General features: G+C 43.3%; 1 protein-coding gene across 3 annotated transcripts; it reads left to right on the forward strand.

Moving 5' to 3' along the window:
- The first annotated feature begins 2,531 nt into the window (after nucleotides 1–2,531).
- On the forward strand, nucleotides 2,532–37,669 carry TMOD2 (tropomodulin 2). 3 transcript variants are annotated; one of them, XM_039557700.1, is made up of 10 exons: nucleotides 2,532–2,640; nucleotides 12,898–13,115; nucleotides 14,852–15,008; nucleotides 26,430–26,552; nucleotides 27,631–27,717; nucleotides 30,388–30,518; nucleotides 31,108–31,215; nucleotides 31,487–31,630; nucleotides 31,950–32,094; nucleotides 34,212–37,669. In XM_039557700.1, the coding sequence occupies exons 2-10, from the start codon at nucleotides 12,990–12,992 to the stop codon at nucleotides 34,244–34,246; spliced, it is 1,056 nt and encodes a 351-aa protein (XP_039413634.1). In that variant the 5' UTR covers nucleotides 2,532–2,640; nucleotides 12,898–12,989; the 3' UTR covers nucleotides 34,247–37,669. The 3 variants fall into 3 exon arrangements, with proteins under 3 accessions (XP_039413634.1, XP_039413633.1, XP_010389481.1); XM_039557699.1 differs by lacking the exon at nucleotides 2,532–2,640 and adding an exon at nucleotides 2,992–3,032; XM_010391179.3 differs by lacking the exon at nucleotides 2,532–2,640 and adding an exon at nucleotides 8,930–9,152.
- The last annotated feature ends 13,749 nt before the right edge of the window (nucleotides 37,670–51,418 follow it).

Below are 51,418 nucleotides of genomic sequence, written 5' to 3' on the forward strand. Positions count from 1 at the left end.
AAAAATGCCAAACCTCTATACTGCATTTACCATAGAGCCTCTGAAACAAACTGTCACTGGGTATAGGGAAGGCTGAGCCAGGAAATACATTGTTCTGGGATCCACAGGACCCCAGCTCTCAAAGGCATCCCACAGAGTGGAGTGAATTTTTTTCTAGAGTAGCTGTCCCTTTATATGTTGTATCCTTAGGGTGTTTACTCTGCCACTGTGCTTCTTTCAACAGGTCAAATACGTAAATAAAAATAAAATTAAAAGCCTAGCTGGGCAAAATGTTATGCAAAGGTTCTGCCAGGGAAAAAAAAGGACTGCTTGGGAGCCTTAGCCTGCCCTCTCAGATGTGCCTTCAGGGTGCTAGCCTGGGAATCCCACACATGGGAAGTATGGTCAGTGCAGGTGGCCACAGACATTTGATGTAAATGTATCACAGCAGGCATAGCCCATAAATGGGATCGCGTGTAGCCCAGAGACGGGATATAGCTCAGATTCGTGAATTGAATACATTTGTGGTTTTATGTTGCAGTTTAGGAAGAATGGAAGATTATCCAGTACATCTGCATTTAATCTATTTACCATGTATGTTTTTGTCAGTATGTCTCATGAATACAGGCGACCTGCACCTTTTCTTAAACAGAGATGGATCGCATTTCTAATTTTTTGATTGCAAATTCCATGCATGAGGCATAAAGAAGAAAGAAACATGAAACCACAGCCAAAGAAGAGCAGAATCCTGCCTTCAGCTGAACTCCACACTCCTTGCACAGGATAGTTACATTTTTAACAGAAAGTAATATGAAGCGAATTTGTATCAGATATAAGGCATGCAGATGGGAAAGTCAGCATGGGAGGATTTCTTTCCTTTCATATCAGCTGAGAAAGAGTTTCAATTTTATAAATACATTTTAAGGCGTGACCAGAAAATTGGAGTGAAAAAACTTGCAGGGGTTTATCAAAAAACAAACGCCCAAAGCTAACTTTCACTCTGTGTAGATAGCATACATTTCCCTTTCCCAGTATTTGTAGAATTACGAGTGACTCATTCAAGCCCTGATCCTACAGACCAAGATTAAATCCCAAAAGAGGGTTTAATTCATGTCAATAATTAAATCCACATTTCTGTCTCATGGCTGAATGAGACCTGTTTGCAGGGAAGCTTCAACCCCACCACCAAACCAACAAATTGCTCTTCAGCCTGAGCCACCAAGTTACAAAGCAAGAAGATTTCCAAGCAGTTTGGTTCAGCTTCCCTGATGCTTCTGGGACCAAACAAATAAAACCACAGATGCAAACCCTGTTTTCTTTGAATGCTTCAAGGCAGAGAAGGAAAGGGAAAGGGATCTGATTATTTTCCAGTTTTGTTGATCTGAAAACATTTTAGATGTTTGGCAAAAGCATTGTTAACTTAAGGCTGGATATCCCATTTTATAAGAAGTTTGAGGCAAGGAGGTTCCAAGCAGGTAACTGCAGCTTTGGAGCAGTGGCCAAACAGCCATGGTACCCTGTCGCTGTTGTACCAAGAACAGCCAAAGACAACGTGTACCCGGTTTCAGGGTAAGTGGCTAAAAGGCCCATATGCAACTATAGAAATCAGTTTATATAGCTTTGTTCACAAGGGTGGCATGGCCCCATTGGTCGCTTGACCATCCACCTCTCAGGGTGATTGGTGGAGGCTCTGACACCCATTTCAAAATATCTTCTTCAGTGTACCAAAACAAGACCAGCATAACAAGTTTGCACCTGTGAGATAAAGCCTTGGTTTACAAAAACCTCAAACTGTTTCTCAGTTAGCTTGCATGAGAAAGAAAAACTTCACAGGATGCTGCAGCAGCTGGAAAATTCCTCTGCTCCTAGCTTTTTAGTATCCACAGTAACCCTTCAGCCCCTCGTAGTAGTCTGACATTTCTGCTGTAAGTCTTGCTACAGAGGCCTGAGGTGTTTGGCAGGGTAAGGCGTTTCCTAGTTGTGTTTTTTTTTCCATAGGAAAATTCAACTCTAGTGCAGCATCTGCTTCTTAACAAGGCAATGTCGTCTTTTCCTGCCAACGTGAAATGAAACTTAAAGATGTTCCAATCATTGGAACAGCTTTTCTGCTGCTCGTGACTCATCACTTAGTGCTCAGAATCAAGGGCCTCTGTTCAACTAAATCACAGCACCCGGTGAAAGCATTCAGATAAATTAAATTGCAGGTATGCTTAATTACAAGGGGTGCACTCAAATAATATTACATGTAATTTCAACCAGTGGTTAACCTTACTACGGAATAATGGAACAAATATAAATTGAATTGCCAACATTACTTAACAGAAGAAAGGAAAAACATCGAAATGGTCTCAGAGGCCAGCACTCTCCACTCCAAATTTGGCTCCCTGGGGTGACACATCTTAGTTCAGGGTGAGGGCCGGCAGGTTTCTGCTGCAGGACCTGTTTGGCTGGCTCAGCTTGCAGCGGGTGTTGAGAGGAGCAAACCATGTTCCTTGGGATCAGCCGCCGACACGTGTGCCCAGAGCTGAGCAGCACGGCTGCCGAGGAGCCCGTGCCCCACATGCGAGGAGTGCGGGCAGAGCTGTGCGTGGGGCCGGGGCGGTGGCGGCGGCTGGCAGAGCACCCAAACCACGGCGCAGTCTGTTCTCATGAGCCACACAGGTGAGGGGGAGGCTGAGGCTGCATCACGGCAAGCCAAGGGCGCCGGCGGTGTGTGGGTCAGGCGGGACCTCACCTGCCGGCTTGGGGCAGGCAGAAGCAGAGGGGGCTGAGGGGCAGGGGCAGCGGGCGGGTGGCGCGGCCGGGGGCGGGAGGGCCGCTGCAGTCGGACCGGAGCCGGTGCCGGTGCCCGCGGCGAACGCTGGCGGCTGCCGGACTACGAGTCCCAGCGTGCCCGGCAGGGCCGGGGCCGCGCTGCGCAGCCGCCGCGCCGGGCACCCACCTGCAGCCGCCGGGCTCGGGGCGCGGAGGGGCGCGCAGGCGGCGGGCGGCGCCGGGCTCGGGGCGCGGAGCGGCGCGCAGGCGGCGGCGGCCAGGCCCGGCCCCGCGGCGGGGTAAGGGGCGGCCGGGCCGGGCGGGACGCGGGGCAGCATCGCCCGGGGGGCTCCGCGGGGCTGCGCGCACCGCGGCGGGGGCGGTGCGGGGGCGCGGCGGGTGCGGCGGAGCATCCCCGCGCGGGGCGCGGATGCGGGGCGGGCCCGATCCCACCGCAGCCGCGCCCCGGGCTCGCCGGCAGGGACCGTGCGGGGCACGGCGGGCTCGGCCCCGCCACGCCCGGGCTCGGCGGAGAGCGCAGCGCCCGCCCCGGCCCCTCCGCGGCTTGGACGGGCGAGTGCGCGCGCGTTTATTGCGGAGCGCCCGCACCCTCCGGGTCACGCGTGGGAGGACAGAAATTAGATGGGGCAGTCTAATCAAATACGAAAAGAAGGTGTTCGTGTCAATGAAGATGAGCTGCCCCTGCTTGGAGATCTCCTGCCTTTTGTATGTCACAGATAGGGCAGGACCGGCGGAGGGTGGTTCTGCTCCGCCGCCGGGCAGCGGGTCAGAACAAGCGAACCTATGACAGGTTCAGGAACAGAACCGATTTAGGAAATTTAGGAACGTTTCCAAGGTCATGAGGAGCGAAGTGTGCCCTCAAAACCTGCACATTGGCATTAGATATTACATACTCTCTGTTCTGTCATCTTCTAATTAAAAATTTATCGGGGTGCCCTAATTCAAGGGGATTTGCTTTGATGGAAACTTTGGGGGAATTTCTTCTGCCAGAGTAAAAATCCACAGTTGATCCATGACGAACATGTAGAGATAACTGAGGACTATAAACAGCAAAAAATAAATGACGACTGGTTAGATTAACATAACCATCCTGAGCTTAGCAGTGACATAAACTTCTGAAAAAAATTCTAACATCATTGCTAATGAGACAAACTCAGAAATTTATGAATATCAAATATCAATTTAAAAATAATTGGAAGAAGTAATTATATTTTTATACCATGAATGATACATTGTGTAGATCTATGCTTTTGAGAGTGTTGAGTAGAGGAAATCTTCAGCAAGTTGAGTTGCCTATTTGTACTAAATAGATGCAGTCTTTCAATTTCTTATCATATACAAGCTTTTCTTTAACTGATTATTCTCAGAAATTGTCCTAGAACAACAACTGTTCTGCCCTTCGCTCTTGGAAAGAGGAACATGTCATGGGAAAGAAACACCTGGGACCAGCTGGCCTAGTACTGTAGGCATCACATCCTCTAGTTCTTTGCAAGGGACACAGTTACTAGAAAACCAAACTCAAACTCTGGGATGTCTCACTGAATTATACTGACAATATTGCAGTCCTTTCCATGCTATTCTGCACTCATTTGCTGTCTAACAGCCTGCCTGCCTTTGCGCTGGTGCCTATGCCGTGCACATCTTAACTGTCCATAGTCCACTATGGATATATTTAAATCTTTACCACTGTGTAAGAAAAAGGAAGACAGTTGTGTGACTCGTTTCAGTGACTTCACCAACCTAAATTCATAATGTGTCTTTTTTCCCATTTATCCAGCTTGGTCATATGTCTGAACTTAGCCAGTAACCTCTCTCATCTTGATAATCTAAATAATTTTGTTCAGAATGGTGTGCTTTGCTCTCTCATTGCATATGTTTTCCTCTTCCCCACATTATTATTATTTCTAGTATTTCACAACTTCTGGCAAGCAATGTTTATGCATTTCTGCTGTTAGTAATCTGTTCTATGGGGGTTTTTTTTGGTAGCATTCCTAATTATTGAGCCTACTACTTTGATGGCTTCCTGTGATTGAGTGTCCTTTTGACTGAGGCTGAGGTGGCTGTGCAGGTTCTTGCACTGAAAGGGCTCAGGTAGCATCCTGTAGCCACAGGTGTTTGCACGTGGTGGGTTAAGAGTGCGGTGAATGTCTGTGTTCTGTTTACTGACCACAGCAGACGAGTGTAGTGGTGGCTTCTGTTTAACAAAGGTGTTTGGCCATCCTTATTTGGTGCCACAGAAATCTGTAAACTTAGTTTTAAAATCCTTTCAAAGAGCAGCTGGGACTGAGTGTCCAGCTGCTGTGCTAAAATAGGGAAATCTGAGAACAGTGATGACAAAAAACTAGCACTTGATTCGTTATCTGTTGGCAGCACAGGTGGAACAGTGCTCGAGTTGATGTTACCCGGTGTCCTTTTTCCTATTGATGTTTCCAACATGTGGAAAACAAACACTGTTGTTGTTGTTTCCAGGGCTGGTCTGATCTATTTTGTTGTAAAAATAAAAAGTCAATTTCCAGGTAATTCCTTCTCCTGTTTGTTGTTTCAGCTGTGGGGATGTGCACATCATGCATGGTTTCTGGCTTTGGTTTACAGAAGAAATGCAAAAAATGTTGGTAGTTCTGACTGCTCCTTACATTGTAAGGAGAAAAAGCAGCTTAGGAAAGATGCAAAAAGAGGTTTATTTAGAAGGTACCTAGCAGTGGTCATTATTAAGGATCTCGGTTCTGCAGTCATTAGTACATGCTTGTACCTGGCTTTTGGGTCTCTCTGGTGTGTTTTCACTTGGTGTGTCTTGTTTGTTTAAAAGATCCACTCAAATGTACAAGATGTCCATGGAAGAAGGGACCCATAGCCAAAGGAAAAGCTGTCCAATGCTTGACACTGGGAAGATGGTTCAATTCCTTATCTTGCCACAGACTTCCCATTTGACCTCGAGCAAGGCATTTCTTTCTCCTGGCAGAGGCTCTCATGTGGCTGATGGTGTTTAGGGCTCCACAGCAGTTGGTTCCCTGTAGATGTGATCAGTCAAGGAGGATACCAGAACCTGGCCTTTGGCTTTCCAAGTTTGCCTCTGTGCAAAGCTGCAGCTCCTTCACAGCCCAGAGTGCGCTTTGCTGGGCGCTCACGGTAGATGCGCTGATCACAGGGACACTGAGCTGGGTGAAGACACCACCTTGTAAACATCACAGCTGTACCTGTAATGTGCATGATCTGTGTTCTCTGGGGACCACAGAGCCATGGGCTGCTGTGTCACAGGACTGGGAGATGTCAGCTCTGGGACAGTGCTGACCAGGGGGTACAGCTCTTTACCTGTTCCCGGTAAGTCAGCACCTGTCTACAGCAAACCTGGTCTGGTAGTTATCAAAGGAGGTTAAAATATCATTGGTGCCCCACAGAAGATAATGAAGCCATTTTCTTCTACTTGCCATCAAATGGGCACTTACGGTCTCATCCAAGGGACCATCAGTCAGCCACCAGCGGTACAGCTCAGCAGCAGGGCGTTTCTGTTCATGTCACAGTGAAGCTTACAGATGACAAATCGTGGGTGGAGCTGCCACTTCATAGTCTATTTTGCCTGTATAAAAAGACTCTGTCCTCCAGGATTCTCAGCCATGCACTTCACACCGCCCTCAGTTTCAGACAGTGACTGTTATGTTTTTATCTTGGAGAAGCTAATTAACATTGCACAGATTTTCAAATCATCACTAAGTTCTATAAAGGGAAGAACCCTATCTTCCAGTTCTACAAGGTTACCAGTTGCAATGAGCAGAAAGGTTGTTTCACTGCTTTATAACTAAGCTTTACCCCTCTAAAAGCAAGGGGAGTGTTCATCTGCAGGGGACACGACAGACAAACAGGTCTCTGGTCTTTTCCATTCCCTATCCTTGATGCATCTCTGAAATGTCACACCACCATACACAATCCCACCAATGTCTGCGGGGCTTAGGTTTGTTCTATCATCCTCTTCTTGGAGGTAGGAATTGAGTGATTTAAAGGTTGGGTTTTTAAAATAAGACTTAAATCATTATATGGTCACTGTATAATTAGTCATCATATGTTTGTCTGGAAACAATCCTAATGGTTATGATTTAAAAAGTTCATGATACCCAGAAACAAGCTATAAATTCATAACGCATTGTAAAGAAATACTTCCTTTCCAGGACTCTGTTTCATGTCTTGAATGCTTATGAGTAACACCACTAATGTTATTTTAGAAACAATTAGAAATTGGTCATTATGTAACATTATTCTGCATCAGTGGGAGAAGCGTCAATGTTTCATCTTTCTTGAATCACCAGGGAAAAACCTTTCATGTTATCTGAATCAGAGGGAGTACATCCCTTTATGTCTTCTATAAATAACAGTGCTTTCATATGGATAATTTTGCAATATACATGGTGGTTACTTTTTTATAAAGGGCAGGACCAAAGTCCAATTACAGTGAATTAATGTCTCACATTTTATTTGCATGGAACTTATCAATCCTCCATTTAAGCAGCCAAGTGTGATGTAAACTACAGCGTAGCATAAACATTACCAAGGTTCAGAATGCCACATCCAATTAGGAAGCGCAGTTTCTCATCACTGGATGATTATCCTAAAATTTCAGGCCTAGTCTAATATTAGGACAACATAATTGTTAATTATTCACTGCTCTCTATATAGGACTAAACCAGTTGCTGGGAACAGAACATGGAGTAACCCTACATTAGCTCTGGAGGAAAACAGCATTTTAAATATACAGGGATTTGGAGGATTCTTTGCTGCAGTATGACAAAGGATGGCAGCTGGCTTGGGAGTAGAAGAGGTCTGGCCACACTGTGAGTGTCCCAGAGCCAGCCCTGAGGCAGTGCCAAGTGCAGCTGAGCTCTCGCCCCTGCCAGCCCCAGAGACACCCTCTGAAGGACCCAGTTCCACAGGGCCTCAAACAGGTGATTTGCTCTGCTCCACAAAGTGACCATGCTGTGTCATGAAAGGAAAAGGGTTAGAAAAGGTGACTAAATTGGAGCAGTTCAGTACTCCTTATGTTCTGAGTTCTTCTGAAGTATTTTTGGGGAAACAGGCAGAATGTTGGGGATTCTAGAAGAGGAAATACTCTCCTACAGATCTCTCTTCAATTTTCTACCGATTTGAATTACTTTGACACGTCTGCTGCATCTACATCAGGACCTGTAGCTAATATTATTCTCATCACACACACACAAATCCCAGTTCCATAATGCTGTGTTCCTACCACACTTGTGTTCTGTGCTGGCCCTAATGCATTCCTTCTAACTTTTCTGGGATTTCCAAACCTCCTACTGCAAAACATGATCTCCAGTATATATCCCCCATATGTTCATGGTTAGAAAGTACACTGGTACATTTGTCTTGCCTTTTAAGTATAAAAATTAAAAAGGAACCTTATTTATATGTCAGACAATGGAGTATTTCTAATTTTTTTTTTTTAAGTTTGAGCTTTCACCAGCTCAGCCTTATTTTTCATAGCCATTCCCAGACAGCAGAGATGTTCCTTGTCTGGCACTGGATTCAGTGTGTTGGTGGGGACACTCCCTTGCCTGGACAGCATGGGACAATCATCCTCCTTCTACTGAGCATCTGCTTGTGTTGCACAAATACGGCTCTTAATCATAATGGCCCCAATCCTATTTATTTGGTCCAGTATCAGTTTAACTTGGGATTAATTCCACCTGTTTTTTATTTTCATGTTTAGCTACATGAGTCTATTTAAAGAAAGGGAAGACTTTTTTCCACATTTATGGATCGGTTTCACAACTGTTTTTCAAAACACAAATATCCACCACTGTGGATACAGAGAGAGTTTAAAACAGGTCATGCATCAGGATTTCCTTTCTAAAGACCACTTCCCATTATTTGCAAAAGTAAGAACAATTTCTCAAACCCAATTATAAAAAAATACTTTTTTCCCCAATAAGAATGCAAAGAGCTCTATTAGATTATTTCCCATTTGTCACGTTTGTACTTCATAATGCACATTGCCATGCAGCTTCATTCTTAGCTTGTACAGGCTATCAAACCTGGAAATTCACATCCTCTATTCTCATCTCTACAGCAGATGTTTCTCTAAGTGTGTATCTGTGTTTTAGACAGCAGCAGTGACCTGAGGTGCCTTTGCAGCTGCTGGTCCAGAGGAGATTCTGCAGCTCAGGTTGTCCCAACACTTCCTAAGGGATCCGAGCAAATGTGAGTGAGACCCCTGTGACGTTCAACACTAATTCAGCAGAGGAGAGATTCACTCTCAGAAAGAAACATCTGTATCAGCAGTAGAAGATTACCCCAGTGTTATGGTATCAGCAGAAACCACAGCTTGGCTCCTCTGGAAAGCCCTTTCAGAAGTGTATGAGCATAACAAACACGGACTCATGGAACATGGCAAGGTATAGAGGGGTTGTATCACAGCAGCTGTTAACCACGCAGAGCAATAATGATTTTATGCAGGCTGACTAATGACACCCTTTTTCTCTTTGAAAACATATTTTGAATCCTGATGTTGACAGGAATAGGCGAAATGCTGTCCCAAATAAAACCGTATGTATTTCTTTCTTTAGAAGGAGTCAGAAATACAAATACAGCAAGGGGTTCTTTGAAGCTCACTGTGAAACCTCCGAGCTCCACAAAGGTTTAAAAGTAGCATGTGGGTAGCAGAAATGCCTCTTACAGTTCTGCCCCATCCAGAATGAGCACAGATCTCACCTGTTGGGCTTTGCTGATTATCAGTGGGGGCTTAGGCCCATGAGAAACTAAGATGCTTCATACTGAAACTCACTGGAGAAAAACAAATGGGATATGTGCTCCCCCATTCCTTAATCTCTTTCACTCTTCCCAGTAAGTTTGAAGAGAAACTTCATCCATGGTCCCTCATCCTGCTTCCCTCAGTGTAATGCAGTGTAACATTCAGGAGTGTGTTGCCTCTGTGGTTAGACTGGACATCTTCCTTCTGCTGTGTGACACCTGATCTGCTTTGATGTGCTCAAAATAACAGCAGCAGGGAGCTCTTGGTTAGGACTGCTTTTTTAACTAATTAAAGTTTTCATACACTAATTATAACAAAGCAAACCCAGTGGATGTAGTGTGCAAGAAGTAAATAGTTGTGCACACTCAGGAAGGGCGCAGTAAGGAGCTGCACAGAAAGCATATGGCTCTGTTTACATACACAAAATTAACAGCATGAAATCCAATTAGGAAGGTGGAGATCGTTATCATCACATTAGACAGCAGTTTCCAGAGTGTGTGAATCCAGAGTTCAGCCCTTCCTTCCCAGACTGCCTGATGCTGAACTGCTGGATTTATCTGGCTCCCTTGGTTTCTGCCTCCGGTGAAAGGTCGATGGAGAGCACAAACCCAGGCTGTGAGCAATGGGCGTTCCAGCCCAGCCTGTGCAGCAGAGTGAAAGCTCCAGAAAAGCTTTACTGCTTGCAGGCATTGTGGACAAAGACATTCCCTAAGCAGTGTCTTCTGCTTTTGTTCAGTCACAAAAGAGTAGGATTCTGTTGTGAAAGGGAAAATATCAAGGGAATTTTTGTTGCAAATCTGCACAGGCAAGAAAAGCACAATTTCAGGCTCTTCCATGCATTATCAATGTAATAAAGCTTATTCAACACAGTACTTCATGCCATGAGAGAAGTTAGGCTGATACACCTGTACTATCTGGGTTTACATTTCTCTTTGGGATATCCCTGCTGCACATGGCCAAGCGCCTTCTCTTCTTAATAATTAAAAGTTACAATATTGAGAGCTGTCACCTGTTCAGTGTCTCCTGGCACATCTTCCCTTTATGGCTGAGCACTTGGGCAATCCACAAGGAAACGGGGAGTGTCTGGTGCACAGATCATACCCAGCAGTGCCTCCCCAGGAGCACGGGGGCTCAGCTCTGCAGACCTCACAGAAGCTCTCGGATCCATGGCCTTGCTGCTCCCAGTGAAACCATTCCTCACTGTACTCCTGCAGTGCTGTACATCCGAGGGAGAGCTCCTGGCACCAGGTGTCCTGCACAACTGGACTGCTGACCCTCAGCCAGGGAAACTGTCTTGGACTCTTACGAGTTGCTTTTCCTACAATATTTAATTACCCTAACCTTGGGATTACATTTCTGCCTTTTCCAGGGATGTGATTAAACTCTTAGTAAAATAACCATTTATACTTAAATAGTTTTAAAAAGCTGTAATCCCCTCAAAGAAATTTTTTAGCTCAGTTAATGACTGCTAGCTGAAATGTTATGTTTGTAATGAGTTTATCCAAAGGAATTGAGAGAAGGCACCTGATGCCTTAGTGCAGTGTTGTACTGCAGCTCAATTTTTTACAGTTTAAACAAATGTACTTAACATTTTTAAATAAAATGCTTTCATCATTTAACAAGTAATTTTGATAAAAAATTTCATGGATTAAACACATATCAAACTCATGTTCTTAATGAACAAGTACACAAGAACATTAGTTCTTTTGTCCTGTTTTTGGCCAAAATATCCCCCACACTCATTGCATATGATGGAATTTTGGTATTGTAAGAAAATTTCACACCAGCTGTAACTTTGTGAAACATCAGATGCTGACTACCTTCCTGAAACAAACTCACAATTTAAAGAATGGCTGAATTCTGTCATGACATTTGGAATGGCTTGATGATGATGTGCTAGGAAAACAGCAGCAACAAACAAAGCAGGAATAAGGAAAAGAACAGAGTATGTAGGAAAAATAATGATTTTTCTTGGAATAGGATGTTTAAGTGCTTCAGGTCAAGGCTTATGGAGCCTTGCAGTAGTCATAGAATTCCAGATATTTCAAATTTGTAAATCCACTGATTATTCACTTCCCTTTCTATAGGTTGCTGATTTCTAGTCTTTTTGATAAATAGAAAAATGAGATATGTTTTAATATTTAGTATTTAAACAGTGAAACTCCTAATATTTTCATTTTGATTTGGAATAAAAGAAAAAAAAAATCAGGCTTCCAGCTCACAGGACAAGCAACAGAACCCACATGGATTTTATCAGCTTATGGCAACTAAAGACCTGGCCAAAGGAAATGAGAGTTGGGGTTGATACATAAGTCAGTGGTAGGTGCCAGTTGGCTGTTTTCCATATCAACCATAACTCTGAAATTTGTGACTGCAAAAACTCAGCTGTAAAACTGCACAGCTAACTGTGTAATTTGGAGAGTGCTGGTGCTGCTGTGGGAAACTGGGCAGACTTGGGAGGGCCTGGAGCACGCTGAAAGTCCCCAGCTAATGCTGTTTCTGATCATAAGTTAATTCTCTTCCACTCCATCCCTTAACAGGATGATTCTGGTTCTAGAATTTGTTCTGGACAAGAAAAAAAAGAGCAAGTAAAGACAGAGAGTCCTTTGTCATATTGTCATATGACAGATAACATGACAATGACTGTTGTGGTCATGCAAATGAGATCTTCTTGTTGCTGGTCAGTTGGGATCATCTAACAAGGAATCATATTCAACTTTTAAAACAAAATGCGTTTGTGAAATACTAAGTCCATTTTTTTTCATGACTGTTTTGAACTTCTGCAGGTCCCCCATGTAGCAGACTGAATTACAGATAATATTTTGAGCTATAACTAGCATATCCTCATTCCAGTTTTGGTGATAAGTGCTATCATTTGTATCCAAACACACTGAAGTAAGACTAACAACCAGTGTACCTGAGAGATGCTTAGGTAACCAGAACGTGCCAAAAAGTCAGCCAAGATGGTGTGGGTTAGCTTTCAGCCACCAGCAAAGCTGGGATAAGATAGAATACCTCAAGGCATAAGATTCTGGTTTTTGTTTGTCAGTTCTGGACTGTTGTCTGTGACTACCACTTTCCTTTGCTTTTGGCCAAAAGAGCAAGCAGATGCTGTTTCCAAGAAAATGAAATAAGCCAGCTATAATTCTATGAAAGGGGGAAAGTTGCTAATATTTTCCTTATCTGTGTCTCAAAGCCTCTGTTTGCTGCTGCCCCCAAGTACACTGAACCCGTCCTTGCTATTCCTTGGCTGCCCAGGACGTCCCACACCCCCTGTGCTGTGCCAGGACATCTTGTTTTCATTAATAAGTGTCAATGTGACCCTCAGCACGTGGGTTTCCCAGGACTCTCAGCTAATGGAGATCCTCATAATGCTTTATTGTTGACAGTGAGCGAGGCTGCGAGGAGCTCAGTGCCCCTGAATGGTTGAAATCTTGAGCAGCAGCAGCAGCAGCAGCAGTGGAGCAGTGCAGCAGGAGCCATGTCTCTGCCCTTCCGAAAAGAGCTGGAGAAGTACAAGAATATCAATGAAGATGAAATACTCAGCAAGCTCTCAGAGGATGAACTGAAACAGCTAGAGCATGTTCTCGATGACCTTGATCCTGAGGTTAGTGATGGTAATTCCAGTGCTGCCTGTTAGCAATGCCACACACTGCAGCATTTTACAGCTGTGTTCTGTTACAGCAGAGACAGCGTACCCCAGAGTATGAGAAGCTCAGCTACAGACATTTTGGTTGCATTCCTGCTGTGATGTGCTGCTTGCTTTTGTACAAGTCACTGTGCTCTTTGTCTATCCCATGCCTATTTAGACCTGAGCTTGTCTGCAGTCTAAATCTTTAATCATGTTGGCACACTGCAACACAATGAGAAGCTTTTTATGGCTGCTATTTCTGAGCACAGCAATAAACAAACATAACCTATGTTTATGGAGATCAGGTCTTTTGAACTTCTGAAATCTGCTGACCATGTCATTCAGCACATATATTTTTTGCTGAAGAGAACATATTTGGGCATGATTAAGAAAAATAGGCTTCAGCTTCACAACTGTCATTTTCTAGAGAGTAAGGATAAATTGGATGTTTGAAGACATTCTCACAAAGAATTTAAAGTTCTCTGGTCTGAGAACCACTTGGTCCTACAATAACGAGGTTACAGTCACAAGCATGCTGGGAATTCTGACTGTACCTACCCCAAACCATTCAAACTGATGTAGGGATTTGCAAACTGGCAGGTAAACTGGCAGATAAAATCTGTTCAGTCTGGAGGCAAAATGAATTTGGAGAAACACAGTAGATTTACAGCTTCTAGTTCTACAGCAATTTGCCTGGAAATTAAGGGGGGGCTTTGCTGTTCTCTCCCTCCGTGTTGCCACTTGCCACACTATTGCCACTTCTACGTTTTCTGGTATTTTCAAGTATCTGGCATCTCAAACAGAGACACAGAAAAACATTAAAAAACAACACCAACCAACCAAATAAATCAGGCCACAGTGCATTTGTAGTCATGCTACATATGTGCAGTGAATTTGGAGCACTCTGGGCACATTTGTGCATGCACAGGTAGAATGACTAGTGACTTGAGTTCACTGGATGTGCTCGGAATTCCCTGGGTATTTGCCATGGGTCAGATTTACTGTGCATGTTCTGGCCCGTGATGAAGAGTTTCCGAAGTACTCTGGGGCACCTTCAACACGTTGGCTTTACTGCAGGTGCACTGCAAGGTCCACCTACCTGTATTCCTGTCTGGGATTCCTGGACTGAAGCGTGGGGGCCCCGTGCATATCCCTGTGTTACAGGATGCAGATGAAATCACATGATCCCCCAGCTATGTGTTGAAAGTGGGAATTATCTGCTTGCTTCCTCATACCCTGAATAGCTGAAGTCTACCTCATTCATCCACCAGTCTCTTTGGTGCATGCCATTCATTTCTGAAGCCTGAGAGACATCTGCTTTAGAATGAAAGGAAATTTTTTAAAATGAGAGAGACAAAAATGGTGAGGAAAAAAAGGAATAGAAGGAAATGTACAGAAAATGTATCCTGGTCTGTATACCTGGACTGCAAACTCTGGTTATAATATGTGTTACAAAGGACTCTGACTGTACTTAGTTGTTTGGTGCTGTGATTGTAAATGTGGTTAATACAAATACTAATGGGTAGTAAAAGAAGAAGACTGGATGATATACTGGGTCTTGTGGTTACATTTGGGCAATGTGTGTCACTGCTGTCACTGAAGAGCATTATGCAAAGAATTATTTCACTTAAAAACCAACAACACTGAGATGAGATTTGGAACACTGTGTGAAGCTGCCTCCTCTCCTTTCCGTGCCCCCCTCTCTCCCACAGAACGCCCTGCTTCCAGCGGGATTTCGGCAAAAGGACCAGACCACTAAACCTGCCACGGGCCCCTTCGACAGAGAGCGCCTGCTCTCCTACCTGGAGAAGCAAGCGCTGGAGCACAAGGACAGAGAAGACTTCGTACCATTTACAGGGGAGAAGAAAGGTACGTCCCTCCTCGTGTTGGCATGGGGTCATGGACTGCCTGGGTGCAGGCATCCACTGCTCCTGGCCTTTTGTGGAATACACTGGGACACAAGAAGTGAGGGCTCTTACAGTGCAGGCTGAGGCTCAGGACTCAGATGTAGAGCTGCTGGAGCAGAAGATGAAGGGATGGTTTATCTGCTGCTAGTGTCTCGCTGCTCTGCAGTCCCAGTGGCAGCTCCGTGGCCTCTTGAGGGGTACAGGAGCACAGCAGCACCAGCCCAGCAAAGGGCTCAGTCAGCAGCTCCCTGGCCAGTGCCCCTGGGTGCACTCAAGTGCAGACAAAGGTGCCCTCACCAACCCCACGGGGACTGTTCCCTGTTAGGCATTAGGCAGGGGAATTGCAGTGGGGGAGGCGTTCAGGAGGAAACACATAAATGCCTTTCTGAGTAAATTTTGCCTACAACTGCTGTAAGGGACAGCTCAGGGAATGCAGTTACAAAACATAAGTATTTTTCCACTTGTTTACTAGCACATCTGGCAATGCTGTTCACGCAGACAGTTTCCCTGCTACCCTTGTCCTACAGCTACAGGAAAAAAAGGGGAAAAACAGGAAAACCTAATTCTAATAATTTAAACACTGGTAGGATAACCTTAGGGCAAGAACAGTCATAATTTAAGCAAACAATATTCCTCTAGCACCACCATCTCCTTTTCCTTGTTTATAAAAAGTGGACAAAAGGCTGGCCTCAGGCAACCCCTTCATTCAAGAAGGAACTTCCTATGTCTGGGTCCATTTCTGGCCATGTAATGGATTTGCCATTATTTCAATGGGATCTGCTTAAGGGGAAGCAGATACTTCAAGAAAGTCAAGGGCAGCATTTTTTACATTTTTTACCATTACCAAAGATGTAAAATGTTATTTACATAACATTTCATAGGCCAGGAGTTGTTACTACCATTACATTGTGTTCTCAGGATTTGAAACAATGATTTCACACAAATGAGACATGTTTCAGCTAGATTGGATCGATGTGTTCTGTTACCACGCAGTTACCATGTTCTTTAACCTACTTTTCCCCCATCAAAACGTCTGCATACTGCTCTTCCCAGGGCTGATTCTGACCCACTGGCACACGGGGACAGGGCAGAGATCCTGCTGGTAGCAGGAGTGGTCAAGCACATACTGTGCAGGAAGGAAAGCACTTCAGTGAAGTATGGATTTATTACCAATTCTTTCCAGTCTCCTACACGCTGCTGTGTCAGAGCAGTACAAGTTACCACTTGCAGGTCTCTACATTTTTACAGCAACACCTTCAATGAAGTCTCACCTTACTGATATTTACAGACTTAAGATTTTGCCTTTTTCACTGTAGTTATATCTGAGATCTCCAAATAAGCCTGGAACATAAATGCACAAAACCCAGCAGTGTGTGGAATTGCATATACCCATAGGACTGGCCCAAAACAAGTCCCTGCATTGTCCCTGACAGTGATACTGTATGGACTGGCCTGTTTATTGCCTTTCAGTTTTCTTTTGATGAAGCTAAAGCAATATTATTCCTACATTTGCTTCCAGATGCCCTTAAAGTGCTTATTAGTGCTTCTTATTACTTCCTGATGTCTCTGTTGTGGAAATACCACTGCTTTGCAAACACAACCAACCACACATTTCGCTCCTCCCTGAGCACAGAGTGAATGCAGCCTCCTAGCATTTAAAGCTGTTCTTAATTTGGCTTTTGATTCACTGTGTTCATTTACTTCAAAATTACAATTTCAAGAATTATTACGACTATGAGGTAATGACAGCATTTTAGGCTAAAGGAATTATTCCCTTAATTTCCTCTGTTCTTTGTACAATGCAAATTCATGACAAAATCCTCAGTATCAGCTTCAGCAGATTAAGTCAAATGAAAACAGCCATGTGTTCTGTGATTTCTGCAGTCATTTTACAATTATAATCTAAACACACAGAATTATACTACATTTTCTTTGCAGTCAGGGGCCAAACGCTATGAAAATACCCTTTGTTTCTTTGTTGGTTAGAAATAACTGAATTAATCCGAGATCTGATGAGGTCCAGTACCTTGACAATTGAGCACTGCTGGGCTGCACAGTGTCATTTTTGTGCTGCTTTAAGGGAACTGGCTTTGAGAACAAAGGTGTTTGTTTTGAGCTTGGCATATCCTGAATTGGTACTGGAGTGTCAGTCCTGCTGCCCCTCTGTGGCTTGGCAGGAGGTGTCCTACAGAAACACCACCAGACTTCCAGCTCTGGCCCTCGCTGCCTCCTTGTCTTGTTCTCCTTCCCCCTTGCTCTGCCCTGCACAGACTTCCTGCAGAAGCTGAGCCTTATAAAACATACAACTGAAATCTCCCCATGGGCTGTATGATAATCCTGCTAGTTGGTTGAATCTGCTGAAACATGATGGATGTGTTACAGAGTCCACGTGTGGCTATTCCTGGATCTTGGAATCCACGCTTGTAACTGCAGTGTTACTTATTTTGACACTGAATTGAAAAAAAAAAAAAACAACAGGATGGTTGTATTAAAATATAAATTACTTGATTTATATTTATGAGAAGATGTTTCCCATACAGGAAACAAAGCAATCCTGCAAAGACATTTTCAAGATCTGATACTACATGCTAGATTTAAAGTTGCTTTAATTAGAGAATAATTAGTATTCTTCCAAAGCTCAGTAAATAGTTCAGGATAAATAATTTAAATTTCTAAAATGTGTCCTCAGAAGAATCTAAAGAAAGATATCTCTTAAAGGAAAATCTTATTTCTCACCTTCTGCACGTTGATGGTCTCTAAGGTGTATTTAGAGATTGGTAAATATTTATATGATTATATTTTATAGATTTCTGTTAAATTATTCCTTTACTCTATGGAATGTGTGTCTATACTAAACCCTGTATTACACACTGTAATGTAGCCATTCTGTAAATAACCCCAAATTAATTTGACACTATTTCTACTTGTTAAAAATTAAATTCTCAAGCAGCTCTAAAATGCATCCAGTTGTGTATATTTGGGAGGTGTAGATGCCAATGTGCCATTTGGCACTATGTATGACCTGAGAATATTTGTGTGTCAGTAGGATTAGAGTATGTCAAGTGTTGTTTGAGCTTTTGTCAGTGTTTTGTACTATGATATTTGTCTGCCACTGGGATTTATTTTTTCAAGTTTAGGAAGTGGGGTGCTTCTACTAAATGTTAAGTGACATTTCTACCAATTCCTACAGTTACCATACAAAGCTAAAACTTGGAAATTCACTGCTGAGCTGAAAAGAAGGTGGCATTTAAAATATCCTCCTTCCAGAAGAGTCTGTGATACATTATGATTTGTTACCTACTGTGACTGCCTCTCTTTTTTTTTGTTGTTAATTAGAGAGTTAGATTAGACTGGTCAAGATTAGAGAGTTCTTGACCAGGAAGCAATACCAAGCAGCTGCTGAAGGACAAAACTCAGTTGCCTATGTTGGTCTCTATATGCTGGGCAACCATAAGGTTTTGATTGTCCTAGAAAACAAGCCAAAACAAATTCCAGGGCTGACAGGGATATCCAGAATGGTTAAAACACAGGAAGTGTTAAATATGAGCCCAAGACGGGGGGGCTGGTTATGCAGGGAATTGCCTTGTTTTTGATTGTAATTGTGGTTTCAGGAGGTTGGAGGCATTTGGCAAAAACAATCAAACGTGTGGAATGCATTAGGGTTTTGGCCCTCTGCCATACTGCAGCTTGGTAACTTCAGTAACTGCTGTACAAAAAGGATTTAAGCCTGTATGGGAGAGATCTCAGATTTCAATGGAGACCCCGGGTTTGCCTGAACTGGGCCTGAAATGGCCACAGGTGCACACCCAAAACTGGCCATTGAGAAATGTTTTCAGGCTGCTTTACCCACATCCTCCCTAACACAAGTCAGAGCTGGGTAGGTCATTTGAATGCCCCATTGTGTGCTTTGAAATGATCTGGTGGCTTTCAGGAACTCTCGTGCAACACAGATGTCTCTTAGTAATGAGCAGTGGGGCTGATAACTGGGGCCATGGAGATGGGCAGTTTGTAAGTGTTTATTTTGTGTATTTTGGATTTGTTCCTGCTTAGGATAGATGTGCTAGTAATCCTTACACAGAATCTGATGGTCTGTGGAAGTTACTTAGACTGACCCACTGCTGGTTATCAGACTTCCATCACTTCCATGGGAAGTGTCACTTTCAAGTTCATGAATGACCCAGGAATAAAAAGAAAAGGTGGGGAACATAAGGAGCAGTGCAGGCACAAAGTGTGTGCCAGAGCACTGCCAGTGCTGTGTTTTCTGTGCAGTCCATACATCTGACCTCAGGTAAGAGCTGAGTCCTGCTGTGATACAGGCACGGACTGGTAACAGCAGCTCTGTTTCTGCTTTGTTGCAGGGGTCTCTGAACTGTATGGTACTAGTGAAACATCATTCAAAAGGGTTCTTCTGTTGTGAAATGTCATTGGCTATGAAAGGTTGCTTTAAGGATTGCTGTTTCAACCCTTCACCACTGTCCCTGTTTTCTACAAGGTCTTCCACTCCTTGCCAAACCATTTCATTCTGGATCGGATCCAGTTCTCATCAAAGTCGTGGAAAAACTCCAGTGGATTGGGCTATTATTATTTGTGGCTGGAAAGGGAAGGGGAACATGCCTGTATGTGATTAAATACTAACCTTTTCAGCTGATTGATAAAAGGGAAAGGGAAGGAAGTACCAGAGAACTTCTGTCCAAACCCATGTTTTCAGTTGCTCTGTCAGAGACCATCTACGTTGCATGTGGTGCTGTGCCAAGCAGAGTATCAATACACAGCACCAGTAATAAGGACAGGCATTTTCAGAAGGTCACAGCATTGGAGTAGATGCTAATGAGTTCCAATTCCACACTGTCTAACAGGCTGCTTCCAAAAGTCAGGGTTTAGTATAGAGACACAGTATCTTCCCTGGATTGACATGGCCGTTGTTTCACCCCCAGTGCTTAAATGGTTTGATTAAATTTCTGCCACCTTTTTCCTATTCTTTAGGACTTAAATTTAGAGCTGATGTTTGTCTCTTAAGGCATTGAAAGCGTTGCAGTTGCTGACAGTAATGCCTCTAGCCAGTGCCTTTCACTGCTTGCTTTTTTAAGACTCTCTTTTAGTTCTTCATGACTTTGCCAAACTTGCACAGTTCACAGAGAAATTTCCCATGCTGAGAAGCTGCCTCGAGTTGAATTTTTGGAAAGTGTCAGCAAAAAGGACTTAGCTGCTTCCAAGAACAAGATTAGGAGAAAACACATTGTTTTATCCATCTAGAGAAAATTTTTCCAGCTGTTTTTTTTCATGACCTGCAGTGCCTCCACGCTTTGAAGAGAGGACTTGAAATGTATGCCCTTTGGAATCCCCAGGGAAATATACTCAAGTCTGGCATCTTCAAAATATTGTGCTTTCTTGTCCATCCAGTTGGTTACAGCATTCTCCAGATGCTCCCCGTGCAGTGAGTGTCAGCCAGAGCTCCTGCCTGCCCGTGGCAGCACATGTGACAGCCCAGCAGTGCCCAGAGGGACCCGGTGTGGCCGGGCTCCCGGGATGTTCCTGCAATTGCTCCTCTGGGATGCCACTGTCACACCAGGACCAAGGGCAGGGAGACTCCCTCCTGCTCTGACCGAGCTCCCCTGCCTTTGTAAGGGCACTGTAAAGGAAAAAAAAGAGTAAACAGCCAGCAGAGAGGCTGGGGCAGAGAGGTGGGGTGGGGGGGTTGAGGAGCTGTATGAATATTCCAGGATGAAGGACTAGATGTGGCAGCTCTAGGGAAAGGAGCAGTAGAGGACAGCAGTGGCAAGGAAGGGAAGGCAGAAGGAAAGGAGGTGGTGGGAAGGGTCAGGATTCAAAGATTTTTTTAAAACCAGGAGACACAGGGGATGGGGAAGGCACAGGGGGCCTTCCTGAGGAAAGGAAAGAGGAGAAGAATGTGTTGGATGGGAGAAAAGAGGCCAGAAAGGAACATAACTAGTGCTGCATTCCGCTCTGCCCATGTTTCAAGGGTCTTTGATGTCCAGGAGGACATCACTGAAGTGCAGTGGCACGGTTTGAGTTTCTTCCTCCTCTGGCACCATTCCACACCAGATATAAGAGCTTTCTGCTCGCTTGGTGGAGCGGATAATCCAGGAGGGAATCCAGGAGGGAATCCAGGAGGGAATCCAGGAGGGAATCCAGAGGACTGCCCTGCATCCTAACTTGTGATACTTCGTGTGAGGGTCTGAAGAAATTCTGGGCCTCCTTCTGTTTTAAAAAATACGGGTTGGCTTTTGTTTATTTTTGTTTGAGCACGCATGCTTTCCAGGAGAGCTCTCTGAAGGTGTTGCTGCAGTGGCAGAGTCACAGCATGCTGATCAAAGTCAAGGATACTGGTGCAACTTAAGTTCACTTTTTCTGTGCCAATAGATTTAATAACTTTGGAATGCTTATCTTTGCAACCTTCCTATTCCATTGTCATAATTTTTAAGGCATAGAATATGCTGACACTAATCCAAGACCAACAGAACAGCAACAATTATGATTTTTATTACTACTGGTGTTCAGCTTCACGCTTACTCAAACTTGGCCTGTTTTCTTCTTCATAATACGAATTTGTCCTTGGTAAGAACTAATTTAGCTCCATTTTTATAGAATATTTGTAGGGAGGGGTTTAAGTAAGCCTCAACAGAAAAGAACAGTGTAAAATGGAAAAAGTGAATCAAGTGCCTGTGATTTATGCAAGGCAGATTTCCAGGATTATTGAATTTCACTCCCAAGGTCAGTGTAGCATTCTGTAATTGAGAACAAACAGGCACTCACTGGAGTCAGCAGTGACACTCATTGAGAAGTCAGCAGTAGTAAGTGTAACCAGGTATTTTCTTGAAAGTACAATAATCTGAGCTACAGTTTGTAGGAAAAGAAAGTACATTATTGTTTTACAATTATGGCAGAAAATGCATTTATATTATAAAATTAAGTAAATATCCTTAAAAAATTGATGTTAAATAAAAGGAGATTTTTTACAGCTAATATAAATGGCCTTATTTCCTATTGCTCTGAGTTTTACTGAGTTTTGGCTTGTACAGTTTTGACTTCTACAAGATGGGAGTAAACACCAAGTATATACTAAATATAAATAAATACTAAAATAAAAATGGTGGCAATTTATATTCATTCATAAAAGTCTAATGACAGAAGAAGGAAGGAATAGAGGAGACATCTCAGAAATGATGCTCCAAATGCTGCAAACTATAAACAAAGGTGAAATCCTCAAAATGTTTTTAGATTGGACTTGCTACTAAAATCCTACCAACTGCACTCTCCAAATTCCTTTTTCTCCCTCTCCTTATATAACAATAAATAAAAACCTCACTTCAGGAAAGTCCACTTGAAGCGTTCCCTGCTCAGTTAATCAATCTTCCTGCAGATGTGCACATGGCAGTTCATTGCTGCTGTGTAAGGAAGGGATCTCATTTCCTTGTGTTACTCTGACAGGGCTTTAATGGGGGCATTTGCACGATGCAGGAAAAGAGACCTGGCTGAACCAAGTGGCAGAATTACACCTGTGATTCATGTCTGTTCCCAATGAATTTCTTTTTTCATAGAGAATTTGCTTTCCTTTTACCTTGGTCCACATTTCTCTATCTCTCTGTAGTGCCCTTCTCTGAATCCTTCTTCCCTCTGCTTGTCAATGGATTTTGTTTCCCCAAGCCTCTTCTGAGGAAAACATGAACGATATCATATTTCAGTTTCAACAGAAGTTTTGTTTTTGCAGTGGGTGAACAGGAGTAGGTCTGCAATTAAACTGAGCCAGGACAAAACTCTGCTCACTGCACTCACAGTCAGAGAGCCCTGGTTTGTAATAAGCTGCCTCAGTCATCATCCAGGTCACCCCAGACACTTAGCCCAGTTTGGCCAAAAGGAGGGGAGAACTGCAGTGATGCACACTTAAAATTTCACATTGAAAGAAAGCACTTGGGATTCCACACACTTTGGGTTTCTATGCTTGTGTAAAAACAAAATCGTATCTTACTACAATTGAATTTTGGTTTGCAGTTAAACAAAGAATACATTATTTTTATGCAGAAGTGTGGTTATTTTTCTCTTGTTAACACCAAAGTAGCTCAAGTTGTGTATAAACAGAACTTTTGTCACGTGTTTTTCATTGGTAGAAAGTTAAGGTATTGCTGTTAAGACTTAGCACAGAATGTTAGCGTATTCTGGAGGCAAAAGATAAAACAGCCAACATTAATTATACCACACAGAATAAAGTAATAATAAAGTACCTTCTAAAACACAGTGTGAATATAAAGAACACCAAGAGCAGCAGCCTTTCTTCATAAATCTCACTTTAAAATAATGAAATGTCACTATTCCTCCAAGGCTTCTTCCAAACAATAAATTTTAAGTTGGACCATTGAATCAAGGAAGCCACAATCCATATTTTATTTTGTCAGTGAATTCCATGATGCACTGGAAAATGAATTTACAATGTACAGATGTGGGACTAGGAGAGACCTCCTGAATCTTCAAACTCTCTCCTTAAATAATGAAAGGAAGCTGGTTGACAGCTGTCTATAAACAGACACACGGTTTTGCAGTTGGTGGACAGGAAATAAATTCCTAATAACATGCTAAAACATGAGCCTTTCTAGCCTCCATCTGCTATGCTACAGAATCTCCTCACAGTGGAATGTTCTTGTCAAGATAGCAGTAAAAAGAATATTTTTAAAACACCACTGGATGCCAGCAAGGCCCACATACATTAAAGATATATATTACTATCTTGGACGTGACCTTGCCCCTTTAAATATTTCATATAACCAATAATAGAATTTTTTTTCTAAAACATTTGCCAAGAATGCATTGAATGAAACTATCATTGGGAATCATATACACATTTAACGAGAGCCGGGCTGTCAGCCAACAATTACGTCTGCCTGAAGCAAATGTTTGAAATGGTATTCCTACATATGTGAACTGCACAGAAAAGGTATGAGCCTGTACTGGTTTCCATTACCCCTTGATTTCTTGCTGTGCAAGGTACTTGGCCTGCACACATCCAAAGTCCTTAGAGAAAGACCAACTCTACCACGTATCGTGTCCAGTTTAGTCCAAACTCAGGGTCCTGTGTCCCCTTACAGTGTTATGTGTGAAAGTACAGGCTGGCAGCAGTATTTGTTAAAAGTGGGGTTGGGCTTCAGCCCTGGGAAGGATGCCCTAGTGCCTGCTGGAGATGCTGTGTCTCCACACGCTGTGGCTCTGTGGAGATTGCTGTCACAGAACAGTACTACCAGGCAGGATAAGGATCAGCAGGATTCCCTCAGTGTCTCAAACAACCTACTGGATACTTGAAACTCCTGTGGATCCACCAGTGATCTGAAAGGAGAACACTTTGTGGACAGTATTCCTCACTATTGATTGTTCACTCAGATATTCTGATTGATTTTGGTTTTCTAGCTTCCAGCACAGTAATGAATTCTTTTCCTTGTCAAGCTGGCATCAAGTTAAGTCTTGGTCAGTGGTGTCTGGAAACTGTTATCCAACACTTCAGATTAGGTGGTAGCACAGAGGGAGTCTGAAGTCTTACCACCTGTGCTGCTATTAAATCTGAAGAGCATGACTGACCTGTCTTTGCAGAGTATTTCTCTCCTCAGATTTCCACTTGACTTTTGTTTGATGCTGCTGGGATGGCTGTCCCTGATTGCTGTGGCCCAATGCAGTCACAGTTTAAATGGTTCTTACCTTTCACCCACCAAAGGCTTCTATCTTCTGGAAGTCTTTTCTCAAAAGATTACTTACTTAAAGTATCACATGAAAAATAAATCATACTATGATACTACTTTGTCTTTCTACATAACTTTCTGTCCAGTTTTGTACTCAGAAGTTGTTTAGCCTTGGTAGAAATATCTCCAAGGTAAATAATTTGAATCGTGTATCAATAAACCTTACCAGAGTTTCAGGAATTTCCTTTAAATTTTTTTTCTGAGCTTATTCAGTGACTTGAGTCATGGAAGCTGACAGCAAAAAAATGGCTGTAGACAAACTTGTATAAAAGATATAAATGAATTGGAAATTACTACATGAAAATAATACTTTGGAACATAATGGGGAAAAACAAAGCCACAAAAGGATGACAGTGTTGCAAAACCAGAGACAAAGCATTTGTAGTTCAACACTAAATATCAGAATTACATTTATGAATGGTAACAATATCACTAATACAGTTAAACTACTTCAGAGACATTTCAAGAAGTCACAGGATATGCTTCAAGCATTACATCTAGAGTGTACAAAGCTGCACAAAAATAAAATTTAAAGCTGACAGTGGGCCACAGCCACCTGCACCAAAGATCATCACAGCTTCATTACAATAGGATTAATTAAAGACTGCTTGAGGAGTAGTTGTTAGGGACCAGGTGAGGGGAACTATCCCACACTGGACAGTAGCCCTTGGAATTCAGCCCCTTACTGGAGCAGTGGCACTGTCTGTTGCATGTGGCATCATCCAGTGTGTCAGTGACTGCAGGGCTTTGGTCAGGAGGGCCGAGTGGGAGTGATGCCATGATGATGGCCCAGCAGTGCTGCTGACTCAAGTGCAGCTCCAGCTCTGATTTAAAGGGCCTCGCTCCAAGCATCTGCAGTTGCATCATCACACTGCTGAGGTTAACCATCATAGCAGCCCACAGCAGTAGTGGAACTTGTTGTGTTGTTCCTGGAGTTATCCTGCAGTTTCCTCATTTCAGCAGACAGGCCAATGACCTCAGTCTTGGGGGAATATTGCATGGAAACACACATCTGCACACCCAAAGGTATCAGCAGGATACAGAGACAGACAAACACGTCAGGAGTCTTTCTTGGGCTACATGTGGTTCAGTTCAGACTGCTCAGGCCTGCAGAAATGATCAGGATAAGGCTATTTATGTGAATGATCATCAGGAGACACAGAGGGGAAATATACTGGAGGGACTGGGTATTAAACTGAGTTACTGGAAGAGAACAGGTTTGCTGAGCTTTCAGGATCAGGTATGGAGTTCATGAACTGAAAAATTCTTGCAGTAGGATGGTTTTAACTGCTCCTAGTGCCTCATTTAAATAGAAGGATGAAATTTCTGCAAGCTTTTTGTATAGACCTGATTCTGCCTATTTAAGGACACAGGACCTTCAGAAAAATCCCAGCTGGGACTGTTCCTGAGAGCACATTCCCTAAAATAACAGTCAACAACACAGAGCAGAAATCCGCACCTTTTATTTTTAGATTTGCTAAGATTCTGGTGGGGAGGATAACATCAAGTAAGAAAGAGAAAAACATGCATGAGATAATATTTCCAAGCAGTTCCACTGTCACAGACCTATTCCCCTGCTGCCAGGAGGCAAAGGAGTTGTTCCAATAATTCATTGCTCACTCTGGTTTTTTTTATTCTCTTAGGAAAAATATTTATCCCTAAAGAAAAGCCTGTAGAAACCCGCACAGAAGAGAAAGTGACCCTGGATCCAGAACTAGAAGAGGCCCTGGCCAGTGCTTCAGATACTGAGCTCTATGACCTTGCAGGTTAGATAATACATAGATATGATCCTCCCAAATGTCCAGCTCTTCTCTGGCCAGACCTGCCCCCAGGAGTGTCTCATGATGACCCCTCAGGCCCCTGGTGCTTGTCTGACAGGTGGCCAAACTGTGGGCCACTCGTTGCCCAGGATGATTGAAGCGTGACTCGACAGCTGCTGCATTTCAGACTCCTCTACTTACAACTGATGTTGTAGGGGGGAAGATGAACCAGCTCACGGGATTTCGGGAAGGGAAGGGTGCTCAGTGGACTGCAGGCTGGGGTGCTGGTACTCTAATGGGAGTGACTGACCTTACTGTACTCACATTGTTTGTAGTGTACTCTTGCTACCTCCTCTCAACTCTGACATCCCAAATAGCAGGATAAACTTGTCACAGAATGCAGTGGATAAAGATCCTGAATCCATGAGGAAATTTGGAATCTAACCCATTGAATGAGAAAATTGGTTGCCAGGTCATTAGACCTGGGTGTCTTCACCACTTCTCATTGTTTTCCAAGCATGTTAATATCGATGTGCTTCCATAAGAAACCCTGGTGGGAATGCCAATGCATTAAGCTCATCACACGTACAGTGACATTTTCAAGTACACCAAACAATAGAACATAAGAGTAATAAGAAGTTCAGGTTTTATGTTAGGGAAGAAAAGTGATTAGGAGCGTAGCACTGAAACAAATTACCCAAAGAGATGGTGGGATTTCCATCCCTGGGTGTTTTCAGACTGCAGCTAGACAAAGCCATGGCTGACCTCATTAATGCTGGCAACACTCCTGCCTGCAGGAGAGGCTGGACAAGATGACCCACAGTGGTTCCTTCCAGCTGGCACTTCTGTGATATGCATTCTACATTGACTCAATTGTTCAAAAATCTATATTGAAAGTGCCTGTATCTCCAGAATTTGGAGCCCAAAAGACTCTCCCTACAAGCAGGCATGATGCAGACAGTGAACATTTTGTAAAGGGGGTTTTGTTTGGGGAACTAAAGTACAATTTGTAGGAGATACTTTCCTGCAATCTGTGTTCCTGCCATTAACATTGTATCCTCTTGCTGGTATTTACACATTCCAGCTGTTCTTGGAGTGCACAATATGGTCAACAACCCAAAATTTGATGAAGCAGGGGCCCGCGGTAAAGATGGAAAAGGAATCGTGAGAAGTAAGTAAGCAGATTTCTCTTGTGGGCTGCATGTCATCTTTTGGCACTTCTACACCTATAGGTGAGCTCTGTTGGTCTAATTTAGTGTAATGTGGCTGGGCCTAACTGATTGATCAAATTAATCATGAGAGGTGGCTTTTTAAAAGTAAAAACAATCTTAAAATTCACTATAAGGACAACAGTAGTATACAAACAGAACATTCCTAAGGAAATTTGTTTTCCTAGAAAGCAGTATCTGGCTCTGCAGAGGTGCTTGAGAGAGTGGGAGTATTTAAGAGGCAAAGACATACAAAAGTCCATTCCTCTTCAGTTTAGGCAGCAGGCAGAAAACAGAGTGAGCTGCAGCTAAGAGTTGGCCACAGTTCAGGCCAGGCCATCTTGCCCCAAGTACCTACATTTACACAACTGAAAAATGACTTGTAACCACTGGGCTCAAATGTGGCAGAATCCCTGTCCTAGGCACATCTGTGACCAGAGTCACCTCAAGCTGCATCCATAGGGAGGCAGAGACTGCAGGGATGTGCTCCTGCCCCAGCTCCTCCCTCTGATCCACCACGTCCGCCTGGCTCCCGTGGCAGTGTGTGTAAACTGTGCCTGTTCTGTGGCTCCCTCGGGACACAGGAAACAGAATTGTTCCAGAAATCCCCCAAGAGAAACAGCTGTAGTTACTAGGAACAAATCCAGAAATGTTTGCACTAAATAAACGGACCCTTGGTGAATCAGGTCTTAGCTCAGCACCCCACAGGAGGCTGGATGGAGGGAGAAATGGGTGCATCTGAATTCCAAGCTTTTCTTGAGAGCTGCCAAACCTTGATCCAGAGCTTGTCACCTCCAAGCCCTGGGATATCAAGTGGGCTAAACTTTGCTTTTTAAGACAAAACTGTGGAATGCCCTTTCCTGGGGAAACAGTACTAAAAAAATGTTTTCTTCTTCTAAGGCCATGAGAACAGCGTCTGTCTTTACCAAGGGCTTTCCTTTCCATCTTCCATTACTAAAGGGGAGGTGGGAAAGTAGACAGGACACCGTGTCACTTCATTTTTCTCAGGATTAAGCTGCTCTGCAAGCCTTCCCAGTGGGACCCTGTGTGAGCTGCCATCTATCTCATAACAGGCAACTGCATGCATTACTAATCCTCATAGATTTCAGAATATTTTTGTTGTACTGAGTCAAAAAGTCAGCTATGTGAGTCAGCTAAACTATGCTCCAATCACAGACCTACGAACCGGAAAATCACTGTCACATCACCGTGTTCTTTGGTCCAAAAGCAATATCTTCCCTTAGCCAAGTGAAATGCTTCAGTAAAAATTTGCTCATCGATGTGGCAAAACAGCACCATGATTAAAGAAACAAGAAGAACTCATGGGAGGCAAGAAGAAGTAGAAAATGAAAGCTGCTCCTAACTGTAGGCTGAGTACACTGTGGTGTCTAACCTGAGGACAGGGTGCTTGTGTCTCCCTGCTCCCAGTCTGGCTGGGCGTTGCCACAAGTGCAACAAATGCTTTGCTTTTTTTGTTTACTTTCTATCCTCGCATCCAAGGTGAATTGTCTAAATGTAGTTTTCAATTCCCAGCTCCCTAGGAAGGCTGAAGTGTTATTCAGGTATATGTGAGGTCTCTCAGGGAATTAGTAAAAAAAAAGTTTGGCATCAAAGAGAGCGGAGTGAAAGCTAGCTCAAGGTTTGTGTATGACCATCTCTACTATGAGTTCTAAAAAAAGATGTGGCTTTCTTTTGGCCCATGACATGGCATGAACTTTTACTCTTTGCAATGAACAGCAATGTGTGCTACACTGAGACTTGAGCACAAGTCTTCAAAATCTCTCCCTGTCCGCAGCATAAAATAAAAACATTTAAACATACTTGTGGTCAGCAGCATATTCCTTTCTTGCCTCTAGTGGCTTGGGTGGTCAGGGTTAATAAATTAATCTCCACAACTATATGCATGGGAATTAGAAGTACTAATTGTGTTCTAAGCTATGATTTTTATGCATGTCTGAGAATATTTATAGCTCATAGCTTCCAGCACTAAATACCATAGTTCTTTGGAACATGACTACTCAAAGATTTCATAAATCTTGGTGCTGGCAGACAGACTTATTTTTCATGCTTTGATAGTTTTATTATTTAGAAAGTGCAGATGTTGCAATTTTACAAGAGCTAATTGAATTTATAGTAGGGCTGATAGTATCAGCTGAGAGGAGGAAACTGAGGGGCCTCGTCTCGTGTTGCTTTACGTGGCACAGTCTATTCAAAGGTGCAGGGACATTTTCTTACGAATGTAACGGGCAAGTTCTGAGCACACCTTTCTTTACAGATATTAGACACAGTACAAAGCAGCCCTTGCAGTATATCACATCCCAAACAATAGTCTTCAAAGCTGCTTTGGCTCAAATTTGGCTTTGGCTCCAGGGATTTTGTATATAAAGGAGGAATTTGCCCTTGACGATGCTGCACAGCCTCCATGACCACAGCCTCCAGTGACAGCTCTGGGTGCACAGTACGTGCAAAGGGTATGGCAGGGATAATGGGGATAATACTCCTGCTTGCAGGTTTTGTGGTTCTCATAAACCCTTCCTGGACTGCTGCAGTACAAACCTAAATGGGAGTTGAACAGCCAGAGTGATGATGATGCCTGTTCCTCGGTTGACATTGCGTGAGATCTTGTGTTGCAGATGTGGTGAAAGGTGAAAAGGTCAAGCCCATCTTTGAGGAGCCACCTAATCCAACCAATGTGGAAGCAAGTTTACAAAGGATAAAAGCAAATGATCCTAGTCTCACAGAAATTAATCTCAACAACATAAAGGTAGGTGCTGTGGTTTCGTTTATGTCATCATAGGAGGATTTATTCAAGTCTTTCCAAAGCCTGTGCCTTTTATCTTCAAATTTTGTCTCTCTTTACTGTTCAGAAAAAGCAGGACACTCAGGGAAGGGATGGGGAAAGCTCAAGGCTCCAAGGTCATCAATTCCTGATACTGAATTAAATTCCAATTAACAGCCCAAGGGGTGACTCCCCTTTGGCTGCCTTTCTTCAGCAGATGGTAAAGGAAGATATCTCATGGGTACTGTGTAATCATCACTGGCCAAATTCAATTAGCCCTCGTGGAGACTGAACAGCTGGCAGCAGAATAGGAAAGTAGCTCAGTGATGGCCACGTGCTGGCCTTGGCCTGGCCCAGTTCTGGGCAGCGCTGACATGGCAGCCTGGCACAGGCCCCACGAGCCTCTGGGGGCCACTGTACCCACAGGGTGCTCTGTCCATGCTGACGCACTCCTAAAAGCATCAGGGATGTTTAACTTGCATAGACTGTGGTTGCTACTCCATCAGTTTGATAATAATTAAAATCAGCAGTGTGACTGGCTTTCCTAATTACCGGATTTGTCTTCTTACTGTAGAATATTCCTATTCCAACACTGAAAGAATTTGCTAAAGCTCTGGAAACCAACACACATGTGAAGACATTCAGCCTTGCAGCTACTCGAAGCAATGACCCTGTAGCTATTGTAAGTTTTAACATTACTGGGAAAAAAACCCAAAACAACACAACAAATTTTAAGTAGGTCCATGTCTGCTTTAGAATACATTCTTTATTTTCTCTTGCAGGAATTCCCTGTGGCTATACAAAGTAGAAATATAATCTCTTCTGATCTACCTCTATGTTCTTCTAAGCATATTTGTGGCTTTTTTTCTTGTTGGTACTAAGCTATATTTTGCAGATTCTCTATTGTTCCCTGAAACTTCCACAATTCATGTTCCTTCTTTTTGACTGTTCAGGCATTTGCAGATATGTTGAAAGTGAACAAAACACTGAAGAGTCTGAATGTAGAATCCAACTTCATCACTGGGACAGGGATTTTGGCACTGATTGATGCACTGAAAAAGAATGAATCCCTAACAGAGATTAAAATTGACAACCAGGTAAAGAGAGACCATTGGGGAAGTCCACTTTTGTTTCCCTTCCATATAGATTCCCAGAGGGTTCTGCTAGGGAACTCTGGCAGAGTCAAGGCAGCCTCTGTGGCTCTGTCATTCTGTAGCTCATGTCCCAAGTCAGTGGAACCAAAGAAAACTTCTCAATAAAACAAGTCAAAGCCAAGTACAAAACCCAGGGACAAAATCTTCAGGGATTCCCTTTGTAGTTTGCAGCCCAGTACTTAAATACAACCACTGACTTCTCTCTCATGTGAGAACAAATGTTTCTTTTTCTTTTGGGGACACTTCACTACATCGCCAACAGAGGCAGCAGCTTGGGACAGCTGTAGAGATGGAGATTGCCAAGATGCTGGAGGAGAACTCCAGGATTCTCAAGTTTGGATACCAGTTCACAAAACAAGGTCCAAGAACCAGGGTAGCAGCAGCTATCACTAAAAACAACGATCTGGGTAAGATACCACTACATTTACTCATCATTTATTTGTGTGAGCCAAGCCCTGACCTTCCCGGGCACAACTCCTCCTGTCTGTACATTCTGACTGAATCTTGACTACAGCATTCCAGCTGCTCTGTGTGAGGGGAGAGGCAAAGCTCCTCGGGCTCTAGGGGAGACAACAACAAAGATCCTACTGTGATTAGGAGCCACTATTCTACTCCTGCTCCTTCTGGGAATGGGAGTTATTTCAGCCTTTTCCCTGGAGTGTCTTGGATTTCTCACTGCTCTATCAGCTGTTCTGGACAGTCAACGAGGAGTCAAACCCATCCTGTTTTTTCAGAGGACAGAGAAGTCCTGAGTTTGTTGTCCAGGCCATGATGGACCAGGCCTGCCCAGCCAAGGGAGCAAACCAGACCCTCCTGCCTGTGTGACCAAGTACAGGCAAAGACAGCAAAGCTCTGCAAGTCCCCTGAGTGTGACACGCTCTGCCCTGTGTGCTCAGTACACAGAATACGAAGGAGGTCACTGGGCAAGAGAAGTTTAGAGTGAGAAGGGGAAGAAAATAATTAAACTTTTTGTTTTCAATCAGTTCTGCTTCAGAGTGGGGTATCAAACCACGATGTCTTTGCGGGTTTCAGCTTGGGCTTCTCTCTGTGGGAGCTAAGATAAAAACTGAGCTAAAGCCTTTTTCTTTCACACATGCTTTTGGGGTTTTGAAATTTTAATTTTTAGCAGTACCTAAGCGTTCCAACTATATACCATTTTTCCTGAAACTATCAGTGTCCCAGAATGGTATTTGAAACATCCTATCTACAAAGAGAGAAAACCCCTTTTTCCCCATTATTTTGCCAGTTGCCATTAGACTTATGTACTAATCTTCATTTTCCTGTGTTTGTGTTGTATGGTTTTGTTCACAATTTTGTAGGACAGAATTCCTAAAGGAATTCGATAAAATAAAATAAATGAAGGAACAAAACACTGAAAGCAGACACAAATGACTGATGTTACACTGCAGGCTTTGGAATAATGCAGTCTGTTTGCCAAAAAGGCACGATGAAAAAAAACCTCCTCTTAGTAAAGTAATGGGATGTTTAGCAATATATTGTTGTTATTGATTTTCTGTGGTGTAAAGCATTCATTCATCCAGTTCTACTGCTTTGTTCTGTACTTCAGCCATTCAGTATCAGAAACAGGACATGACACTTTGACATAACACTAACTTTTTTATCACACAGACAGGAGAACCTCACAAATCTTACCTGGCCAGGTCAGAAAAGACAGTGCATTTTATTAGAATGTGGAGTAGCAAATGCTGCCCAACTAAACCTGCTCTATAGCAGGTATAATGTATTTTAAGTGCTGTAAAAATTCACATGGGACTGCTTGTCAAAATAATCTTGCCCATAACACAACATTTACCACTCTGCTTTGCTAAATGGCAACTTCCATGTACGTGGTTTCCAGTGAGAAACCAGAGTTAAATAACTTACTATCAGATGGTTGATGCAGTCAGTACGTGTGAAGTTTAAACAGGTAACCAAAGGTCCAATATGGTATTTTCCTTGTTGCCAATATTCCCTGATATCGGTACTTGAGAGTACTTCAAATTATTTTCTAAAAGAATATGATTATTGCTTACCCATAGTATACACTGTGCAATTACAGAAGTTATTAATTTTTGATGCCTAAAGCTTAAATAATCCAGAGCACTGCCATGCAGACTAGAGCAGACCAGTATCAATTTAGCTGGAACACAGTGGCTTTTAAAAGAACAATAAAACTGTAATAAAAATCTAAATGGAATCACTGGAAGGAAGTGCAGGAAATGGTGATTTTTTTATTATCTAAAACCTTTAGCTCAGAATCTGATTTTTGTGAAAAATATATTGCTATGAACACTTGGTGCAATTCTACAGTCTGTGATACCGAAAACTGCAGTTTAGGTACAATTGTTTTGTTGGGCATTATGATCTATTAATTATGGTATTTGTGGGCATAATTCTTCTGAGCATTTCTCAGAAGGTCCTTCCTTCTGTGCTGGCTTCATGTTTCTGGGAAGGGGCAGTGTCTGTGAGAAGAGTCCTGGTGCTCTTGGGAAGGCAGTAATGACTCTCTCTCCTTGCTTTGCAGTTCGCAAGAAGCGGGTGGAAGGGGAGCGCCAGTAGCCACAGCATCGAGGACACGAGGCAGGACTGGAGGCCACCACCAGCTGCAGTCTCAGAGTGCTCACTGCTCAGAAGGGAAGGCACTGGATTACAGTGGGAGTTGCTGATTTCTGTTAATGTCTCCTTTTAACCTTGAAAACAGAGCCTGTTCATTTTCAATTTTCACGGTTAATGTAATTCCTATGAGACAGGTTCATAGTTGGTTTGATTTTAATGAAGAAAGTGGTTTGCAATATCTGAAGCCAATATGCAGCATCTTAACTGTGTTACTGAGCATAACATATAGTGACTCTGACCTTTATTTTAGACACTTTTTGATATGTTAAAGTATGACCTTGTGTATGGATAAGGGATTCTCTGCTGAAAATAGAAATTTTAGGGCCAAGTTCTGCAATGCCTTATGTTTGTGAATAATCCTTACTTATGTGTATAGTCCTGCTGAACTGAATCCTGCAATGGGCTGCTCCCAGGAGTAGAACTAGTGATGCCAGTACAGGTTTGCAGGTTCACACCCTTGAGCCTCTCTCCTGCAGTGGGATCTGGGCAGCTGGAACCAGCTTGGAACAGCACCCGTCCCCTTGTTGGGTCTCCACCCGCCCAGCTCCCAGTGCAGGATCACGCCTAGACGTATAAACATTGTCAAAGCGTACTTGTTTACATAAGCTTAGCTTAGGTGGATCATTTTGTAATGTTACACTGATGTTTTTTATCCTTACTCCACATTCTAAAGTAATGTTAGTGCTGCCAATCCTATAGACGTTGAATGTTTTGGGTTTTTTTCTAGGCCAACAAGTTTTTGTTTGCTACTAGAATGCACAGTTTACAGCTATTAATCTTAACCTAAACAAGTATTCTGAGTAATATTTGTTTTGCTTTGAGCCATGAGGTTTTTTTAGTTCTGGTATTTATGTACATTTATTAGCATTATAGGACTGTTCTCAGGACCTTTTAGATGAAGACTAATTAAATAATTAATCCAGGAGAGCCACTGTGCTACCGGGAAAAGACATTAAAGGGGTAGTTTTGACAGCTACATAACTGACATTTATATGCTGCAGTTGAGGTTTGTCCCTGTATCACAAGGCACGTGGGTATTCGTGCCAGTGTTTATCTGAATAAGGGCAGATTTAAGCACATGCACAAATGCTTTGCTAAATCATGGCCTTAACTTAGATGCTGGACATAATCTTAACGCAGTGGAAAACACTCATGAAGCAGCAGCTAACCCCAGTGCTCAACAGAGTCAAAATTTTAGTAAGAATTCAGTCTGATGTTTCATTTTGTGTATTTTACAGTCTAAAACTACTCTCTACCACAGGTGTATCACTGCCAACAGTTGACTAACAGCCAGAGGTTCATTTTGGTTGCACGTGCACATGCTGTAAGAGCCAAGGGACACTCAGGGCAGGTGTGCAGGTGTGTCACACACCCCAAGCTTTCAGAAAGCTGCAGAAATGCTCCTGGGGCACACTGGCCTCTCCTCTGAGAGCAGGGAGGCAGCACTGCTTCCTCAGGGCAGTGCTGGACACCACAGTCACTGCAGGATACCCCTGAGCCAGCAGGGACTGCTGTGGGTCACTGTGCAGCTGGGCATCCGGGGATCAGAGGCCTGGGGAGCCCCAGAGCAGTCGGCAGATGCTGGGCACACTTCCCTGAGTGATGTTTTCATCTGGCTGGGGTGCAAGATAACAGGATGAACCCTCCCTCTGTGCCTTTTATAATGGAAATGAGTCGGTCCAAGGCAACGCTCTTCCTGTTGGGTACTGGTCTTTGTAGTGGGGGCCAACGTGAGTAACACTCACTGAAATCCCGCTTAAAACATTTGGCTAAAGTGGTCTGCTGAGTTGGGATATAAAGTGCAGTAGCCACAGTTTAATTCCCTGAGAGCTCCCAGTCTCTACAATTTCCACTTCTTCCCTTCCTAAGAATAAACTGAAACCTTTGCTTTGTAAGTAAGAAACATAACACACAGGGGAGTCTTGCTAAGGGTTTCCTTAGATCCATGCAGGATTTTCTGTGAAAAACTTTGATATCCCATAAAAAAAAATTACAAGTTCTGTAATACAGTCATAACTCTGCATGGGCCTAAATAGAATCCTTAAAAAACATTTGGATTACCAGGGGAATACTGGGCTTTGCACCATGAAGTTTCACGAGTGGGAAGAATCCTCATCCACAAAGCCTAAAGATTATGTTACTGATAACCTCCAGTGATAGGAATCACACTGCCCCTAATTTCTTGTTCTTTTCCTTTGATCCAACCAAGGGAATCCCAATTATTAATCAATTATGTGAAGATTTTTTTTAATTTTTTTTTTTTAAAGAGCGGTACGTATCTGTGTTTAAGGGAAACAAGTGCAATCCATTTCTAGTCTTAATTGCCATTGACAGTGTTGGTATTTGCATGCAGCAGTTTCACAAGGATGGGTTGGTGTGACTGCTTCATGGTGTCTGCAGCATGTCCTGTGTAGCTTTGCTCAGAGCCACACACGTGGTTACACAGTCAGGTGGCTCCATCCCGGTTTTGCAGCCCCAGTTTGCACCATGGACCGAGGCACCTGGCTGGGGAAAGCCCTGTGGGCTCTCCACCCCTCCATCTGCCATGCCCTTTGCACAGCCACGGTGAGGGATCATCTCAAGCACCAGCCCCAGCGTGCGAGCAGAGAGGGCTGGAGCCGTGCACCCCATGGCCAGGACCTGGGAGTCTGGCTCCTTCCAGCCCGTGGGAGGAGAGCTCCCAGTCCCTGGCGTTTTCTCCAGGCAGCTGCTGCCAGCCCCTGCAGGGGGACCAGTGACCAGGGATGTCTGTCCTCCCTCTTCTGTGTGCTCCACACAAGGCCTTGGTTGTCACCAGCCTTGAGTATCACAGGTCAGACATTGCAACAATATAAAGGTCTCTTGGATGCAACAACAGCACACAATGGTGATGCTTGAAGGCAGATTTTCATACTAATACAGGATTATTTAGCTGGTTAAAAATCTCTGCAACTAACATGAAGGAGGGCAGGGTGTGACTAGCTTTCATATCCTACTTTCAGGCAACATCTGCCATTGTCAGTGCTGAATGGGGAACAGGGACAGAGGAGTCCTTTCTTAAGCAAACATTCAGGAGTAACTTTGTCTATTTTTGCACATTGCTTCTCGTGTTGACTGCTTCAGTTTGGTTTGTATTTTTTATAGAGTTTTTTCATGGGAAAGCTCAGCTTTGTGCGTGTCCTAACCCCCGTGTGAAGTGTAGCCTGTGCTGAGGACCATATGTGTACATGTGTAAAGGACGATGTTATCTCTGCAGCAAAGGAATTGCATGCGCACACTGTGGTGCATATTACTCAAGAGGAAGAGAATTACCACGCTATGTAACAGTGACTCCCCAGCATTGTGGTTTTTCTAAATAAACCTTCACAAAGGATTTGGGTTTTGCAATTTTTCATGGGTTTGTGCTTTGAATCAAGCCCCCCTTGGTGCTCTGACATCAGATTAAACAGCTTTCTCCACTGCGGCTCTCGCAGCTTTCACTGTCCTGGATTTCACCTTCTCAGGTGAAGAGACATGTATTTCCTGCCCTCTGTTCTCCACACAGTGTCTCAGTGTATTTCCTGCCCTCTGTTCTCCACACAGTGTCTCAGCAATTTCCATATGGTGCCTCCTTAGAACTTGACACCAAGACACACCAATTTCTTCCACATTATACACAGCTCTAAGGTTCAAGGGGCTCAAGTGCATTGTAGAGTGCCTAAAGGCATGCACTGAGCTAATGACATGGTTAATGTGGTCCTTAGAACCTGTGCTGCATGATGAAAGAACTGCCAAGTACACATAACTGCACAGTGCATAAGGACAATTGAAAATGAGATGTCAGAACATCTCCCCACAGACCATTTGCTCTCCACAATCCCAGGGAAGTTCACAGTTAACCCACAAACAAAACATCTTCTCTACCTGTTTTAGGACTGCCTTTACTTATGTCAGTACTTTAACTGTGAAATCTCACAGTGTCTTTCTTCTTTTCCTCTCCTCAATGTAACGAAGTGGACAAGACTCTTCAAGGAAATGAGGAAATCTCATATTGAAAGAAGAGGAGGTATCTGTGTCCCAATACGAGGTTCTGCTGGGATTTGCAGAGCGTAAATCAGAGGAGTGCCCATGGGAACTATGCAGCACAATTCCCAGATCCTCAGTCATAAGGGAATCAGAGAATACAGCTGCAGAGAAGCTCATGAGGTCATGCACTCCATTTCCTATCTCCAAGATAGGGTTTTATTTCTACATAATTCATAGCTTTTACAAAAAGACCAGTTTTGGCCATGCATCCCTTTCATTACAGGAGTTGTGTTCAATTCCCTTGGGAATTTGAATATAAAGGCAGTATATGCCAAAGAACACAGATACTGTATCCCACCTTATCACTCTGCACCTTTATTTTAGCAATCAGCTTCTTCCCTTGCACTCATTTTTCATTTCACATGCAGTTGAAAAATAATGACTTTACAAAGAGAGACTTGATACTGTTCTTAGTCTCTGAGCATGAATGTTTATACCTTTCTTATTCCAATCAGCTCAATACTCTCCCAAGCCTGAGCAACAACAGTGCAAACCCCAGTGCTTCATATTCTGCAAGGAATGCCAGGTCATTTTCCCCATGAATATGATATGGAGTGACAGCCTGAACTGCAGGAAGCTGCATTTCCCACTGCCCACCCATCCCCTGCTGCTGCCATGCAGAAGGTCCCTTGCTGGTGTTCTTTTGATGCATCTACCCAAAAGTAAAATCTCAATTTTTAATGAAACAGAGACTCTGGGGAGTTTTAATGCAACATCACAGAACGGGGTGCAAGCTGACTAAATCTTGTGCCCTACTGCAGTAGCTCTGATCTCTTGGCTGCTGTGTTTCTCCAGCCACAGCCAGGAGCTCTGCGCTCTGCCCAGCACAAGCTGCTGCCAAACCTGCAGCAGGCTGGCACCCAAATGCAGCTCAAGGAGAGCACAGAGAGGAACCACAGGGCAAGTGCTCTGCTGGGGATGAGGCTGTTGGACAGGAACCATGAAACCATGCAGTTCTCAAATCAACTTTTCGGATATTTTGATAGAGGACAGCATTTGCACATTAAACCCAACAAGCTGTTTCAGCCATAGCAAATGTACTTCTCTCTGAATGGAGCAGAGTGGTCAATGGCCTTTGAGGCTCCCTTTTGGAGGAAGTGGCAGAGGGGCAGAACACCAGCAGAATTGTGTTCAGCTGGTTCCCAGCCACAGCAAAGTGCTTTAAATATTCATGCTTTTCTTGTCCATTCCCATAAAGCAGATGAGCACAAACAAAAGCAGCACAAGGGGCCTCCCTTAATGAGGGTCTGTTTGCTTCTTACAGCCAGCTGCCTGACTTTATGGAGTCTGACATTAGGTAGACCCATTCAATGAGCAAGGGAGGAGAAAACAAGACAGAGAAAGCAATTGCATGTATTGTTTCACACTCAATCTTTGTTGATAATGATTGCATTGGTAGTAAATTGAAGAGAATCTGGAAGTAACAGAATTGTTTATTTCACAGCTGTCACCAAAGATGCATGTCACCTAAAAGCTGCTTAGACCTCAATCTGTGTTGGTGAACACTGAAGAATTCCCCAGGCCTGGGAATCTTGCATTAATTCTGCCACTTGTCCATGAAAAGGTGGTATACTCATCATTCATCTAAATGGGCTTTAAAAGCTTTCAGATGATGATGGTGGAGAAAGAGGTGACAGTGTACAATGTCTGGTGAACTGGGGCACTGGCATTCATGGTTAGTTTGTACTCAGCAATGCTGGCACCCTGCACACGCTGGTGTTCATCACCCTCATTAACCAGATTGCTTAGAGATCTAATGGGTTTTCATGTTATAACAGCTCACAGGACACTGCATTCAGGAGCAGGAAAAACAGAGGCTCCGCCCACCCTGTGGCTGGTGGGCAGCACCAGGCAGCACAGTCACTCTATTCCATCCCTGTGCTTTTTCCTGCATGCTTTTCCTCCCATGCAGGCTGCTTGGGAGGGGGAAAAAAGGAAGAAAAAGAAAAAAAAAGAAGTCATTAAATTTGTCAACTCACTTGAAAATAAGAATAAACCCTCAAAAGAGTCTCCTTAAAATTTTGTTCTGCAGAACCAATTGCTCTGTGGCTGCTGATTAAAGCTCTCTCTGCCTTCACACTCCAAATGTGCTGGTTGATCCAGGTGAACTACAGGGACATCTGAAATGCACCACAAGGAAGTTCATGGCATCTCTTCTGAGCCTGGAATAAAGTCAAGAGCACTTTTACTGCAGCTGGACCTGGTTACCTCACGTTTAAGTTGCCCTCCTTTTCTGCAGAGTATTGATCTGATATCCATTTGTGGAAAAAAGTGGAGTGCCTGACAGAAGGGAAATGGAAGTTTGATTGTCAGGAGCGGACAGAAGCGCTCAGCAGCTGTGACAAACCCAGCCAGCAGGAACATAAGTGGTTATGCCACCTGCCAAGAGCTGGGGTCCCTTCCAGCAGTAGAGATTCATAGGGCTTGAAAGATCATTTCCATGATGAGAAGGACGGAAGGTTTAAACAAAGATATCTGATGACATTTAAATAAAAATGCATTTGCTTTCATTTCATATACATTTTTCATTAAAATGAGACAGCTGAACTTAATATTTTCTAGATATTTCCTATTCTATTTCTGTGCCAATGAGAAAATCCAATTAAAATATTATTTCCCTTCACTCTTTTGAAGCTTTCAAGCTGACTCCATAATTAAATGAACAAGTCATAACAAGTTACTTTTAATATTTGCACAATGGAAACCACTGTTTCCAAGGAGAAGCAGCATGATCCTGGATGCTGAGAAGTCAGCAGGGACTCCAGCCTGCACACAGCCAGCTCTGGAAGGGCAGCCATCTCCAGAGACACTGGCTGAGGCACCTCAGGCTGCTCCTGTGAAGGACTCACTGGGCTGTCTGGATAGCTTGGAGTCAGAATGAATCACTGCAAGAATGTCCAAGGAGATCTGGGTGCTCAGGAGGAGCCCTGCACAAGGTTTTGCTTACTGTCTGTCCACTGGTGCACGCAGTCATTGCAGCACCCAGCTGTGCCACTCACAGCCACTCACTTTGTCATGTAAGTCAAAGGCCAGGTAGGTCCGTAAATCACCTGGTGGAACAGCTCACAGCTTTGCCCATGAGTTGCTGTCAGCACCTGCTGCTTTGAAACTGCTTGGTGCTTTGTAAGGATTCCATTGGGTCTCATTTTTCCATGAGAGGGACTATGGGGCCACCTAGCCTGGCCTCTTGTGTATCTGACATCCTTAAACTGCATGCCAGTACCCAGCCTATGAGTTAATCAGGTCAAATACTTGCATCATATAGAATAAAACAAAAATGTTGACATAAGAACTGTGCTCCAGAGAGTAAGTGATGCAATGGCAGGAGTGAATTAGGTGTGACATGTGCAAATATTTTCATGTGCTGAAGGTAAAAGCCACCTGCTACAGATGAAGTGAAAAGCCTGATGTCTCCATCAGCTCAGATGGGTGGAGAGAATCAGCTCAGAGCTGGTGATTAAGTTTACCTCTGGACACATGAGCAGTTTGGCACACAAGATCTGCCAGAGATACTAAAAAAGCATTGGCACCAACATTCTGCATCCTTTTCCGGATGTTCACATTGAGCCCAATCATTTGCTCTGCTTGGAACCTGACAAAGAAATCTCACCAGGCTAATTTACTTGAAAATGTTTAAACCCGTGCCAAGCTAATCAGCCCTCTGGATGACCCTTTGAATCTCCTTCTCCTGGATAAAGCTGCCCTGAATTAAAGAAAAATTTGCCCCCAAAAGGTTTAGATTCCACAAGGGTAGGTAGAAGAGGTGGCTATCAATGGCACTTGCCCTGTAACTGGTAGAGATGACATTTCAGTTTCTGCACCATCTTCAAGTCATTAATAAATCATAGTTTGCTGAATTTTGCCAAGCAGTTTTGGTGTAAACATTAAAAAGTACTCAAACAGAGACTACTGCACATATCCTTCACACACTACAGGGGTGGAAACTGAGTCACAGATATGTTCAATGCTTCTTTTCTCATTCACCCAAAAAAATGTTAAAAATAGATGTCCCCTTGACATTCGTCGTAGGAGTTCCTACAGATCCTGATTGATGCACTAGGGGCCTGTCAGTGAAGATTTATCTGCTGGCCATGCATTTGTTTTCCAGTGGAGCTCACTGGGCTGCAGCAATGCTTCTTGCCCTCTGCTCTGTGAGTCACTGGAGCCACTGGGGAGCAGTGTCACCCTCTCTGCTCAGGGACAGCCAGGCACCCCAGCACAGCAGGAGGGACCACAAGGAGCATGACTCAGGCTGCAGCATCCAGGGGCAGTGATGCCGTGGCAACTGTGCTTTAACCACTGGGCTACTCAGACCAGGCAGCCTTTAATTAATGGCTTGATTCTCGCTCCCTCCTTTCTCCCACACTTGTAATATTTACTGCACTCCCTAGGTAAGCCACAGGAATACTCCAAACAGACAGCAAAGAGCAGAGACTACAGCTGGTCCAAACAGGATTGGGAGAAAGCCCCAAGCTCCTTGATGAATCAAGGCTGGGTACAGCTGCTGGCTGCCTCAAGGAAGGGCAGTACCAAGGCAAGGGACACCAGCTGGATCTGCCTGGAGCCCATGTGCTCATCACTAGAAGAACTGAGATTCACTGCCAGCACCTGTCAGCCTTAACACTGAGAAAGCCCCTTCAGCATCAGAGCAAGGAAGCAAAACATATCCTTGGAATTAGAAGCTCCCAAACATGCTCTCATGCTAGTCATGGGAAGAAGAGGTCAAGGTTTGTTCCCTCTCCTCAGAATGGCATGACTGAGACCCACCACAGAGAGGTTTATGTCTTCTGGTAGATGGATAGCAGGCCAGTGACCTTTAAGAATCCAAAGCCCATAGCCTAGAAATCAGTTCAGAACTGAAGACACAGTTGGAAATGTTGAGGGTTTTTGTTGTTTCAGTATTAGGTGAAAGTCTATACTAGCAATCATTCAGGAAAAAGGTTCAAAATCAAAGACAATAGGAAGGTTAACATGCATGCTTGTAATTTTTAGCATCAACACTTTTGAACTGCTTCTCCCCCTACCCCACTCCTCAGATGCCACTGACTCTCAGAAGACACCCAGGGTTCGGGGTTCCTGATGAACTTGCCTTACAAGGGAAAAATGACTGAACTACCCAGAAAAAATTCCTGAGGATAAGAGGTTTAAAGAGCTGAGGACTTATTTTGGCTCAGGGAGAAGCAGGACACATTTTTTCTCTAGAACATCATTTTCTCTTTAATTAACTCTAGAGAAAAACCTGTTCAAGTACAGAGGAGATACATGACTAACAAAGTCTTCTCTCCAATTAGAGGAAAATTTCTTGTCCTGCACTTCATGCCTGAGACACAGAGGGGTTTGATGCTAACAAGGTAGAACTAACCTATTTAGAGGGATTGTTCCCAGGATGACACAGGGAAGAGCAAACCTGCATTTCAAAATGACCAGTCCAGTTGTAATAAAGAACATCTTTTGCTGTTTTGACCTAATCCCATTTACATATGCAAACAGGGAGAAGAATAATGGTTTTAATTTGAACACACTTCAGACTGACTTGAAAGATTTATGTGTCACACCAAAGACTGATCAGGGTTCATGCTCCTGTCAGGGGATGAAGTAGTACAATAGGTATAAACTGATGCTGTTTGTGTTCACAGACAGACCTGGGTCTCCTGAAACTCAGTGTGAAACAGTAATTGTCATCCAGGAGCATCTATGCTACTCAGAGGGATGGCACAGCTGAAATAACAGCAGCCTCACCCCCAAACCCCCAAAACAAACCCACATGCAGGGAAGACTGAGGTCTCTGTAAGGAAATGCTGCTACTCTGCCAAGATCTGGGTTTATGAGGAATAGAGAGCCTGAGAATACAGACAACACAAAAGACCAACATGGATATACTGATGTAACAGCTGATACCCTAAAATGAAACTTTACAGGCTGTCAGTGAAGCTAAGGTAGGTTTTGTGCTCAGATGATATGCTGGCAATAGGGATGATGAGGAGAAATCCTTGCAAGCAAAAACATTTGCTAAGAGAATTCCCAATCAGTGATTGCAGCTAGGAAAGGGACTAAATACTAAATCACCAGGATGGCACAATGTTGTCCACTGGAAATAGGTTTTGGTGTAATCAGTTATGGAAAAATAAGTTCACTCCTGAGCAAATCCTCATAGGCCTCACCTTTGAAATGTCATCTCTGAGTACACAGTCTACTTGGCTTACCTGTGTGCTAGATTTAACATTCAACAACAGAAGCCTGCCTGTTTACAGAACCAGGTCAGGAGCTGGTCACAGGACTACAGGATGTTGCAAAAGGGACCTAGGGATATAATCCAAGTGAGGATGAGTAATGGTACCTGCTTCTTCAGATGTGCGTCAAAACCAACCATCATTAAGACATTTGGACTGTTAATCTTAAGATTTGCAATGCTGTTAGATTTTAAGTTATTCAAGGACAGAGTTATGATTCATAAAAAGGCTTTCAAGGAGATGAGTCTAAGCCCTGCACCGGAACAGCTGATGTAGTGCTCTCACTCTGTAGCTTAGGTAATCACTTGGGTCAATTAAAAGCTACAAAACTAGCACTTAAAGATGCATGTGCATTTGTAACAGCTATTTGAAATTTACAGAGCTTAGGAGCCTCAGCTGAGTGGGAGGACCCAGTGTGCCATAAACACATCACACATCTAGCAAACACATAGTTACTACTGCAAAAAGATTAGAAACGAAACCAGCAGGATTAGTATTTCTATTTTGGAGCTCAAAATTACAAGCACACATCTGGCTCCACTGCACCCAATGTCTAGAAACCCAGCTGCATTTAACTTCATGTATTCTGGTCTCCCCAGTGACCTCAAGCCAAGGTCCCTCTGAAAGGCAGACGGGACCAGCCCAGGCAGGACTGAGTGCCCAGGGACCCCACTCATTCTCCGCAGCAGAGCAAGGACTCCTCACCTCCCAGGCCTCCACCCTCTGCTCTGCACAGAAACTCCTCTTTGTTTGCAAGTGTTTTCCCCACAGAAATCCCTTATAGGTGACCAATACCACCAGCACAGCCACTGAACTACAACTCATAAGCAGCTGCAGTCCTACCGGGGAGAAAAATCTGCCCAGAAGAACTTGAGTTTCTTGTTTCCACTTTCAGATTGAATGTAAATAGCAAAGAAAAACACCAAGTCCCTTTAATCAAGAAGAAAGAAAGTAGGTTTATGAGTTTTTAAACAAAAGCTGGAAACTGCTGTTTTTTCAGGACACTGGAGAACATCGTATGTATTCGTGGTGTGGATTATACAAAGAATTAAAAAATCAGTAACTAGAAATCAGCTTTTTTGGGGAAAAGTAGTCATTTTTTGGACAGACGCATTTCAACCATTTCCAAGAGGTCCACAACTAAAAGTGCTTTTTGACTCCTACTTTGAAACAAGTCTTATAGCTGCAAACAACCATAGATTTAAAAGGTCACTGCATAATCCAATCTCAGTGATTAACATTTTCCTTTTTAGTTATGACTACACTAAAATAATGATCCCAATTCACAGGATGATTAAACACCTATTAATTTCTTTCAGTAAAACAGGCTGAGGAGTCTTTGTATCACCAAGCTAGCTGAAGTGTAGTTCACACCACCTTATCATTCAAGGTGCCAGTTAAAAGAAAAAAAAAACCTAGTTCTTTTTCAAACTCAGATTTTTTCCTACTCAAAACTGTGAAATAAGATTCCAATTTTAGTATTTACTTCAGAGCCAGCATCTCAGAAGTACTGCTGAACATTATCCCGCTAATTTCAAGCATTCATTATTGCCCTAGGAGGCAGATAATTGTTTACTATGAGAGTTCCCCTGCTGGTCGAGCCATTTGTACAAATATTCACTGTGATGAGTAACTGCACTTGATACATGAAAAGCCTGCAACTCCCCAAAAATTATGCCCTCAGAGCCCCTTGATATCCATAGTTATATCTTTCTGTAACAAACATGGTTTTAGCAGACTTCACTTGTTTCTTCTTAGCTTTCATGTACTTCTCAGCACTAACTTGGACATGAACAGACATCTCATCAAGCAAAAGAGCAATCAATATGTAATACTCTGCTCCAAAGAAGTTCTTTCTTTCTTGCATATCTTTTACTTTACATTTCATTCTAAGGCATTGCATGAGTGAGCAGAAATATACTGATAGTATGAAATGCTACTTTTAATGGAGGAAAATTAATGTCTTACCCTGACAGACAATTAAACCAGTAATTAATGAAAGCAGACAGCAACTATGTCACACCACTTAAGAGAGTGATATATTCAGTACTTCTTGTTTCTCAATTCATGCATTAAATACTGCTGGTCAGCTTGCCGAGTTTAATCTGTACCACCAAATACATGGAAGTGGCATGAGGAGGAAAGAGGCCTAGCCAGCTCTTTTTGCAGCTTCACATTATCTCACATGATGCTGAAGGGGACAGAGGCAACAAAAGGGTCTGAATACCCATCCCAGAGTGCCATCCTAATCCCTGTGCACCCATGCACAATGAGGCCCAAATCTTGACAATTTTTTTCTTTACAAAGTCATTGGAGAGGCACAGACATAGCTTCATAGCTTTTTTACAGAGCCCCTGGCTCTGACTCTACTCCTGATACGTGCCTGGAGTCCTAGAGGTTCTGTTCTCAGCTATGGAGCTGTGCAGGTGAGTGAGCTCCACGATTTGTACATACAAGGTCAGGACACAGCTCAATACCTTTGCTCTTCTGATGGGATTTCTTTACCCCTTCTTTTGTGCCCTTCACCTTTTCTTTCCTTTTTTTTATGTGTCATGCTTCTCTAGAAGCAAGGTACTGAGCAATATGTAACAAACAAAGGCATCACTTAGTGGTGCCAGGCTGGTGATCACACTGCACTTTGTGATGGAGAAATGCATCTTGGCAGCTGTAACCAGTGTAACAAACAAATAAGCTTCAGGGTTTTATATGATTTTACAACATAGTCAACCTTGAAACTAAATGCTAATTAATTCCATGATTGCTTCCTAATGAAAAACCTACTTGGGATTCTCACCAGGAAGTAGCAGAAGACTGATCCTGAGAAACTGAAGATACCTTTTAAGGCTCTTCACATGCATGGAGTTAGGAAATGATTCAGAGCATCTTGAAATAATTGCTTAAGAGCAAAGAAGATGTGAGGCAAGTTCTAGCAAATCTGTGTGACTAAGAACAGCACAGGTATTTGCATAAAATGTGTGGGCTCTTTCAGGTAATTGGCTCCCTTGCCACCTTGAAAATATTTGTTCAGCTGCTACAACTGACAGAACTCTCACAGGACAAGGGAGGTCTCACACACAGCTCTGTTCAGGTGAATTAGCTGATGGCAGCAGTTTGTTCTGCAATTCTTCCACTCCACCTGGTTGATGGCCAGCAGCAGAGTTCATCTCAGGAAAGTGAAAATCCTGGTGCCAAAGAATAAAGTGGCAGATTGGAATGGTCTATTTTAAAAAAGAGCTGCCATGTCTAGTTAGTATCATATAGAGATTCACTGCACAGCAACAAATGGATGTTGGACTGAGCTTGGAAACGAAAGCCAAAAGTGTATGGAGTATTTCAGCCAGAAAAGGAAGAAAAAATGCTTTTCTGCACTGAATTGCAGGGAGCAAACATTCCTATTTTATTGATGTTCTCCGTTTTCCTCCCTTAAATTTCTTTCATTATGTTTCTAAGGACACAAGACAAAATTTAAAATTCAAGGGAAGTGAAGAGGATTTGATGTATGCAGCAAGCAAATCAATGGGTCCCTATTCAATTCAGGTTTCACCTGAATGGATTAAATGTATCAAAATGTATTCATGTCTATTATAAACAAATGTGAAATATAATGTAACCAGTACAGTCTAGGTGAAAGAGAGAGTCTGCCTCTTTATGCTGCAGCTCTGGCCAGTTAAATACTTTCATTGGCAAGTCCAGTGAAAAGTAATTACCAGCAACTACCATTGTCCAGACCTCTCTATACTTACAGGCACTGACATTAGCATCTCACCTATCTCTGGTTTAATATTAGACATAACCACTGCTTCAAGCACTCCAAGTAACTGATTTCCACTCTAGAATGAGCTGCCTGCAACATTGGCTTGCAAGTCTGGAACTCATGTTTGAAAATTCAGAGCATGAACTAGTATGTACCTGGTTTCTACTGCAATATTCTGGGCATTTCCTTTCTGTATTCTTCCCTGTGGTAATAATGCCCTAGACAGTCTTCCCATAATTTACTGTGTTTTGATGGGATTTAGAAGTGCTGGGTAAAAAAAGATGAGGTGCTAATATCATCATTTGAAAAAAACACATTTTATGGCTAGCATCAGCATCTTAATTAAGGAGCTCTCAGCAACTAGAAATAGAAATGTAAATAATTTTTGAGAGAGCTTTTCAGTACAAGAAGTCTTTAATCGAGACAAATCATCAAGGAAATTATTTTACTGACAATATTTGACATAGATATTTCACACAAAGCCTCTCAAAGGCCTTCCTATACTCATACATGCCATATATCCATCCACACATAGGCACAGCTATTGCCAAGAACAATCACCCACAGGGTGGTGAGCAAGAATTAGCTGGTCATTGCAGCAAGCACCTAAATAACCAGTCCTGAAGGACTCCCTAGGAGGAACTCTGCATCTGAAATTATCTGACTTTATGTCTTCACTTTATCTGAGTCCACAAACCATAGTGATGCTTGAACAAACAAGCCTCCTCCTAATTAGGTGTGTTAATGCAGGAAGAAATTATGGTATTTGCATATGGTGCAGGATGATAGAAGTTTACAGTACATAAGAAAAGCACTATCTTCTGTCTTTATGAAAAGATGAGAACATGAGAATATTCCCAATAGGACACACTAGGTACTTGCCAGAAGAGTTAATTACACACAGGTAGGATTATATATCCCTTTGGACAACTGGCTTCAGTGAAGCACGGAAACATGGAGTGCTCTTCAAATACCCTGGGAACGCTAGGAACAAAGTCCTCCCAAAAGACACCGCTCCCTTCACATAAAAACCTTTCCTCAATTTTGTTTTTTACCTTGCAGGTAAAACAAGTCACATGCTGACACAGGTTTCAGTGGCCCAGAAAAACAACCATCTGAGTAAAACCAGTACACTAAGCCATGACTTACTGGCTGAGGAGCCAGTGTTCTCATGCTTCCAGCAACACTGCCACAAAGGCTGGAACCTCTGGCACAGAGACACAGAATAAAGCTCAAAGCACTAATGCCTCAAGTTGCTTTACAACAAGCCACTTTTATCCTTTTATTAACTCCTCATGCCGTATTCCAACTTAACACACTGTTGGGGGGCTCTGGAGCTCATTCAGGACCTGCATACAGGACCTTTGCTACATGACATTCCCTCCTAAGACCCAGAGAGCACAGCGGAGGTACTGCTTAGAAAAGCTCAGAGATCTTTACCCTGCCACAGAAAAACACTCTTCTACAAACAGTTTCTACATTAAAGCCTTGAACTCATGTACAGAAACAGTACAACAGATCGGAAGAAACAATCATATAAGTTAAATTTAGAGGGCTTGTGATCAGATAAAAATATCAAAACATTACATTTCCTTCAGAACTACAGTTCTCCATCTTCTTGTAAAAGCTGAGGACACTGTTGGTGCCAGGGAGTTCAAGCTGCTGTGCCATAGCATTGCTTGGAAACTTCCAGCCGGTTCCTGCACAGACCAGGCTGAGCAGCTGCTTCAGCTGGATGCTGACTCTGGAGCCCCGCTGTGCTCGGGAACATTTACGTCCCAAAGGGGCAGCAGGGCACCGGCCAGGCAGGAGGAACAGCTCCATCTCCAGTTGGGATCAATAAGCTGGTCGCCACTCGAGGGCAGCATTTCAGTAAAATAAAAAAGACATAGGAACAAAAATGAGGGACACCAAACTGCTGGACTGTGTGAGCTCACCACGAGGATTTTGTTTGCAGGCTGATCTCCAAGCTTTCTGTAGCTCTTTAAACAGGGTGGCTATATGAGCAGAGTACTGAAGTGTAAGCAGTGAAGGAATATGAGCTCAATACCAGATAAATCTGAGCAGAGACTGTACAGGCACTTTAGTTTACATATGTTTTAGCTACCTAAAAGAAAAGCAGATGCACCCACATCCGAGTCTCCCACCCTCCTCCAACAGAAACAATTTACCTGAGAAAGGGAAAAAGTTTTTACTCAAAGCAGCTAACTCTCTTCTACCAGATCTCAGTTCGTGTACAACAGTGACTTTAAAAGCTAAGGAGCAGCACCCAGTAAGTGTCAGGACACAAAACAATGACCCACTTGGACCATCATCACCTTCTCACTTCAATAACATCATGGCACTTTGAAGGCTGCTGCCCAAAGTGAGAAGCCTGTAAAAAAAGGCATGTATGCTGCTGGTTTAGTGCTCTACTTACACCAGCTAAAAATAGTCACAGGCCAAAAGCATCCTCCAGTTTTGGACACTGAGTGACAACATGGGCTACAAGGCCAATTAGGTCAAATTAAAATATACCAACAGAAAGAAAATAAACACTGGTAAACTTTGTCTGGAAGGCAAAGGGAACTCTTGGAATAGAAACTTGCTACACAGCTTCAAGTGCACTCATGTCATTGTTTTGCCTTCTTATTCCAGAGAAGCTTTCCTTCATACATGGACAGGCTGCTCTCAGAGGAGTGTCACAAGGGCCACCACCCTCAGGCTTGGGGTGCTGTAGTCTGAGGCATCCTCTGCACTCAGTAAAGACAGGTGATTTCAGAAGTGACGCACAGCACATCAGTGAAGGTGCCATTAATATCCATATTACATCCAGATTTACTGTGTTCGTTGTTTTTTACTTAGAAGAGGCTAAAGTAGGGGTTAATTGCAATGATTTTTAATTCAGCAGGAAGAGGAAGACACTATTGTTAACTTGGCACCAGCAGGCTCAGCAGTGATGGCAGAGTGGGATAATGGTGAGGATCCTGCACATCCAGCTGTAGCTGTGTTGTAGGTGCATGTGAACAGAGAAAGCTTATGGGAAGCAGCTGTCAGCATGGACAGCTCAGGCAATGTGAACAGAAACACACAGAAGCTAAATTAAAA

The sequence above is a fragment of the Corvus cornix genome, chromosome 10, assembly GCF_000738735.6.
Source record: "Corvus cornix cornix isolate S_Up_H32 chromosome 10, ASM73873v5, whole genome shotgun sequence".
Classification (NCBI taxonomy): domain Eukaryota; kingdom Metazoa; phylum Chordata; class Aves; order Passeriformes; family Corvidae; genus Corvus; species Corvus cornix.

Bases quoted from the DNA above. Each gene is read 5' to 3' on its own strand.
- TMOD2 (XM_039557700.1), top strand. From the start codon at position 12,990: ATGTCTCTGCCCTTCCGAAAAGAGCTGGAGAAGTACAAGAATATCAAT. The intron at 26,553-27,630 runs GTTAGATAATAC...TACACATTCCAG, and splicing joins TGAGCTCTATGACCTTGCAG to CTGTTCTTGGAGTGCACAAT. The intron at 32,095-34,211 runs GTAAGATACCAC...CTTGCTTTGCAG, and splicing joins CACTAAAAACAACGATCTGG to TTCGCAAGAAGCGGGTGGAA.